At 38.9% G+C, this 72,089-nt stretch overlaps 4 protein-coding genes across 4 annotated transcripts; all 4 read left to right on the top strand.

The window, feature by feature from the left end:
* Positions 11,660-13,638, top strand: LOC109225694 (protein ASPARTIC PROTEASE IN GUARD CELL 1). The gene has a single exon (XM_019390446.1). It carries the CDS (start codon positions 11,761-11,763, stop codon positions 13,225-13,227), a length of 1,467 nt encoding a protein of 488 aa, XP_019245991.1. The 5' UTR covers positions 11,660-11,760; the 3' UTR covers positions 13,228-13,638.
* LOC109225692 (CTL-like protein DDB_G0274487) lies at positions 32,617-40,275 on the top strand. The gene is made up of 7 exons (XM_019390445.1): positions 32,617-32,985; positions 34,781-35,250; positions 36,237-36,420; positions 36,539-36,763; positions 36,895-37,011; positions 38,441-38,674; positions 39,768-40,275. Exons 1-7 carry the CDS (start codon positions 32,905-32,907, stop codon positions 39,978-39,980), a joined length of 1,524 nt encoding a protein of 507 aa, XP_019245990.1. The 5' UTR covers positions 32,617-32,904; the 3' UTR covers positions 39,981-40,275.
* LOC109226152 lies at positions 45,996-46,798 on the top strand. Its single transcript, XM_019390951.1, has 2 exons — positions 45,996-46,208; positions 46,304-46,798. Exons 1-2 carry the CDS (start codon positions 45,996-45,998, stop codon positions 46,796-46,798), a joined length of 708 nt encoding a protein of 235 aa, XP_019246496.1.
* Positions 46,810-56,283, top strand: LOC109226151 (the record flags this gene model as incomplete). Its single annotated transcript, XM_019390950.1, has 2 exons — positions 46,810-47,409; positions 55,852-56,283. Coding segments are annotated over exons 1-2 (1,032 nt in total), but the record flags the coding sequence as incomplete, so codon positions are not given.

The raw sequence follows: 72,089 nt of genomic DNA, 5'->3' as shown, positions 1-72,089 counted from the left end.
ACAAACTAAAGAACTTCAGACTAATTTGTCTGAAGTTTGCACTACAAACTAAAGAACTTCAGACTAATTTGTCTGTCTGAATTTTGCACTACGAACTGAAGTTTTTTTGATTACTTTTGCAAGTCAGGCCAAATTTCAAATGAAAATATCTGAAGTTTTACTTTGATAAGGTCACACTTCAGGCAAAAAAATTCTAAAGTTCAAACTTCAGACATAAATTCTTGCTATTTCAGGACCAGTATGTCTGAAGTTACCCAAAAAGTGGGTACGCTTGCAATTTTTTTAGCAAAGCAGGTATAAGTTGAAATGACCTCAAAATTGGGTGTAGATGCAAATCCCGCTAAATGTTTAGATCAGCCTGAAGTGTTATATATCATGATTGCAAATCCATTTGGTCCTTTATTTAGTTACAGAAATTAAATAAGCCTCAGAGGTTGGCTATAAAAGCTTTCATAAATCAACAGCACAAATAGATTGACTTTAGCGTGTAAAAGAGGCAATTTGGTAATAGATTAAATGCCCTATAAGTAGGGACGGAACTAGAGTATTAGCTACAGTTTGGACGAATTCATTAGCGTTTGCTTAAAAATATATATTTGTATTATTATAAAATCAGTAACTAAAACAAGCTACGATTTGGTGACAAGTTGAGAAACCATAAATTTTTATTTCTGGTTCTGCCTTTGCCTATAAGAGAGGGCATTTGCTTCTTTCTCTCTCTTTTTTTCCATGGTAAAGATGTTGCATTAGCCATTGAGCAGTGACCAACTCAATGTATAAAGGAGGATAAGCAAATAGAGGAAAAGAGAGGAGAGTGTGTATGGTCCAATAGAAAATAAGAGGCTAAAGGATAAACAAGAAAAGAAGTGAGGATGAGATAGACTTTGGCTATATCTTCAATAATGGCGTTAGTAAACACTAAACCTCGACGGCCCAAAGGGACCAAAGTATTTCGCAGTCCGCCAAAACATTGATAAACTTCATTTGAAGAAAACGAAAAAAAATGAATTTAAGCTACATGGATTATACTACATTCTAATAGTTAACTTTCATTTCAAAATATTAACATTTAAAATTGCAATTTAAACTAGAGTCAAACAATGTCTGTTGAAAACGAAAAAAAAGAAAAAAAAGCAAAGGGACCAATTTGTTTTCCGCTTGGTGTTCGGTGCTTATTCTGATGTCCCGATTAATTTGAATTTTCACCGCCTAATGTCGATTAAAGGGGCTGGAGAAGCGCTCCCAAAAGAGGGTTTTTTGCATTCTTAAAGCTTGAAATTGAGACCTCTGATTAAAAATAGTAGAATTCTATCCCTACCACCACAAATTTTAGTGGTGATTAGGGGTGACAAACGGGCAGGTCGGGTCGGATATGGGACATGTCTAAAACGAGTAATGCAAAAAAAAAAAAAAAACGGATAAGTTATCCGATCCGACTCATATTTAATACAGATAGAAAATGAGCTAACCGACGTATAATGAATATCCATATTATCCATGGCTTTTTGAATAATACGTATCACTTTTGGGAGAATTCCTAGTCTCCCAAATTTGATGAACTCCCAATTTGAGACTTTTTACATATGTAAAAGTTAAACCCATTGGCTATCCATTGGTTATCCACTTTCGAAGTGAATAATATGGTTCTTATTCATATTTGATCCGTTTTTAAAAAGTTCATTATTCAGCTATTTTTTTAGTGAATACTTAATATAGATGGATAATTTATTTTTTAATCGATGGAGCAAAGTGTTACTTATAGAAACAGAACCCCAAAGATTCTTGGGAACATTGACAGAAGGGATTGCCTTTACTTTTCAAAGTTTATTATTCAGATATACTAAAGCACGTTGAATGAGGAGTTTTGGTAATAGCTTTATCTTTTCTTTTCTTCTTTGGATTTTTAAAAAAAAGAAAGAAATATAGGAAAACTTGGAAAAAGAGGGAAGAACATCCAGTTTCACTGATCAACTTCAAGAGGCCAAGAGATAGTGTTTTTTCCACAAGAATAAGATATTGTAAGAAAACATATTCAAGTGCACCCTTTAAATTATGCGGTCCATGGATAAAGGTTTGCCACAAAAAAGGTAAAAATGACTTTGTGAGTTAAGTTATAAAAAAAATAGCAATAGGATAGATAATCCTAGAGTTTAAGTTGCAATAATTGATGATAGGCTATAATTGCATATTTTAGTCGCTTATTACACTCGAATTTACTGCACTTTAATTGAGTTTGCGCTTTAATCGCTAGTGTTTTGCACTAATTGTGTATTTTATGCCTTGTAGGTGTGATTCCGAGCTATATAGATGTTATGGAATGAATTTAAGTGATTTGAAACTTTGAAGTCTGAGTAAAAGCTCAAGGAATTAAGCCGGGATCGTGTTCGGGGGTCAAATTTGATAATTAAGTACGAACGAAGACTTGAGGAGGCATATTGTGCACTGTCTAGTAAAATAGACATAACTTTTTGCTCAGAACTCCATTTGGGCTCTACAATATATGGTTGGAAAGCTAACTCAAAGGGCTACAACTTTCATGTTTTACGTTTTTCCAAATTTCAAACAGAACAGGGTGAAAAACCGCGATTTTTCCGCGACCGCGGTAGAAGATGGTCGCGGACAACTGAAGAATCAGAGGGCATGTTTGGCCGCAGTTCCACCGCGACCGCGGCAAAACCGCGGCAGGAAGCGAAAATTTCAGGGACTAAAGTGCAAAACATGGGATTTTAAGTCCTAAACCCTATATTAAACAAAGGAGGCCGGCCAAGAACAAGAAGGGGACATATTTTGGACACAAATTAGACCTAAGGAGGCGGAGAGACACTACTTTAGGGTTAGACAACACCCTTGGAGGCAAGAACACATTGGGAGCAAGGCGGGGAATTCTTCTGCGAGTTTTTTCCTTCCTCTTCCTATTTTTTTCATTGTTGGTTATGACTTTTAGTATTGTAGTTTTACATACTATTATGAATAGCTAATTTGTTATCTAGAGTTTTGATAGAACCCTTTGTAGGATAAATTCTTGTTATGTTTTTATATAATTGAGCCATAACTTTTCTCTATTTGTTCAACTACGTTTATATTCTGGTTGATTGAAGAGCTCTCAATTAGCTGTGCCTATTTAGTATGCATAACTCGGGAGAGAGTGCATATTTAGGTAGTTGTTGAACAACACCACTCCCAGAGTATATGAGGGATCAACAACCGAGGGTTTAAAGGCGGGATTAGGGATAACGAAGCCTTGGGTGCGATCTGAAGTGAGCTGTATTAAAAGCCAGCTAGCGTAGCTCGGGAGAGCGTGTCTAGTAAATTGTCGTAATTACTCGGGAGAGATTTACGGTAATAAGAGTGCTCATGATCGGTAGAGAATACTTAGGCGAAATTATAGAAGACATAGCGGGAAGGATTCCGACAATAGGGAAAATCATAACTCTAGATCTCCTTAATCTTTTCTCGAACCCTCAGTATCGTTAGTTGTTAATTTACTATTTTAATTTGTTAGTTAAGTAGTTAAACACAAGAATCTTAATATCTATAAGTTAGGAATTGTTCAAGCTTGTCTTCTCGGTGATAGTGAACAACTGTAGCTAAACCTTAGTTCTCTGTGGGATTCGACTCCGGACTTGTAAACCGGATTATATTTGCAGCGACCGCTTAGTCCTTTTTATAAGGCATAGTTGGGCGTGATCAAATTTTGGCGCCGTTGCCGGGGAACTAATGGTGTAGTTGTAGGTGTACATATTGCTAGGTTTCAAGTTTGAACTTTTATTTTATTATTTGTTTTTTTTTATTTTTTTTATTTTAGTTTTATTTGTTTATTTGAGAAACATGACATCATGGAATTATGAGAATTTTGTTGTTGGTAATTCTACTTTTGATCCTCCTTATGCATATTGTGAAGGAAACCACCCAGGGCAAAATTATCAAAATATTCCTGAGAGCGAGTTTTGTGCACCAACTCAATTTTATGTGTGGAATGTGTGTGATATGTGTGGTGGTCAAGATGGTCACTTTCACAGTTGTGCTTATATTTCTTACCTTCCCCATGGTTCTTCTTTTTCTGATGAAGTTAATAGGAACAAAGAACCTAGGGAAGCTGACCTAAAGAAGCTCGAAGATATGTTAAAGTGCATTTTGGAACAACAGAGTAAATTACTACTGCGGATAGAAAGGCAGGAGGAAACTATTCACAACTTGAAAGTTCACATGAGTCAACTGGTTGAAGTTTTTAATGCTCAACAAGCCAATATTGTGAATAGTATCCAAGAAGAGCGTGAATTAGATACAGAAATTGATGAGCTAGAGGAGGAGGCTAGAGTAGAACACCAACAATCAATCACACTAGATTTTGAGGATGTCGATGTTGTAGAAGAGATACTAGAGTCAACCAAGGATATTGAGGATACATATTTAGTTGACTCTATTGTCATTAGTGTTGAGAATGTAGATAGTCCCAATGTTCATGTAGTTGAGCGCATTGGTCCTCACTCCAAGCATTTTTCCACATTGTGTTTAGATGATGATATGGAAATAGAGTCGTCCGAGCCATTTGAGGAGTCAATGAATGAGGAACAAAGTGCTTACATTCTGGAATTCTTCTTGCCAGAAAATCGGGATTACACACCTCATCTAAAGGCCAAGAAGTGCAGAATACTACATTATTTTATTGGGCCAGCCAGATTCGTTCCACCACCCCAGGAGCATGATCATAGAGCAGAATCAAAACTTGGGGTCCGATTCATAAGTTCAAAGTGGAGGCAGAAAGTGATTCACGTCGTGCCGCGACGTTAAATCAAGCGCTTGTTGGGAGGCAACCCAACTTTATTGCTTTCTTTTATTTATTTTTTTTATTTTTTTAATTGTATTATTTTTGTAGTGTCAATTTTTTTATTTTCTAGGAGCATGGAAAGCAAAGGTATTGGAAGGATGCAACAGCAAACCAAATGATTGGAACTACGTGTGAGGTACCCACACGAAGGACCAAGCTTGGGAGAAGTCTGAGTACCCCATGAACTGCTAGTGCTTCGGCCTTTGGCCTACCAGGGAGTTTCTTTTACCTTCTTGTATGTATGGATGTGCATTGGGGACAATGCACAATTTTAAGTGTGGGGTGAGGAGATTGTCTGGGTGGTTTTTCATGCTACTTTAGCTGTGTTTGTTTTTTTTAAAAGATTGGACTTTTCCCGACGACGGATCTTCTAGACAGTTTTCTTGAGGGAAGTAAGTCTAAAGAAAATACCAAAAAGATTTTTTGTTTTGTTAGGTAGTGTAGCAATTTCCCCTTGGTTTTTCTTTGTGTCGCGGTTCTTTTCCAAGGGTTTTGTTTGAACCGGGTGTAGTTAATTTTTTTTTTAGGAATAGGAGTCATTGTGTTGAGTTTTGAATTGAAGCAATATCTCTTGACTTTGTTATGCCTTGAGAATAGTGAGTACTTTGGCTGTGACGCTTAGGCTCAGTTTTTGACTCTTGTATAAGTACCTTAAATTGTATGATCTTAAATTTGCTTAACTGCTCTGACTAGGGTGTCTTGATGAATCCAATCCTGAGTGAGTTATGTGCCATGTGTGTGTAAGGTTTTGTGATATTATGTGCATTGCATTTGATGCCTAGAACTTGCCCCGTGTGTTTGCAAAGCGAAATAGTAGTTTTATTCAGTCTAGGAAGTGATATAGGCATTTCTTTGTTGAGCCAGATATGTATATTTTACCCGCCTAATTATTATGTATCGTAGTTAACCCCTTTGAGCCTGTAATCCTGTTTCTTTGGCAACCACATTACAAGCCTTACCCATTTGTTCGAATTAACTATCTATTTGAACCATTGTAACCTCTCATGAGCACGTGAATTATTATGAACTTTGTAAAAGTTAAAGTGTGGGGTGGTTGGTTTGGCTTTTGAGTGGAACTAATGAAATAAGGAGAAAGGTGCACTGTTTTGAAAAAGTAAAAGCCACTTGAATTAAAAAAAAATAGCTGGATTATTGTTAAAAAAAAAATCCTTGATAAGTGGTGGCTCTTGATGTAAGTGTGCTTAAAGAAGTATGAGGTAATATACATTGATGTGAAGGTGGAGTTTGGTTTGACATAAGTATGGGGTTTGAATGTTAAAGTATATGTATTAAAGTGCTTAGGGAGGTGTAGTCACCCTTATATCTAAATGTATCCTACCCGTCCTGTAGCCTATATTACAACCAAATAAAGTCCTAATTGATCCAAGATTGAATGAGCTCGATTAGTGGAGTAGTACACTACGAGCAAGCTTATGGTGCATCTTTTGTGGCATATGAATGTTATTTCTGAGAGTGAGTGAATTCTTTCTATCTTGAGTTCCTAAGTGTTCTTAAATTTTATTGTGTGGAACTACTCTCTTTTGTTGTGTGAGGGCACTTGATTCATGAAGGAAAGGTAATGTCAGTCACCTCTATATTAGAGTAAGTGGGTGAGTTGTGAATAACGTGTGGTACTTGTGAGTCAAATCTTGAGGTGAAGATGTTACGCTTTTGTGCTTAGTCTATTTTAAATACTCTTGGTGTGATGAGTGAGGAGAATTGTTTAAAAAGGTCATGTCTATAAAAAAAAGTGTAGTTTGATTGCTCGAGGACGAGCAATGGTTTAAGTGTGGGGTGTTGATGATAGGCTATAATTGCACATTTTAGTCGCTTATTACACTCAAATTTACTGCACTTTAATTGAGTTTGCGCTTTAATCGCTAGTGTTTTGCACTAATTGTGTGTTTTATGCCTTGTAGGTGTGATTCCGAGCTATATAGACGTTATGGAATGAATTTAAGTGATTTGAAGCTTTGAAGTCTGAGTAAAAGCTCAAGGAATTAAGCCGGATCGTGTTCGGGGGTCAAATTTGATAATTAAGTGCGAACGAAGACTTGAGGAGGCATATTGCGCACTGTCTAGTAAAGTAGACATAACTTTTTGCTCAGAACTCCATTTGGGCTCCACAATATATGGTTGGAAAGCTAACTCAAAGGACTACAATTTTACTGTTTTACGTTTTTCCAAATTCCAAACGGAATAGGGTGAAAAATTGCGGTTTTGCCGCGACCACGGCAGAACCGCGGTAGAAGATGGTCGCGGACAACTGAAGAATCAGAGGGCATGTTTGGCCGCGATTCCACCGCGACCGCGGCAAAACCGCGGCAGGAAGCGAAAATTTCAGGGACTAAAGTGCAAAACATGGGATTTTAAGTCCTAAACCCTATATTAAACAAAGGAGGCCGGCCAAGAACAAAGAGGGGGACATATTTTGGACACAAAATTAGACCTAAGGAGGCGAGGAGACACTACTTTAGGGTTAGACAACACCCTTGGAGGCAAGAACACATTGGGAGGAAGGCGGAGAATTCTTCTACGAGTTTTTTCCTTCATCTTCCTATTTTTCATTGTTGGTTATGACTTTTAGTATTGTAGTTTTACATACTATTATGAATAGCTAATTTGTTATCTAGAGTTTTGATAGAACCTTTTGTAGGATAAATTCTTGTTATGTTTTTATATAATTGAGACATAGCTTTTCTCTATTTGTTCAACTACGTTTATATTATGGTTGATTGAAGAGCTCTCAATTAGCTGTGCCTATTTAGTATGCATAACTCGGGAGAGAGTGCATATTTAGGTAGTTGTTGAACAACACCACTCCCAGAGTATATGAGGGATCAACAACCGAGGGTTTAAAGGCGGGATTAGGGATAACGAAGCCTTGGGTGCGATCTGAAGTGAGCTGTATTAAAAGCCAGCTAGCGTAGCTCGGGAGAGCGCGTCTAGTAAATTGTCGTAATTACTCGGGAGAGATTTACGGTAATAAGAGTGCTCATGATCGGTAGAGAATACTTAGGCAAAATTATAGAAGACATAGCGGGAAGGATACCGACAATAGGGGAAATCATAACTCTAGATCTCCTTAATCTTTTCTCGAACCCTCAGTATCGTTAGTTGTTAATTTACTATTTTAATTTGTTAGTTAAGTAGTTAAACACAAGAATCTTAATATCTATAAGTTAGGAATTGTTCAAGCTTGTCTTCTCGGTGATAGTGAACAACTGTAGCTAAACCTTAGTTCTCTGTGGGATTCGACTCCGGACTTGTAAACCGGATTATATTTGCAGCGACCGCTTAGTCCTTTTTATAAGACATAGTTGGGCGTGACCAATGATAAAATTAACTAGTGATATTATTGTAAGTTTAATATGAAATTAGTGAAATGGATTGTTAAAAAAATTGAAATTTGTGTGCCTTACCAGCATGTTTATTTAAGTTGTTACTTTTGTTGGAAAATATTTATACAACACTTATAATTCCTGATAGGTACTTATAAAAAAGAGTTGGTATAACATGTGCTTTAAGCTAGAGTCAAATTTCCAATATAACCAACAAGGGTTGTGGTGGAGTGGTAAGTACTCCTTCATCCTTAACCATAGGTTTCGGGTTCGAGCCCCTGGATAGGGAGTCGCCTTTGTTAGGGAGCGCTTTACCCCCCAATGTGGGACTTCCCGGCGCGAATCCGGATTTAGTCGGGCCCAATGTAGGTAATGGACACCGGATGAGAACCAAAAAAAAAATTCCAATATATACTAATATTAGTTTCTTATGTTTACATATAAAATCACGCGTTCAATGGTTGAACTATATAAATTGATAGGAGAAGAATGTCAAAGTTTAAAGTTAGACTAAAAATTTGATAGTTTTGGTTAGAGTATAATTTCACTTTTTCTTCACGTAGCGCTTTTTTTTTCTTTTCTTTTTAATGTCAAAGTTGGTATTATTGTCAAAAGTTTCTCCTCCAATCACGTTTATTTTTCTATAATGAAAAGAAGAGACCAATTAAGATAGTTTAATGTGTGCTCATCATTTGTAATAAGTTCTATATTATATCATTGTGTATGTAAATGCAAATACAATCTTATGGAGGAAGACATGAGAAACCTCACGTCAAAAAAGTTGATCACTTAAACTCTTTGACTAATCATCACACAACATAAAATTCGTTAGACAATGAAAATCACTATCACATTGACAAAATAATCACCGCAAAGTCTAAAAAGCTAAATCACATCATTTTTACTCTTTTTCTTTTTTTAATCAGTTGGTATCTGATTAAATTCGAATTCATGCCAATTAGGTTCACTAAGAATAAAATGCTTCTTATCAATGAATATTTATATATTTAAAACTCGAACTCAAAATCTTAAAATTTCAAATAATCACCGCATCCTTTAATGGCATCTTAGAGCAAAATAAAGCAGCCATTAATGTTACATCATACTCTTTGAAATGCGATCATTACTTGAACGTCATATATATACAGTATGCTTCGTGCACCGAGCTGCCCTTCAATCTAGTATCATTTCTCCTCTTTAGGTCTACAAAAATTATGCTTAGGTTACCAACAAAAGGCCATGACCTTTGCTTCAGCTTCACCACTTTGATAATTTCCATCATTCCAATGTGCTATCTTTTGACCTCCAAAATCTCCTACATTTTGGCCCCATTTCATTCATCAATCCGCCTTAATATGCTCAGCTAAATCAAACCAACCCCACTTGCCCAAAATCCTCTTAATAAAGAAATATACTTGAAATTCCATCCTTTTGTGGTGGAGTAAAAGGTGGCTAAATTGTTTTACCTTAGTCCAACAACACTATTCCCTAATCAACTTTTTTACATACTTAACTAGAAGAATTGTTACATTTTGATTACTAAACTGAGGACATGGCTGGCGAAATGACATTGTTATCGAATAGTAAGACATGATTAATGAGTTGTTAAACGACAATCCAATTAATGGTCAATAAAGATTCATAAGCTATAACAACTACCAAAGTACAACGCATTAATTTCTTTGATTAAACCCCTTTACCTTCCTCTTTAATGCAAGACACGATAAAACATGCAATGAAAAGCTTAATCTGTTCATTATGCTTAAGAACAACATTAAAATAGTACTGAATTATTTGGTTCAAAATCAGGATATCCCAATTATAACTTGGATAATCAATCTCACCTTTTATATGGAATGAGTTATATAAAAGATTTGGTATAAAAATAATCCTGAATTTAGTCAATACTCCAATCAAATACAAGATACATTTAATCTCAAAATTTATATCGGGATACCAACTAACCCCTTGAACCAAATGGACCCTAAAGTTCTGGGATATCCCATGAGAAAATAATTTTAGAATATTCCATGGATTATCTATCTCACCTCTTACCTGGGATAGTTAATACCATCATTTAGTAAAATTAATATCAGTATTAGTTAATACCCACAACCAAAGATGAGATAACTATAATTTCAAAGTTTGTATCAGGACTAATATTCTTATCCCAGTAATCAAATGACTCCTAAGGGATTTAAGTTATTTCATAAACATTATATCGATACTACAAATTTTTTTTACATTATCTATGATGGTTAGGCCGGTCATGTTGTATGGTGTAGAATCTTGGCCAGTCAAAAATTCACATACCCAAAAGATGAAAGTTGCAGATATGAGGATGCTGAGATGGATGTGCGGGCACACTAGGATGGATAAGATTAGGAATGAAGATATTCGGGTGAAGGTGAGCGTGGCTCCCATGGAAAACAAGTTGCGGGGAAGCTAGGCTTAGATGGTTCGGGCACGTGAGGAGGAGAAGCCTGGATGCACCGGTAAGGAGGTGTGAACGGCTGGCCTTGACGGGTATGAGAAGAAGTAGAGGGCGGCCTAAGAAATATTGAGGAGAGGTGATTACGCAGGACATGGTGCGGATACAGATTTCCAAGGACATGGCCCTTGATAGGAAGTTGTGGAGGTCGAGCATTAGGATTGTAGGTTAGGAGATAGGAGGCTAGTATGATAGTGTTTTGTTTTAGGCTGTTGGTGACTGCAATTGTGTTCTTAATACTTCATTAGAGTCGTAGGTTAGGATGTAGTATGTTTAGTGGCCCTCCGTGTACATATTATTCCTTTTCGTCTGTAGTACTGTACCTTTGTTACTGCTTAGTGTTATTACTTTGCTCTTTATTTTTTGGTTATTGCGTTGCTGGTGTTATCTTTATGGATTCCTTTGCTGTTACTGATACACTGCCTCTTTTCTTCTTGTGCCGAGGGTCTACCAGAAACAGGCTCTCTACTCCTCCAGAGTAAGGGTAAGGTCTGCGTACACAGTACCCTCCCCAGATCCTACCTGTGAGATTTCACTGGGCTGTTGTTGTTGTTGTCAATATGTTACTCCCTCCATTCACTTTTATTTGTCCACTATTGACTTTGCATAACTCTTAAGAATAATAAATAAAGTGGGTAATTTACCATGATACTCGTATTAATTGGTGTATAGTCTTATTGGATTTAGAAAATGATTTGGAATGAGTAATTAATGCTAAAGCCAAAACAGAAAAAATAAACTATTTTTCTCTTAACATGCGAAAGTGAAAATCTAATTTTAGAATAATGGACAAGTAAAATGAATGGAGGGAGCAATTATTATAATTTTTATAAATTGTCAATTAAAGTTTATTAGGAAATTTCTTTATAATCACCTTGATAAACTCCTTCAAAGCTAACCTCATTCAAAGCTTGTTTCTCCATATTGCCCTTCTTTGTCTCCTCCAACAAGTCCAACGCGACTTTCTTTAAAAGCTTATAACATAATTTCAAATTATCTACTCTCAATTTTCTCTTTCCTCGTAATATATAAAATCCAAGCTCAGTCCCACAGTCACAGTCACACTCTGTTTTCCACTTTCCTTCTCTCATCCTTCAACAATGGCAGCTTCCAATTCCACTTCCTCCATTTTCTTCCTTGTTCTCTTATTCGTCACAGCTCTTTCACGTACAACTCCAGATGCCTCAAGAACAACATTCCTTAACGTTCCTTCCTCCATTCAAAAAACCCTGAACCCTTTCTCAGTGGATTCGTCTCAGGCTGTAAAAGCACTAAAGCAAGATGAGAATGTCATTTCTACGTCATCGTCATCTTCACTGAGTCTTCAACTGCATTCTCGAGTATCAGTACGTGGTACTTCACATAGAGATTACAACTCACTTACACTAGCTCGACTTGAACGTGACTCAGCCCGAGTCAAATCGCTTCAAACTCGTGTAGATCTGGTTGTGCAACGGATTACTAAATCGGATCTTAAACCGATTGAAGTCGAGTTTCAAGCCGAGGAATTGGAAGGGCCAATTATTTCAGGGACGAGTCAAGGAAGCGGCGAGTATTTTTCACGAATTGGCATCGGTCATCCGCCGAGTCAAGTTTACATGGTGCTGGACACTGGAAGTGACGTGAACTGGATCCAATGTGCGCCTTGCGCCGATTGTTACCAGCAAGCCGATCCGATTTTTGAGCCGGCTTCGTCTTCTACATTCTCGCCGCTCACTTGTGAAACGCAACAGTGTAAATCGCTTGATGTTTCTGAATGTAGGAACGACACGTGCCTTTATGAGGTCTCCTACGGCGATGGCTCGTATACTGTCGGCGATTTTGTGACGGAGAGAGTTACCTTTGGAGGCTCTTCTGCGGTTGAGAATGTAGCTATCGGATGTGGACATAATAACGAAGGTTTATTCGTCGGCGCCGCTGGATTGTTAGGTCTCGGCGGCGGCGCGTTATCATTTCCTTCACAAATTAATGCTTCTTCCTTCTCTTATTGTCTCGTGGATCGTGACTCGGACTCGACATCAACTCTCGAGTTTGGCGGAGTGATATTGCCTGACGCCGTTACTGCTCCGTTAATCCGGAATTCGAAGCTCGACACATTCTATTACCTGGATTTAACGGGACTAAGCGTCGCCGGAAATTTGCTTTCAGTTCCTCCTTCAGCTTTCAAAGTGAGCGATAACGGCGACGGCGGCGTGATTATCGATTCAGGAACGGCGGTGACAAGGCTTCAGACGGACGTGTACAACACGCTCCGTGACGAGTTCGTGAAAGGAACGAGGCACTTGCCGTCAACTAACGGCGTGGCGTTATTCGATACATGCTATGGTTTGAAATCGATGAAAAGCGTGGAAGTTCCAACGGTGTCGTTTCATTTCTCTAACGGGAAAGAGTTACCGTTACCGGCTAAAAATTACCTAATACCGGTTGATTCGTCGGGAACTTTCTGTTTCGCCTTTGCTCCAACGTCGTCATCGCTGTCAATTATCGGTAATGTTCAACAGCAAGGGACACGTGTCAGTTTCGACCTGAAAAACTCTATCATTGGATTCTCATCCAATAAATGCTAGTAATAGGTACTCGTAATTTATTTATTTCCTGTTTTACCCCTTGTTAGAAAGTTATTTTCGATTTTAGACTGGTCGGCCCCATTTGAAAGAAGTGTAACGTGAAGAAGTGGGACCTGTTCAGTAGGGTGGGGTGTGTGTTATTATTGCAATTTCCGTATTGTGTTTTCTGTATAGTAATTTATTGATAGTGTGAGGGGCATTAATGGCAATCAGCGAAAAAGATAGTGAATTTGATAATTTGAAGCTGCTGATAACAGTACGTGAATAGTGTTGATTTGATTTGGTGAAGTAGGGATCATGGTTAAAGTTTATAACCTGGTCGGTGCATGTGGGACACGTGGCTCAATATTGACTTTTAAGTAATTTTAATGCGTGATATATGGAAAATGAATCCATGCTGTTGGTTATCTATTTTGCTTGGATTATCGTATTATCATGCTTAATATTGTTTGTTGTTACTGTTTTTTCCACGGTCATATGTTGTGACTAGGGGTAAACGACGGTCGGGTCGAGTCGGATATGGATTGAATCGAAAATGGGTAATCCAAAAATGAATAAATTATATGATCCAAACAATTTAACCAGTAGATAATATGGATATCTGTATTATCCATGACTTCTTCAATATGATTATTTTGGGAGAATTCCTAATTTTTCAAACTTGTGGAACCTTCAATTTTTTGAGGCTTTACAAATGTAAAAGTTAAACACATTAGTAATCTATTGATTATCCATATTTGAATCCGTTTTTAAAAAGTTTATTATCCAACCCATTTTTAATGGATAATATGAATGGATAACTACCTCCCAAGTAAGGATAAAATATAGTGAGTTACTTTATTTCTGAGATTTTTTCACTTTAATTTGGTTGGTGCTATGTTTTTTAACCTTGAAAGAAGTTAATGCAAACTTTGTTGCACTTGTCTTCTTTGTTTTGCTTATTTTGATGCTTTTCTTAAGGCTGGTTGATTACCTTTACCATATTTGACGTCACGACTTTTTCTTTAAAAAAGAATTCCTACTATATAGAGATAGGGAAAACCGGAAAAGGAAAAAATGGACAATTAGAAATGAGTGTGACAATCTCTCCTGGTATTAGTAAGCCATAAACTTCTGTGACATTTTGACCTTACAACTTGATCTTAGTATTATAATTATTGAAAATTAGAATATTGGTCAAATATTTCCTTATACTTTCTGTGTCCCAAAATTAATGTAGGGGTTCGAAATATGAGTCAGCACAATTTGTAAGTCACTTAAAACCTTTCCAATAAAAGTAGTAAACTGTGCTGCATCAAACGAGACAGAGAGTAATCTCTCTCTCTCTCTCTTTTTTTTTTTTCTTTTTTTTTTTTTTTTACAAAAATAGAAGAAATTAAAAGGAGAGCTGGCAAGCTATAACAAAGTGACTGAATTGGAATTTTGGGTTTCCCTGAGCATGAATTGGATTTTTGGGCTCACTGGATCGCCTTGCGAAATATTATGGTATAGCCAGTTTTCACACTGGTCAATGAAAAATAGCCAGCGTTTATCAAGTCAATGAAAAATAGCCACTATTTTGCTGCAACAGGGACCGGTCCAGTATAATATACGGGAGTTCTGGTGCATTTGTGTACGAACTCCAGCATATTATGCTGGACCGGTATACTTTGCTAACTCCTGTAAAATTTGCGGGAGACTGGAGCACCAGTGCTCCAAACTCCAGTATATTATACTGGACAATTATACTTGCTGGAACTCCGGTAAAATTTGCGGGAGTTCCAGCATAATTATGCTTGAACTCCCGTAAAATTTGCGGGAGTTCCAGCATAGTTATCCTAGAACTCCCGTAAAATTTGCGGGAGTTCAAGCATACTTATGCTGGAACTCCCGTAAAATTTGCGGGCGTATTTTTCCGGATTTTGAACTGTGCTTTCGCTCAGATTTAAAGTGGCTAAATTTCGATGACTTTTGAAACTTGGCTATTTTTCAACGACCAGTGGTAAATCTGGCTATTTTTTAATTTCTCCCTATAATACTTGTGAAAACAACATTAAAAGTCTCTTTAAAAAATAATAGCCGGTAAAACAAATAATTTTTGTAGATTAATGTCTAATATACATATTTTACACATAATCAGTATATATTAATAGGCAAGTAGTATGGGCAAGTTACACATTTGAGATTTTTACTGCTATATAAACCTCCACTCACTTTAATACTATATTGTTTTCAAAGAGGAAATCCAATTCTTCATTACTAAAATTTACCAGTTAATAGCGTGTAAGAAAGACACTACTAGTTGAAAAAAGGAAAATGCAATAAAGACAACTAGGAAATGTCAAACATTTTGTGAGTGTAAAATGGTGTGAGAAAAAGCCTTTTTAATAGGATAAGCTTGATCAAAAATAATTTTAATTTTTTTTCTAGTACAAATGAAACTGCTATAATCAATATGTGTTTGCTGTTGTTAAAAAAAAATCAAAAGCTAGAAAGATTATGATCAATTGATAATGAATAAAATGAAAGACGAGGAAAACACATGAAATTATTCTGGTGGAAAACAACAGATATTCGGTAAAACAATCAAAGTATGCGCAATTAATTTGGACATTTTTATTTTAAAAAGCATGAAAAGTGAAAACCTCAATAAAACCTCAATCAATAATAATATTATTATTTCTATCCCTTTTACAATTTCAAGAGTTTAAATTTTGATATAACGAGAAAAAATGTAAATCAGTGTTTATTTTTTTGGTACATTTTATATTATTTTGAATTTCATAACTAGTCAAGTAGACGGAAAGTGCACTAGGAAAAGGATTTTGTAAACAAAGGAATGTGATCGTGGCAGAGACAAAAAAAATTATTTTGTGTCTCAACAAAGTGGTCCCAATTCTAACACATTTGGATCCGCAAAATCTTAAGTCAATTTTATTTTATTGTGAAACAAAACAAAGCCTCACGCTACTAATATTAGTTTTGTGAGGCACATAGTAAAAATTTGCACGAAAACTTGTGACCAGAGACGGATTTAGGGAGTGAACACCCTTCGCCAAAAAATTACACTGTATATATAAGGCAAAATCTGTTTTTTACCTCTATATATTAAGTTTTGAATACCTTTAACACATTCCAAAAGTGTAATTTAATGGTCAAGGGTGTTCAAAATCTACATAAGGTCATGGGTTCAATTCCCACTAGCTACAAAAAAAAAGTTTTTGAACCCCATTCGTGAAGATCCTGCCTCCCCCACTGCTTGTGACTTGACGTGTGAAATGTTATGAACAAATTCATAGCCATACAAAGTTTATCGATTTTATATTTGTCATCATCAAATTCGTAACTTATTTTAGCTGTTATATTCACATTAAATACTTATAAATATTTAATAAATTTAAAATATAAATATAAAGTTTATATAAAAATTACTGAACTTATTCTAATCTGTACATAATACTCTACCTCCGACCTAGTGTCTCACATATACTATTGTTTTTTCCTCCCTCGGCGGCGGAAATTCCTAGCCAGCAGCCAACCACATGTCTCTGACCCCATGCACAATTAATACTACTTTGTAACCTAATAGCTATACAGACAGAATAAATAAATAAATAAAAACTGTTCTTAATGCTTAATTTGTTATTTGCATGTTCCGGTCAATACACGTCTAGTATGATATTATTAAATTACTAAAATTATATTGCTATGTGCTTAGTTGTTTGTTAAGTGTCCGTGTTCTGATTGTTATCTTTTTCTTTTATTTATCAATGACAATGATGCAGGCAAAATTATATTACTATCTGCTTAGTTTTTTCTTTATCTAGGATAAATTGTAGAGAGAATTGCAACACGAAGATAGCTGGATTTTTAAGGATCTGAATTACTATACTGATTTTTGGTTTTGTTTTATATGTGCATATATTTTTTGGTATATAAAACTGTTGGTGAAATTACAAGTAATTATAATTAAAAAATAAGCTGAAGAAAAATAAATAAATATTCTTCGGGCTAAGGCTCGGATATCTCGCTCTCTTTAAGGTAATTCAAGCCCACTGCGGTAGTATCTTCACCGGCCAGCAGTAATATTCTTGACTTGTCCCCTCCAGGATACAACAGCCCGACAACGTCGTATGACTCGAACAAACTTTGGACAAGTTGTTGAGTCCAAAGCTCCACAAAAAATGAACACCTTCCTTCAACAAAAATAATATTCTCTTTTTTAGAGAATAAGTTAGAGACTTAGATGTTATCCTTCTCTTAGCTTTCTTTTTCACAATAGGAACCACACCTTTTTCATGTATACCATAACATTTTTCTCATTCTCACTGCCATATTTTTTCCTCTACAATACAAGGAAGAAACACCACTATTTATAGGAGTAGAATCTCTTCCATGAAATAAATAATAAGATAGTTGGATAATAAAACAATAAAACATGGGTTGGTGGTTACAAGATATAAGTTTTAGTGGGTAATAAGTAGATCATGGCATTAGTAGTTTCATGAGTTACACCAAAATAATGACCACTTTCTTGCCAATTACCACTATCTCACAAAAAATAATGCACTTTATTATTATAATTTTAATATTAAAATGCACTAACACTAACAAAAACTTTTAATAACCAAAAAAATATCGACTTATTACAACTCACCTATCGACTTTTTTGGTATATATATTCCATTGAACCCCTTCAACTGTTCTTAATTCGTTAACTCAAAAAGCATTAATGTAAAATCGTGTCGGTCTATTATATATACAAAATTATTATATTATTATTCACTCTTAAAATTGGGTAATAATTAAACTTATAATGTGATTTTAAGGATACGTAATTTCGCCTATTACCAATTGATAATGCAAAGAGTAATAATAGAAATTAAAAATAATATAAGGCAAACCAGTGTTTGGACAGAATTCAGCCCTCGAGCTTGAATACCCTCGAGCTAGTTGTGCAAGAACAGTTAAAATGTAACAAGCTGATGAACAAGAGAGTATGAATTAAAGAGAGAATATTGTATTGCTTTGATCTGCGTGAATGTAAGGTGTTTACAAAATGAATAGAACCCTCTTTATATAGTAGAGGAATCCTATCTATGGTATAATTCTAATTATGAAAGTAAATCCCATGATTAGCCTAAACAACCGCCCTTGATTTGATCTTTTCCGGGATTTGCGCTGTGATCTTCGACCGGTCACGGATATCTCGCTTTTCCGTTATTGCGCCTTGCTCGAAGTCTGCCATATTTGGTCTCGATCGCTGCTGGCCTCGATCTCGACAGGCACCTCGATTCTCGAACTCGGTATCTTGTCTTCGTGCTTTGGTATGATCCATTACGAGGCTGACCCTCGATGCAATTCTCTGGTCTCGATCAAATAGTAAAATCGGGCAGGCTCGATTTTAACCGTATACAGATAGTCCCCTCGTTTCTTGAAAATTAAATGAGAAGAAACGAATTGAGCCTTCAAGTCTGTACATTGATCTGTCATGACGTCATCCTCGTGATGTAAGCGACGGAAGTGACCGAAACGTCCCGTCGGTATAGTTCCCAAAATCATTAATGAGTGTCAGTTGGCGGTCGGCCACCAGTGCCTGTAAACCGTCACCGTGAATCCCTTAAATAGGTCTTCTTCTCACTTCCTCAAACTTTACTTTGAATTTTTCTTGTACTTATCTTCAAAATCCTTTTGAGTTCTTCAAGTTTATCTTCAAATCTTCAAGTTTTTCATCTGTAAATCTTCCAAGTTTGATCATTAACTCTTTCTTTTTTCAAACAACAAACATCTCCGTTTCTCTTTGTTCATAAAGATATAAATAGCCAAAACATCTAAAATCGTTCCGCAAAAGGAAAAAACTTCCTCATCTAAGTGGCCGACGATAAAACACCGGTGGAGCCACGCCCTGAGGAGTGCGTTCTCGAGAAGGGGTGTGTCCTTGATTTCGACTTCAAAGTCGAGAAGACTCCGTCGGTCCCTGGTCAGTGCGAGCCTATGTCGAGATATATATGCTCGATAATTGAGAGTGACCTCGAGCAGGTAAAGAAAGGCTGTCATTGGAATGATAAAGAGGTGGTGATTCCGGCCCCCGAAGAAGACATCACCACCCATGTGAAAGGGTTTCTGAGTGTTTACACTTGCCTTTTCACGCTTGGCCCTGTCGATCCCGTCATCATCGATTTTTTCCGCCAATACCAGATAACCTTAGGTCAGACTCATCCCTCATTTTGGCGGATTGTTATTCTGCTCCGATTCTTTGCGAGCAAGGTCGAATGGATGTCTTTCACCCTCGACCATCTTATCAGGCTGTACAGCCCCCGTCTCTATCGAGGCGGGTTAATAAGGCTTCAACGTTGGGCTATCAAGGTGTTGTTCTCTAGCATAGACGAGGACAAGGACCGAGGATGGATGGGCCGGTTTGTTCAAGTGAAGACTTTTGGCTCCCGACCGAGAAGATGCCATTTCCCGAGGATTGGAATATGAAACGTAAGTATAATCCCACCAATAGCTTTCATTTATTGTCTTGTTTCATTTGCTTCTTCTCATTGACATCCCTTTCTATGATGTAGCGGTCTATTGGATGCCTGGTGCAATTCCTAACCTCGAGAGCTGGGTTCGGAAATTGGCTTCGACCTCTTCGTATGTTGAGCGCTCATGGCGTGATTTGGCAAGGGGCCGATGGGAGGCCAAAAATCATGGTAAGCCTCTTTTCACGTATTAGATGATCTTTTCTAAAACGTTTCTTTTCATACTCACTTGATTTCCTTTCATACAGGCCTTGGAGAAAATGCAGTCATGAGGCCCCCGTTTGGGGAGGAAGAGGTTTCGCCCCCGGCCCCGAAGTCGCTGAAGGAAAAGAAAAGAAAAAGGTCTCGTCCTCCGATACTCCGAAGCCCAAGAAGGCAAGGCTGCAGGTCGAAGAAAGACACAGCCGTCCTGCCTGCTGATGTAGCTCAGCGACTAAGGGAGGAAAAAGAGGAAAATGAAGATGCTGACTTTGAGCTACTAGCTCAAACGAAGAGGAGGGTCGAGGTCCCAAAGGCCGCTGAGCCGGTGATGATCGAAGAGGTTTAGCCTTGGATCGAGGAGATCTCAGAAGATGGCCCGAGCAAAGTCCCCAAGTCGTTGGACGCTGAAGGTGCCTCCCACCGTGATGAGCAATCGACGGATGTGCCTGAAGGGGCCGGTTCTGAGGCTCTTCGAAACGAAGAGAACGCCCAATTGACTTGCTTGGGGCAATAGATATTGGTGATTCGCCGCTCCTCCCCACATTTTCCGAGGGGCAAATTCAGGAAGCCTAGGCCATGGGGACCCCCGATGCAGGAGCGGCCCACGAAGGGGAGGATCTTTTCCGTGGTTGCTTCACGGGAGTCGAAGATGCTACCGACCTGGGTGATGCATCGAGTCTCTTCGATGAGGCTCAACGACTTCTGAACCGGGTAAGCCTTAGCTCCCTTCATCAATATTACGCTCGCATTCATTTCTATTTGCGTGATTTCCTTTATTTTTTCATAGGCCTTGAAACTTCATCGGGAAGCGTTTTCAAAATCCCGAGCAGAGCCGAGCAGGTGCGAGGCCGATCTTAAAAGGCTCATGGAGGAGAGAAATGCCCTCAAACTTCTTAGTGGGAAAAGAGAAGAGGAGATCAGGGACCTCCGAGCCGAATTGGCCACAGCTCATAAAGAGCAAACCGACCTGATTGAGTAGGTAATGAAAAAATTTTTAGAAGCTCGATGTACCAATTTGGGAACGACAACTAATACTTTGATCATGCAGGTTCAGCAGAAGGCCAAAAAGATCGAGCAGCTTCGTGAGGAGGCCAACATGATGAAGGCGGAGACTTTGGGGTGGAATTAGAACATGGACCGCCTTGCCTCGGAGAAAGATACTGCTCGAGCCCAACTGTCATTGGCCGAACGCCAACTCCAAATCATGAAGGAGGAAAGCTCGGCCCAGGCCAAGAAAATTGAGGAGCTCGAGGCTCGGTTGGCCGCCGAACTTGCAAAGGCCACATCTGAGGAATAAAAGGTAAAGGCTGACGTGAAGGCGATCGTGGCCGTTTACCGAGCTAATGCCGAAGCTGCTCAAATTCGAGCAAAGGAATTTGTTGATAGGGCTCAGGCTCGATCATACTGGGTTGCCGAGCATGCCAAGTACCAGTCTCGAAGAGAGACTCTTGAGGAGGTTCATGATCGTGGCTTCGACCTTGCTGTCGATATTGAGAACGTGAAGGTACTCGAGGCCTAAGCCAAAGCGTTGCTCTCTTCCGATGATGATGATTCCGGGAGCGCGAATGGATCCGAGAGTGGAGGGGATTCTGATGACGAAGACGCAGTTCCCGAAGAGGAATAGGCACTTTTTTGTATTTTTGTGTAGGATCCTGATCGATCCATGTAAATATTTTCATATGTATATATAAAACATTTCCTTTCTTATCTCGACTTTTTCCTTGTGAAAATTCGATTTGCCTTTCGCCTTACGACAATTTTGATACACTTTATGCCTTGTGAGAATTTTGATTTACTTCGTGCCACGTGGAAATTTTGTTCGTGAATCCGAAACTTAGGCAACTTGACCGATGTTAGAGTAATATAGTCGAGTGAGTACTTTCTCGAACTCAAAGTAGAAAAATCCCTAGGTTTTAGTTGAGTGAGATGACTTCTCGAACTCAAAAAATGGAACGGCCCTTAAGCTCTTGAATTAGGCCGATATGGCCTCAAAAGAATGGCTCTTTTCCATTTTCAGCTTAAAAAAGTTATCATATAAAACTTTGTTATGCCTTATCATGAAATAAGGTTGTTCGAGAGTTCGAACAATTGGGTACGCTTTTAGGGTTTTCAAGGGTAGCCTTTTTAACCGGTTTTGTGAATATATTAGAAGGCCTATTTTTATTACGGATTTCGGACGTCTCCGAACCGTGTTGCCGTAGCCTTTAACTTAAGATTTGCCTCTTGGGCTTGTTTCTCAATTATACTTCAAACTTGTTCGAAGTGTCAGTCCCTTTTAGTTTGGCCGTAGCCTTTAACTTGAGATTTGCCTCTTGGGCTTGTTTCTCAATTATACTTCGAACTTGTTCGAAGTGTCAGTCCCCGAGTGGGGTGGACGTGGCCTATAAAAACGAGGGTTGCCTTTTTAAGGTCTTATAATCTCGGGATTTTAGTAGTTCGATTACATCGATTTTTCGGACGACAGTCCCTGAGTACGGGGTAAGTTGTTCGAACTTCAGTTGTGATTGCCTTTAAGCCTATTTCCACAATAGACCAAAATCAAGAAATTGCAAAGTAATGTTATCTCTAAGGCATGAAATATTTGTCAAGGAAAAAAATACTTTTCTCAATAGATCATACGTGCGTACATGTTTGCTTTTAGGGCTCAATCTACATGGGCACGGTTCGTTTGACCGTTTGACCCTTACAAAATGTTGCCTATGACACAGAGCATATTTTCCTTGAAAACATAACATTCGAGGGTGATTACCCCCAGTATTCCAGGTTGATTGTAAAGAAGCATCGAATACTATTGAATTTTTTTAAGTTAGCACGAACAACGGTTGCCTCGTTAAAAACCTTGTCGAAAAAACTCATTTGGGATAAAAACCGGTCGAAGGGAAAAAGAGTGCAACGCATGCTTTCAGACTTAAGGACTTCCTGTTTGGAGAGAACTTCGATGCCTTCGATCGAACACCTGCAACAAGTTAGCATAAAACACAAATGAAAAAGGAGAAGGTCATACCTTAGCAATTATATCGTTTGAGGAGTGATATGTTCCAATTGTTTGGCAATTGTTCGCCGTTCATCGTGCCGAGTTTGTAAGATCCCTTTCCGATGATAACGAGGACTTGATACGGTCCTTCCCAATTTGGGACGAGTTTTCCTTCGTTTGGGTCTCGAGTATTGAGGGTGACTTTTCTCAGAACTAAGTCCCCGATTCGAAAGTGGCGAAGATTGGCTCTTCGGTTGTAGTACCTTTCGATGCGCTGCTTTTGTGCGGTCATTCGGATGAAGGCGGCTTCCAGTTTTTCATCTAGAAATTTGAGGCTTGTATGCATAGCCTCGTGATTTGACTCTTCCGTTGTGTATCAAAATCTGATGCTAGGTTCCCCGACCTCGACCGGCATCAGAGCTTCGGCGCCATATACTAAGGAGAACGGTGTTGCCCCCGTATTGGATTTTGACGTTGTTCGATATGCCCAAAGGATTTCGGGCAAAATTTCTCTCCATTTTCCCTTAGCGTCGTTCAATCTTTTCTTTAGATTCTGAATGATGGTCTTGTTTGTCGATTCGGCCTATCCATTCCCACTAGGAAGATACGACGTCGACAAGATCCTTTTTATTTTTTGATCTTCGAGGAACTTCGTTATTTTGCTGCCTATGAATTGTTTTCCATTGTCACATACTATCTCGGCGGGTATCCCGAATCAGCATATGATGTGATCCCAGATGAAGTCTATAACTTCTTTTTCTTTGACTTTCTCGAAAGCCTGCGCTTCAACTCACTTGGAGAAATAGTCAGTCATAAATAAAATGAATTTAGCTTTACCTGGGCCGATGGCAGAGGGACGACGATATCCATTCCCCATTTCATGAACGACCATAGGGATAAGACTGAATGAAGTTGCTCTCCGGACTGGTGGATCATCGGTGTATATCTTTGGCACTTGTTGCATTTTCGAACAAATTCCTTAGTATCTTTTTCCAATAATATCCCGCTCTAATGACTTTGTGAACCAATGATTCGGCATCGGAATGGTTCCCGCAAGTACCTTCGTGGATTTCTCGTAGGACGTAGTCGGTGTCTCCCGGACCCAAACATATTACCAACGGTCCATCGAACATCCTTCTGTATAGTGTTCTATCTTCGGCCAATATGAATCGTGCAGCCTTTGTTCGTAGAGTCCTCGATTCCTTAGGGTCCGATGGAAGCTTCCCCTTTTTTAGATACTCGATATAGTTATTCCTCCAATCCTATGTTAAGCTTGTGGAGTTTGTTTCGGCGTGGCCTTCTTCGATTAGTGACCTCAAAAGTTGTACGACAGTCCCCGAGCTAAGCTCATCATCTTCGATCGATGACCCCAAATTTGCAAGGGCATCAGCCTCGCTATTTTATTCTCGAGGTAGTAGTATCCATTCCTTAAATCGACGAGACACCTGTAATTTGTCTAAGTACCTCTACATTCGATCTTCCCGAACCTCGAAAGTTCTGTTGACTTGATTTACCACAAGTTGGGAGTCACACTTGGCTCGATGACCTCCGCTCCCAAGCTCTTAGCTAGCTCGAGACCTGCAATCATGGCTTCATACTTGGCCTCATTTTTAGTCAATTTCGAAGTTTTTATAGACTATCTAATTGTATTCCTGTGGGTGGCTTCAAAATGATGCCTAGCCCGGACCCTCCCCTTCACGTTCGAAGCTCCGCCCGTGAAGAGGGTCCACACCCCGATGATGTACCCGATTTTAATAATAGTTCCTTTTGGACCTCGGGTACGAGGGCTAGCGTGAAGTCGGCCACGAAGTCTGCTAAGATTTGAGACTTGATGGTCGTTCGGGGTTGATACTCGATATCGTACCCGCTGATCTCGATGGCCCATTTGGTCAATCGGCCCGAGAGTTTGGGCTTGTGAAAAATGTTGCGAAGTAGTTAGGTGGTTACAAAATAAATTGGGTGACATTGAAAATATGGTTAATTTCTAGAGTCGCTTATTAAAGCAAGCTCTAATTTTTCTGAGTGTGGGTACCGGGTCTCGGCTTCACCTAAAGTTCGACTAACATAGTAAATAGGAAATTGCGTACCTTGCTCTTCTTAAACTAGGACACACTTACCGCAACTTTCGAGACTGCTAAATATAAGAGAGTTGCTCGTCCGCTTTCAGAGTATGAAGCAATGGTGGGCTCAAAAGGTACCGCTTTAACTCTTCCAACGCTTGTTGGCATTCCGGGGTCCAAGCGAAATTATTCTTCTTTGCGAAGAACCTGTGACTTCGATCTGAAGACCTCGAGATAAACCGGCCTAAGGCGGCTATCCACCCTGTTAATCTTTGTACGGCCTTAACGTTGTCCACGACTGTGATGTCTTCGATTGCCTTGATTTTATCGGGGTTGATCTCGATCCCCCGATTTGACACCATAAAGCCGAGGAACCTCCCGAACCGACCCCGAATGCACATTTCTCAGGATTGAGCTTCATATTGTATTTTCTCAATATGTTGAAAGTTTCCTGCAAATGTGTTAAATGGTCCTCTGCGTGAGGGACTTAACTAGCATATCGTCAATATATATCTCCACTGATTTACCTATTTGTTCTTCAAATATTCGATTCACTAGGCGTTGGTAAGCAGCACCAGCATTTTTTAGCCCAAACGGCATTACATTATAACAATAGGCGCCATACTTAGTGATGAATGAAGTCTTTTCTTGATCCTATGGGTTCATTTGAATGTGATTTTACCCGGAGTAAGCGTCCAGAAAACTAAGGATCTCGTGGCCGGCCATAGCACCGATCATGCGATCGATATTCAACAGAGGAAATGAGTCTTTGGGACATGCTTTGTTTAAATCTTTATAATCTACGCACATTCTAAGTTTGTTCCCCTTTTTTGGGACTACAACTACGTTTGCTAACCATTCGGGATATTTAACTTCCCTAATGGATCATATTTTGAGAAGTTTGGTTACCTCGTCCTTGATGAACGCGTGTTTTACCTCGGACTGGGGCCTTCTCTTTTGTTTTACCGGTCTGAACTTAGAGTCCAGGCTCAATCGATGTGTTGTGATCTCCGGTGGGATTCCTGTCATATCTAGGTGGAACAAAGCAAAACAATCCATGTTATCTAAAAGGAATTGAACGAGTATTTTCCTGAGCTCGGGGTTTAACCCCGTGCCCAGGTATACCTTTCGATCGGGCAGATGCTCGGTCAGTATGATTTGTTCCAGCTCTTCGACCGTTGACTTCATTGCATCAGAGTCATCGGGGATTGTGAAGGTTCGAGGTATCATGTAATCTTCATCCTCGGAAGTTTCCTGCTCCTCCGATCGGGTCGAGGCCGGCGACTGTGGTTGCTATTTGACTTCTTGCTTTCCCTTTGACTACGATCCCTTTGTTGATGAAAGCGCCGATACCGGTACTACTTCGTCGGTTGCAAATATTTCTTTGACGGCGGGTTGCTCACCGTACACCATTTTGAATCCTTTTGATGTTGGGAACTTCAGGACTCGATGAAGCGTTGAGGGTTCTGCCCTCATATTATGAATCCAAGGTCTTCCGAGCAGTGCGTTGTATCTCATGTCACCTTCGATTACATGTAAACTTTGTTTCTTGGATAGTTCCGGCCACTTTTACTGGCAAAATGATTTCCTCTTTGGTGCTTTCACTTGCCATGTTGAAGCCGTTGAGTACTCGAGCTGCAGGCACGATTTGATCCTGGAGGCCGAGTTGCTCTACGACCCTCGATTAAATAATGTTCGCCGAGCTACCTAGATTAACACACGTTTAACTTGAATTTTATTCATAAGGATAGATATTACCAGCGTGTCATTGTGAGGCTGTTCGATCCCTTCTGCATCCTCATCGTTGAAAGATAAGGTATCTTCTGGTAAGAAGTCCCGGGTACGTTTTTCCCTTGTGATTGGTACCTTGGTGCGTTTTAATATCGGGCATTGAGGAATATTGACCCCACCAATGATCATATGAATCATGTGTTGTGGTTCCTCCTGTTCATTTCTCCTGTTTGCATCCCTGTCTCTAAAGTGATTTTTAGCTCGGTCACTCAGGAACTCTCGACGGTGACCCTCGTTGAATAAACGAGCTACCTCCTCCCTTAAATGTCTGTAGTCTTCGGTTCTGTGACCATGGGCTCCATGGTATTTTCATATTTGATTAGGGTTCCTTTGAGCTGGATCGATCTGTAGGGGTCTGGCCACCTAGTATCCTTGACTCGTCCAATGGCCGATATAATACCTGATGCATCAACGCTGAAGTTGTATTCTGATAACCACGGTGCTTATTTAGGCTCGGCATGTTTATCGAAGCCACTCTTATTCATGAGCCCTCCGGAGTTTTGTCCTCGATTTTTCCTTCGATCATTTCGAATGGGATTATGTTCCGGTCTGTTATTTCTACGATCTGCGTTGTATGGTTGATACCGATCTCTGTTTGACCGGGGCTCTCTGTCGATGTCCCCTTGAACCCTATCGTCGGATCTATTTGGGCAGAAGGAACCGGAAGGGGCTCCTAACTGATCATCCTCGACCCTAATTTTTGACTGGTATCGATTATGCACATCGACCCAGGTCACAGCTGGATATTCAATCAAATTCTGTTTTAGTTGCCGTGATGCTATCGAACTTCACTCGTTCAAACCTTGAGTGAAGGCTTGGACAGCCCAATCATCGGTGACCGGGGGTAGGTCCATGCGTTCCATCTGGAATCGAGATACGAATTCCCTTAGCATTTCATTGTCTTTTTGTCTTACTTTGAAGAGGTCCGACTTCCTAGTCGCGACACCTTTATTGCTTCGGCGTGTGCCTTTACGAACGAATCAGCAAACATGGCGAAGGAATCAATGGAATTGGGTGGCAAATTGTGGTACCATATCATTGCCCCCTTCGATAAAGTTTCTCCAAACTTCTTCAATAAAACGGATTCAATCTCATCGTCTTCTAAGTCATTCCCCTTTATTGCGCATGTATAAGAAGTAACATGCTCATTAGAATACGTGGTCCCATTGTATTTGGGAATTTCTGGCATACGGAATTTCTTCGAGATGGGCTTCGGAGCCGCACTTGGTGGGAAAGGCTTCTGCACAAACTTCTTCGAATCTAAACCTTTTAGAATCGGGGGTGCCCCCAGTATTTGATCAACCCGTGAGTTGTACGTTTCTACCTTTTTATCATTGGCCTTGATTTTATTTTCACCTGATTCGATCCGTTTAGTGAGCTCCTCGAGCATCTTCATAATGGCGGGGTCAGTCTCAGACTCATTGGCGTTTGGTCTCTCTGATACAGGTTCGACCCTATGAATAACTTCCTGTGATGTATCGAGCTCAATTCTACTTGGTGCTCGATTCTTATTTTGGAGTTGCGCTATCGCAGCTTGCTGAGTCTGCAACATTTCAAATATCATTAGAAGGCTAATCCCGCCTTCTACATTGCTCTATGCGTTCTGATCAGCTGCTCGGGCATCTCTGCGGATGCTATTTTAAGGGTCGATGCCCAAATTTCCATTAATAGCAATACGGGAACTGACATCGACTGGGTCTACGGCCGGTGGTCCATCGGGGTTGACTGGAGGTACTCTGTTTCCCGGGGCGACTATATGCTCATTTTCGCCATGAAGACCCAGGCCGGTGTCTGTGTGAGTGGGTTCTACTTGAGAGTTTGACATGTTGATTCCTGAAACCAAAGACACTTATAAGAACAAGCGTAAAGCAGTGTGTGTTATGAGGATTAATACCAGGAATCACTATTATCCTTAGCTCCACGGTGGACGCCATACTGTTTACCCTTAAAATTGGGTAACAATTTAACTTATAATGTGGTTTTAAGGATACGTGATTTCGCCTGATACCAATTGATAAATGCAAAGAGTAATAATAGAAATTAACAATAATATAAGGCAAACCAGTGTTATGAATAGAATTTAGCCCTCGAGCTTGAATATCCTCGAGCTAGTTGTGCAAGAACAGTTAAAATGTAACAAGCTGATGAAAAAGATGTTGGCCCAAGTTCAGGTGAAGTTTTGAAGAATGACAAATGAACTCAGTCATGGACCAGGTCCATCATGTGAGGCACGGTATTTATCAACCTATACATGTGAGATGCACGTGAAGGAGATAAGTCTCAGTGATCAAGCAGCAATATCTCCTGAACTAATCGAAAAGGTTGCATATTGGATAAGGAGTGAAAGTCTCCTTATGAGAAGAGAACACAATCCGGATAAAGGATAGGGTTGGAGTTTGTGTTGTTCAAGGACTCAACTTCTATGGAAGATCAGCAATTGAGTCTTAATCAAACTCAAATTACTAACTCATTAAATAACAGTGATTGTTCTTTTTTACAGGTATTGCACAAACGCAGAAGTTAAAATAAATTGAGAGCAAAAGAGCGAGGCAATTTTGCAAGCAATTTATGTGAGATTCAAGTGCGCATTCCTGAAGCTACTTGGACAAGATAGAAGAACCAATTCCATTGTGTCTTTCTTTTATTCTAGTTCAATTGTAGTAGGTGATTTAAACTTGTACCTTTCAGCTTTCATAGAAGCATTTGTATTAGGTACTTTGAGTATTCAAGTTAGAGTTAACTTGAAGTTGTCGCAACAGCTGAGGCTGTGTGCCACAAGGGATTAGAGTTTAATCCTTAGGTTTACAAGAGTTCTGTAAATGCTGTTTTGGCTCAGTGATTTTAGTGGAAGTTTGGGAAAATCCTACTGAGTAGTAGGTCGTGGTTTTTTCACCTTTTGAGCCAGGTGTTTTCCACGTAAAAATCTCTGTGTTCTTTATTTTATGTACTTTTAATTCCGCAAACAGTAGTAATAAGTACACCTAGAAGAACCGGGTTCTTCTAGATCAAAAATTGGGTACCACACAAATCACCCCCCCCCCTCTTGTGTGGTATTAACGTTTAGAACATCACAAGAGAGTATGAATTAAAGAGAGAGTATTGTATTGCTTTGATATGCATGAATGTAAGGTGTTTACAGAATGATTAGAACCCTCTTTATATAGTAGAGGAATTATGGAAGTAATCCCATGATTAGCCTAAACAATCGCCCTTGATTTGATCTATTCCGGGATTTCCGCCGTGATCTTCGACCGGTCACGGATATCTCGCTTTTCCGTTATTGCGCCTTGCTCAAAGTCTGCCATATTTGGTCTCAATCGCTGCTGGTCTCGATCTCAACAGGCACCTTGATTCTCGAACTCGATATCTTGTCTTCGTGCTCTGGTCTGATCCATTATGAGGCTGACCCTCGATGCAATTCTCAGGTCTCGTTCAAATAGTAAAATTGGGCAGGCCCGGTTTTAACCGTATACAATTATACTATATATAAATATACATATTATCTTCTTTTTAAAAGAAAAATTAATACATAGATATTTATTGAATATTTTTGACAAAGTAGTGCCTGGTTAGAGGGATAACAAATTAAGTTCCAATAATTTGATGATTATCTTTTTCCAACTAATCTTCAGTATTTTAAAACAAAAAACGTTTGAATCTGTGGGTTTTTTGCTTAATATATACGCTTCATGCAAAGAATAATAATAATGATGTTTTCAGCATGTTTGACTCAGAAATTATATTAATGAATCTCATGCAGATATTCCTTTCTTTTTTATTTCTGTCTCAAAATATTTGACCTTTTGTTTCTGGAATTCAAATTAAGTGCGATTTTTGTGAATATTTAGATTTAAGCAGAAATGCATAATAAGACTCTTGTGGTCTGGCCCTTTTTCGGACCCTGCGTATAGCGGAACTTAATGCACCGGGCTGCCTAAAAAAAGTTATTGATTTAGCTAAAAAAAAATTGAAAAAGTATCAAATATATTGAGAGACAGAATGAATAATACTTTTCCTTGGAAAAGCAATTAGCTCTATTTGAGAGAGAGAACTTTATTTCATTAAAAGTTGAGGCATAAAAGTCTTGTGAAAAGAAAAAAAATATAAATCATGCACATAGAAAAAGAGTAGTCGAAATATTGAAGTAAGATTTGAGAGTAGGATGGTATAATTAAAAAGTCTATAAAATATCCCTATAGGATATAGGTGTAACGGTTGCTATCAACCTCAATTCCCCCACACTACGAAGTAGGAGCTCTTAATTATTAATTGGATCATAAATAATAATTTTTAAAACAAAAACTTGAAAATTGTGAAGAACAAAGAATTAGAGGACAAAAAAAAGAGTAAATTTAACTTAATCCCTTGACCTTTAATAGCTGTAGGAGAGCCTTGGAGTAAATTTATCTCCGTATAACCTATAAGTTATGAGTTCGAACCGTGAAACCAGCCATTAATGCTTGCATTACGATAGACCGTATACAACACATTCCTAGGAATACGGCCTTTCCTAAATTGCGAAATGCTTTGTACACCTAGTTGTACTTGACTTTCATAGTTGAGAAGCCATGCTCTTTTCAACTTTGAATGAGAATGATCCTAGAGATGAGATATCTAGCTAGCATTTGGACATAGATATGATTGAAACTTGAAAAAAGAGCTTTTGAAGTTGTATTGAAAACTAATTTTTGAAAGTTGAAGTTGTATTTGGACATGTATTTTATTTGAAGAAAAGTTGAATTTTTGTGATTGGAAGAAAAAAAATTAGTCCAAAAACTGCCCCAAATCAGTTTTTGAGAACTTGAAAATTTTGAAATATTTTCCCCAAAACATGATCATATTTCATAAACAAACAACGTTTTTCATTTTTTTTCCTAAAAAAATGAAGCCAAAATCTATGGCCAAACGAGGGGTAAATTCTAAAAATAGCCAGATTTACAACTGGTCGTTCAAAAATAGCCCAATTTCAAAAGTAATCGAAATTTAGCCACTTTTTATATAAAGATAAATCTGAGTGAAAACACTGTTCAAAACCCGAAAAATACTCCAGTATATTATGCTGGAGTTTCAGCATAAGTATACTTGAACTCCAGCATATTATGCTGGAGTTCCAGAATAAGTATGCTGGAACTCCAGCATAATATGATGGAGTTCCAGCATAAGTACACTAGAACTCCAGCATAATATACTGGAGTTCCAGCAAGTATATTGGTCCAGTATAATATACTAGAGTTTGGAGCACCGGTGCTCCAGTCTCCAGTATATTATACTGGAGCCAGCAAAGTATACCGGTCCAGCATAATATGCTGGAGTTCATACACAAGTGCACCGAACTCCAGTATATTATGCTGGACGGTCTTTATTGCAGCAAAATAGTGGTTATTTTTATTGACTTGGTAAACGCTGGCTATTTTTGATTGACTAGTCCGAAAACTGGCTACACCGTGCTATTTTTACCCAAACGAGAGCCTAGTCTTAGATGTACCGATCGAGGGAAGAAGGATAAGTGTTAGGTATCTCACATTGGTTGCATTAATATGTTATTATCTTCTTATATGATTTTGAATAAACCTTATATATGAGCTAACGTTTGAAGTTAAGCTAAGTTAAGTTAATATTAATTTTCTTAACATAGATCATCGTGTCTTAACCAATGAAAATATCCACCCAACATTAGATTTAAAAAAATGCTTTAAAAATGATTACAATTCCATCAGCAGTTAAATGACCTAATAATGTAAAAATATTTTTATACTTAATCTATTAATTTTTTTATTTTTCTAAATATTGGTGCAGGAATAGGAAAATCCATGTCTTTATTTCCCATTTTGTTAACCGTTACATGTCAGTTTCTTTTCACTTGGAATATAAACCCAAAAACTCTCTCCTATAAAGCGAAAAACAGTAGGAAAGCAATAGAAAACGAAACGTTAGTAGTCAATTTCAAATCCCTAATAATTAAAACTTCCATTGACTCTTATCCTTTTCCTTTCAATCTTTTCAATATACACTTAATCAAATGAAGATTTTACAGATAGATTATTGTTATTATTTATAAACAAAATTAGTTTTTGTATGAATTTATACAACCAATGTTACTTGTTCTTGTAATTATAGCTGCCAGATCATCATCATCAAATTCTCGATGAGTGATTCTCAGTTCTCTTCTCTTTCTTCCTCCTCCTTTGACGGCTCCGCTTCTCCCTCCGCCGCCGCTCCACCGCCGGTAATCATTTCACTACTCGCTTTTTTATTAATTGTACATTTTTTTGGTAATTAGTAATTTTTTAATTTTTTTTAATTACTACTGATCGTTTATTGTATATGTTTTATTTTATGCCTATTTGTGTTGCGGTTTGTGCTTGTGTAAATTGTGTGAATTATGTGATAAAGTTTCAACTTTTTTTGTAGTATGTTTAATCAATTATCTGGAACCTTTTTTTTTTTTTTTACTGTATCTGTAGATTTTGAGTGTTTGAATAAATCTGAAAGTTAAATTTCTTCAATTTTGTGCGAATTTTATGCTTATAAGTGGATGCTATGGTTGTTAATGTGCTTGTGATGCAAATTGTGTGAATTAATTTGTTGAATTTGCAACCTTTTAAAGTATGTTTAGTCAATATTTTGGAGTTTTCCGGAATGAATGTAGATTTTAAGAGTTAGGCCAAATTTGAAAGTTAAATTGCTTCGAGATTTTGTGTCAAATTTATAATTATAAGTGAATGTTATGGTTGTTATTAAGTCAATATTTACTAGTGTGCTTGTGATGTACACTGTATGACTTATGTGTTGAATTTGCAATGTTTAGTCAATTTCTGGATAAGTCTGAAAGTTAAATTGCTTTGCTTTTGTTACAAATTTATGCTTATAACAGAGGAGGAACCATGATTTGAACTTTATGGGTTCTAAATTACAGAATAGTAACATCGGGTGTTAGTAATTGGGTTCTGACTTTAACTTTTGGACATATTTGGTAGATTTCTTAATACGAATACAGAGCTTGAACAAATCTAGCTCCGCCCTTGCTTATAAGTGGGTAGATGTAAGAGGCAAACAGGCAATGTGAGAATTTGTATGCTGAATTTGATCCTCATTTATTGTATTCTTGTGGATATGATGGTGTTGACTGGAACATAGGTTAAGATATTAATTCGATTTATTTAACACAGGTTAAGATATTAATTTGATTTATTACTATATTACTGATAGCGGAAGGAAATATCAAATTGGTGCTTTTTAAAAGAAGTGTAAAAGAGATTATTAGATCAAATCTTAATTTGGTAGTTAAAGTGAATTTAAATTCGTGAAAGTTGTGAATTTTTTATATAAAGGGAAAGACATCATGTACAGATTGGGACGGCGAGAGTATAATATTAATGTGTAAACTCATGCCTTTAATTGTTTGTCAATCGATATTTTGTGATTTCTGGTGTAAATTTTGTAAATCATCTGATGCATTTGCTACTTTGTTTGTAGTATCTTTAATTTTTTGACTTCTCTGATGTTACTATTTCCATTTTGAGGCGTTTCAAAGGGTTTGACACCATCCCAATCTATACGATTTTCGCAACTATCAAAATTTCAAATTCATTTAACTGTTTGAATTTTCGCAACTATCAAGATTTCAGATATCAAAAGCAATTAGTATTTTGTATCATACCAGCTGATGTTATCCTGTCAAAAAATTCTGTGGCAATTAACCTTCCAAAACTCTAACCAAGTATCTCGCAAGTAGGTATGTTCACTATGCACCAAACGTACAAAAGAAAGGAAAGAGAACGTCTGACTCTTACTCCAGTTTGATGTGTTGTTTCTCTATCAAACTCAAGATTCCAGTTTCAATCATGCTTGCATTCTTCAACTAGCACTAAATATGATTAAAATGAATTTTGCATCTTAAACGCCATAAAAAATCACCATAATAAATGGAATCAGGGAGTACCAATTGAGTCCTACTTGTGCTCTGCAGACATAGAGAAGTTTCGTATTTAATTAATTTTTATTTATTTATTTGACTGCAGAATGTGGGGGGGAATGGTTCGGGTGGAGATGCTAATAGATCTCGACAACTGATCACCTCACAAGTTTCACGGCATTGGCGAGATGTGTTCTGGATGGGGGTATTCATGTTGCATCTAGTATTGGTAGGTGTAGCACTTGCTGTATTGGGTTTTAACAGGTTTAGGGAAAAGGATAGGCTCAAAATCGATAGGTTCACGAACATGTTCCTTGAGAATCAACCTGGTTTGACTGAGGACTTTTGGCCTTTGTATGCTGTCGCTGGCGCAGTTGGAACAGTTCTGGCATGGGCTTGGTTGTTGTTGCTTGGTTCAAGTGCAAATAGCATGATGAAGTTCTCGGTTCACATCTTAACAACATATCTTGCTGTGATCAGCGTGTTGTGTTTCTGGCAGAAGCAATTTTTCTGGGGTGTTGCGTTTGCTGTTGGTGCGGTATTGCAGTTTTTGTACGTAATCTCAGTTATAGACAGGTATAGCAGAAAAGAATCATGATTTTTTAAAATAAGCAAACAGAAAAGAGTCTTGCTTTTATGTTTTTATTGGTTTCTATCTGAGTGCATTCTCTTTGACAAAATATTTTTTTGTCTGTCTGTTGACCGTGTATTGTTTTAATTTTATTTAATGTAGTGAATATGCAACTCGCTATCCCTACTTTCATTCTAAAACGTCAGCTTGGAGAAAATTCTGTTGTTGTGAGATTGTATAAAGTGAGGAGTTCACTATTTTTTGCTTTTACATGTAAAGAGATAACCACAATTTCTACAAAGGGCCATTATGTCGGTTGCTGACAGCAAGTCATGTGTTTTTCTGGGTCATGCTATTACTTTCACCGTCGTTTATATTGTAGGGAAGAGATGATTAGCTTTCAGAAGTATTTTAAACGGACCATTATTTCTATCTTTTCTCTAAATGCATACACTTGTCTTCAATTCTGAATGTCATCTACCGTTTTTTATGTCCTTGTCTGTCTTCTGCTGGGAGCATCTGCAGATTAGTTTTCTTGAAAGAAATCTTATCTGGAGTCGCAGAAATAAAATACCACATCATGCTAACCTCCTTTTTGGTTTGTTACAACCATGAACTTCTAGGATAGTTTAGATTGGCGTTAAAAGATTTGACCAGTTTAATCCTTGTCGCAGACAAAAGCATGGTATTTAAGTGAAGGGTAGAGGGGCGGGCCATTTATCCTCCAAGTCTCCTTTCGTCAGTAGCCCTTGAGGATTTCTCGGTTGTCAAAAAAAATAATTATGGTCTCATAAGCTTTTTAATATTTTAAACAAAGTTAATGGCAGGAGAGGTTTATGTAAATTTTCCTAAACTCAGAAAGCATAGTGTATAAAGAGGAGGTTAAAGCTCAGAAAGCATATAAATACAGAGGTCAAGATTATTTTGAATAAGGAAATTGTTGAATAAGTTTCGGTTTTTGTGAAAAAAATTCTTTTCCCCAATTCCGCAGGCTTCCATTTACCATGTTGGTGTTACAAAGAGGTGTGAAGATGGTGTGGAGCCTTCCTGAAGTTATGGGAGTCTCATGTGCATTCATGCTTGTCATGCTTTCATGGCTAGTACTTTGGTCTTTTGGAGTAGCTGGTGTTGTAGCGCTTAGTATCGGCGATGGTGGACGCTGGTGGCTTCTTGTGGTGAGCTGGCAAGTTTTTGCTCTTCATTTGATCTGGTTTTAGGGCTCAGTCACTATCAAATTTATACTGGTTATGCTACCAAGTACCATGAGCTGTTGATTGCTTGTGTTATGTACAGGTCTTCTGTGTGAGTCTGTTTTGGACTGGTGCAGTACTGTGCAACATTATTCATGTAATAGTGTCGGGCATGGTATTTCTAGTTCTCATTAATGGTGGTCGGCAAGCAGACTCAATGCCTCCCAAACCAGTGATGAGATCCTTACGCTATGCTGTTACAACCTCGTTTGGCAGCATCTGCTATGGGTCACTTTTTACAGCTGCGATCCGGACATTACGCTGGAAGGTTGGTCAATCTGTTCTTATCTAATTGTATGTTATATTAACTTCTCGTATGAAGGGTAACAATTTCACGTACATATTGTTTAACTGCACATATGAACAGTTTTGACTGACTAGCGGTTTCGTGTAATGCAGATTAGAGGAGTCAGATCAAAGATTGGCAAGAATGAGTGTTTGCTTTGCTGCGTCGATTTCCTCTTTCATTTGGTTGAGACCTTAGTTCGTTTCTTCAATAAATATGCTTATGTTCAGGTATTTCGTTAATATTTATAGTGGCATAGCTTTGTCCGTTCTTCAAGTTATTGTTGATTTTTCAATATATTTGTAAATTATGTCCCTACAAATAGATACTTTTATGAAGGGTCTTACTCCATCTTCCAACTGCTGACCACAGTGCTAAACTCCAGATCCACAACTTCCTTTTCCTCCTTGATAGCCCATCCATGGATCCATTCTGGGAGGTACCTTGGCACCTAGGGGTGCTTATCGGGCGGACCGGACGGATAATTACGCTTAACGGTTCGGCTTAACGGTTATCGGACCATAAATGTAGTATTCTGTTAGCCATCCAATAAGACAACGGGCGGATTGGTATCGGATTAACAATTATTGGACGGTTATCGGGCGGTTTATCGGCTAAACCAAATAGAAATTTTTTGAACAATCATTCAATCAATACCATACAGTTTCAAATCAATACCAAATTTTTAATACCATCTAAGATCTAACCAAACAGTATTTTTGAATGGAAGAGTCTTCAAGATTACTCATATTGTCATACACGTATTAACCAATTTTTTAATACCATCATGACTACTCATACAGACATACAAGTATTAATCATTCAGATTTCGATTTTTCGACTTCTCAATTCTCAGTTCAAGAGAGAGACGAGACTGCCGACATCTCTGCCTCTGGTGGCTGCAGACAATGAGAATTAGAAAATAGAAATTAGGGATTTAGCCATTTAGGGTTTCAATAGTACTTTACATACATAGGGGTATAAGTATAAATATAAAAATTCTTAACGGGTTAACAGTTTACCGATGAGAAATTTGAGTAATCTGTCCCCAAATCGTTAAGCCGTTAATTATAAAATCTCAATCCGTTTCTAGACAACTTCTTTCCATATGATTTTAGGTCTACCTATTCTCTTTTTAACACATTCACATATCATGGTTTCACACCTATTAACCGGTGCATACACAACAGAACAAAGAGGGGCCACTAATGCTGCATGAAAAGGATGCTGAAAAGCATAGTCTCTATTTGACAGTCTTTGACTTCTTTATTTCTTTATTTATATGTATATATCTAAGGTTGTTAGCAGTGGCCTTGAATTTTGATTGCCATTAAAGCTATTGCCAAACAGTTTATCTTTCTGGGTAGATGGATTGATTGTCAACAAACAAGGCATATATCATACTTTGATTTCAAGGGTGAGCAAGATCTGAGATGGGAAGGGTCCTTTGGAGCAAACCATTCATATAATAAAACCTTTTGTATTTCCTGTATTTTAGGTACCCTTTGTATCTTATCTGATGATGGCAGTGTTCTTATAGTATAAGTAGCACTTTGGAAGAAATTTTGCATTGTAGTGAATTTTTTTAAAATTTTACCAGAACCAGATCTCAATTAGTTAGTGAATTTGATGTCATATTTCAAACATAATCCTTTGCAGATTGCAGTTTATGGTAAAAACTTTAATCGCTCGGCAAGAGATGCCTGGGAGTTGTTCCAATCAACGGGGGTTGAAGCACTTATTGCCTATGACTGCTCAGGTGCTGTTATATTGATGGGAACTCTTGTGGGTGGGCTGGTAGCCGGAACTTGTGCAGGAGTTTGGACAAGGATGAAGCATCCTGACAGAGTGATGATGGTGGGTTCTACTTCCTTGTTGATGGGAATGATCTTGGTAAGTTATAGTTATCAAATCCTAGCTCCCATCTTACTTTTATTGTCTAAAAGTGTGTGCCCCTTTTGTCTTCCCTCATTTCCGTTTTTATCCTTACCTGATATTAGGGCCCAAATTCATTCAATCTTCTCTTTTCAATTGCTTTCTGTTCATGAGGTTTGTCTTTAAATGGTCCTCAAGTTCTTTAATGATCTAATTGAACAACTATTCAGTTTGATTATGTGATGTTAAGTTAAGTAAAGATAAATGGAAGATGAAAGAAATAAATATGAAGAATAGCGACTATACTTATTTCTTTAAGACGATAACCTTCACCAGCCTTCTCCATTTTTTCCTGCCAATCCACCATGTACTCACTCACGGCCTTATTGCCGACATGTGCGTCCCTCTCAAGTATTGCCAAAGTCAGAGTTCAATCTGAATAAGCTTGAGGAACTTCTAAATATAAATACTGTTAACTGAGGATTCAACACACGAGAATAGGTCATACTGAGATGCAACACCTGGTGTCACACTTTTAAGAACCAACTTTTAATCTGGCGGAATAAATATCAACTTTTATCGGGATTCACAGTTATGGACTTTGGTTGAACCTTGTGATATGTGATCAATTGGTGATCCATTTCATATAGCCTAATCTATTCTTTCTTGATTTTCAAAGTGCATAGGCATTCAACATCATCACAAAACCATATGAGTCTTATGTCCGGGGTATGTGATTATTAGTGGCAGAAGTGGCTGAAAATAATGGGAGACCAAGCTTCGGATCCCAGTAGAGACAAATGCTAAGTGATTTCTTTTCATCTGGCTAAGTATTGGTAGATAGAGCTAACCAATACCTGTGCCGTGGGAGGTACATGTACTCGATAGAATAGTCGAGCTGCGATACCATAGCACCACCTTTATAAAATAACTGTGATTATTAGTCGCTAAGATAGTTGCCTTTGGGATCACCACTAGACACTATTTGAAACTTGAGCTTGTTTACGGTCAAGGTCGATACCAATAATGTTGGATATCTTAATGACTTACCCTCTTCTTCGATGGCTCTCAATCTTCCCTATTATATATGACATTGGATATTGACTTTCAGGTCGGACTGGCTACGGTTGTGGTGGAAAGCGCGGTGACATCCATATATATCTGTTATGCCGAAGATCCTGTGTTAATACAAAGATGGGATGCGGAGTTTTTCAACAAGATGTCAGAGATGCTACACCAGCGATTACAACATAGAAGTGCGCGGGCAACTCAAGTATTGACCAGCAGATTTGACAGCCAAATGCAAGAAACTGCTGCCGTTTGAATTCCCCCACATTTTTTACATTCATCTCTTAGCTCCTTGTCTTCCTCTACTAGTATTTGATTTTGTCAATAGGTTTGTAGATAGATAAAATCCATTCCGGTCTATTTCCCATCTCAAAGGGAAGGGAAAGCCCTCAGTTTAAGATGATTCCAAATAGCTTGTATTTGTTTTTTTAATTATTATATAAGTATCTTAGGTTTTAGAATGAATGGGAAGAGAACTTTTGAAGTTTTTAATCTTAATAGTATGTATTATTAAGACAGTTTATTATCTTAGCATATGGATTTTTGTAGTTTGTCTTTATTTTAAAATTAATAAATGTAAAATTTCAAATAAACTACTAAGTAAATATTATATCCACAAAATATTAAAAAGAATCATAATTAATATGTAGTAAAAATTATTTGTTTGATGAAGCATAATGTTAAAGCTAACCGTGGCAGTAGCAATGATAGCTAATGGTGGTGGCTAGGGGTGTTCATACAAACCCGAAAAATCGAACCAAACCGAAAACCAAACCGACCAAAAAAAGCGATACTTTTTGGTTTGGTTTGGTTTTGGTTTTGAATTTTAAAAACCGTTCAAATTTGGTTTGGTTTTGGTTTTAATCAGAAAAAAATCGAACCAAACCGACTATAGGAGTAGCTATTTCAAATTCATTATTACACCTATATATATGTATATTTTTATATAAAGTTTCAAAAATTTAATGGTAAATGTTAATAGTTTGCACTTTTAGTATAGTCCTTTACCTTTACATTCTAGTTTGATTGGTAGTTTTCTTTTGTAAAGTGTAAGAATCCATTTCGTGTTAAAATAATATATTTTTAATTGAGTCCTTAGATTATTCATCACTATTTTATTCAATTATCATCAATATATCTTGGTAAATAATAGATTTCTCAAAGGGCAATTGATTTGATAGTGTTACGTTGAAAATGTGGTCTCCGGAATATGTGTTTGGTAGTGTATGTCTTATATTTAAGAAAAAACCGACAGATAATCGAAAAACCGACATAAACCGAATCGAGAAAAAATCGACTTAATTGGTTTGGTTTGGTTCTAATATTTGAAAAACCGACTTACTTGGTTTGATTTCTTTTTAGGGAAAAACCGATCCAAACCGAACCATGAACACCCGTAGTGATGGCCGGTGGTAGAAGTGGTAGGTGATGGTAGTGAAAGCTGATGATTGTGCTATGGGTAAATATTTATCCGTACCGAATGTGTACATCAAACCAAATAATTTAAGATGAAAGTTACAATTGAAGTGTAGATGCATACAACCTAACTATGGTTAAGTCAAAAATACGTACGATAACTCTCATGTAAGCATATGCTTGATGTAAATATCGGATGCGACTTACGAGTAAATTTTTCATAATGAATAGAGTAGCGGTAAAAAGTCACATTTGCAAGAATCTTAATGAATTAGGCCTATTCAAACAAAATAAGTGGTTGATAATAGGTGAATTTGACTATAATCACGCACCGAATAACCACCTTCTTGTGAACTTTAATGTGGAAAAATGACAACAAAATGCTCTTATTGGTACTTTTCATGATTTGCAGGTGATATAGGTGTAAGGAAAGCTAAGGAGCAGTTTGGAGTCAACTATTGATGAAAAAAAAGCTAATTGTTGCATTTCCCAAGTGACCCATTCAAAACAGGCCAAATTGCCCGGATACAGGGTCTACCGCGGTTCCACCGCGACCGCGGTGAAACCGCGGTGGAAGGTAGTCTCTGAACAATTGAAGATCCGCGAGGGTATTTTACCGCGGTTCTACCGCGATCGCGGTAGAACCGCGGTGGACACAGAAACTTCGGGGACCAAAGTGTAAAACACGGGATTTTTAGACCTAAACCCTATTTTAAACACTAGACTTCGCCCAAGAGAGGCAGAGATTGATTTTTTAGGTTTCTTAGCAAGGAGAACAATTGTGAAAAAGTACTCTAAACATCTTTCTTCTTTTCTTTTGATTTTATGATGAATTCAAGTTTAGTTTATTCTCCCATAACTATGAGTAGCTAAATTTCTTGTCTAAGGCTTTGATGGAACCTATTGGGTGATGAACTTCTTGTTTATGTGAATACAAATTGCTAGTTTAATCTTTATTTGTTCAACTTCGTGTTCGTTGTAGTTAATTGACAGGATCCTCAATTAGCTGTGCCTATTTAGTGTGCATAACTTGGAAAAGAGTGCATATTTAGGGTTTTGTTGAACAACACCACTCCTAGATTATTAGAGGAATCTATAATTGCGGGTTTAAAGGCGGGATTAGGAAATAACGAAGCCTTGGGTGCAATCTAAAGTGAATTGTGCTAAATAAAGCAAGCTAGTGTATCTCGGAAGAGTGCAATAGTAGATTACTGTGATTACTCAGGAGAGATTTGCGGTAAGATTAGGGTTCATGATTGATAGAGGTGTGTGGGTGAATTTGTATGAGCATAAACAGAAGGGATTCCATCAATAGGGGAAATCATTGCCTTAGCTTTTTCTCATAATTGTTTACAATCCTTTTTATTAGTTATAGCATTGTAGTTACTTGAAAGTTAGTTAGTAAAGAACACTCAATTGAGAATTTAAATATTTGGGAAGCTGATTTTGAAGACTTGGTGGGTCTGAAGGTTGCAACTGATAGGTTAACTCTCTGTGGGATATCGACTCCGGACTTGTAAACCGGATTATATTTGCAGCGACCGCATTGTCCTTTTTATAAGGCATAGTTGGGCGTGATCAGTGGTCATAAAAGAAAGAAGAAAAATAAATACACTTAATAGACTAAGATTTGATTGATGCAAATCATATCTCCATGAGTACGAAACAATCGCGGCCTAAATCTATAAATTTGATTTTTGATCAATTTCAGAGAATATCTGGGATCCTCAGTTTGATTATATGGTGGGATATTTACAGAAATAGTCGATCAAATTTACTGCTTACTTTTTTTTTTTGCAAGAATATATAGATTAAACACATATTGTACATTCGCTAGTATTTTTATTAAGAAGTTGGATAGGCATAACAACAATTAATAGTAGAACGGAAATAATTTTTAATTTGATTTCGCGTAAAACAAACCATTTTAGCTTAATTCTTCTTGTTAGTTATATAATGGCTCAATCACATCTAGAACCTGCTCCTGAACTGGAGCGACTGATGGATCTGCAGGAACGGCTTCTATTTTACGCCTTAAATTAAATATGAGAACTTACCAATAAGGACAAAAAGAAAAAGGTTGTGTTCAATTTACTTCATCGTCTACTAGTAAAGAAATATACAGACTCGTAAAATGGTTGGTTGTCTAAAATGATACTATTAATTTAATGTGGGGACTGAATATCCTTGTTCAACCTCGTGGGTATTCATTTTACTTTATGAGAATTTCTTTGACCGAATGCCGAGTTTAAATAGAATTGAGAACTTTCGAGATTTGTAAAAGTTTTTCATTAAAAATAAAATGAAAAATTTAAAATTAAATTGTGTTTAAATTTAAAATTTCTCTCGAAATATGCTTTCAACTAAACCTGCTTATCTGACTCTGTGGACTGGCTTGGATCTTCTCATCAGATATGGACAACAGTGAAATTCAACCTAGGAAGCATGAAAGATATTACTAGTATTAAGTATATTGGATAAGGACAACGGATAATGGCGACACGTTCATTAATAATATAGCATTAGTTTATTTTAGTACAATGTATTTTACAAGTGAGGTCCGAAGAGGGTAATATTTACGCAGACCTTACCCTATTTTGTGAAAGCAGAGAAACTATTTGTGATAGACCCTCGGTTCAAGGAACCTATAATCACAACAGCGATAACAAAGAACTACGGAAAGAGAAGTACTCACAGCAACTAGAAAAATAATAAAACCGAAACAAGCGAAACAATATTTAATAAAAAAGATTTAAGATTTGAAAATACGAGAATAACACTAATACCATACATAAAAAAAAAAAAAGAAGGAAGATATAGGTTTAAAAGAGAAAACACTCAGCTATTCACTAACCTACTACCATCGAGTATTCTAATAAACTCACTTAGTTTGACTAATCGAATTCTCACATCATGTGACTTATCAAAGAAGAAGCGCTACTAAAAATGAAGAATCCCATTTATCTTACCACAAACTTATAATTAGTTAAATTTTAGAATACAACTTCATCAAATAGTTAAGGCCAGCACCATTATTTCTCATTTAGAAACTCGTGTTTTAGCCGTAGTATTACATTTTAATTACTGCATTTTACGTGTGTTTGAGCTTAAATGATAGTAAATTACACTTAGTACGTGTTGTATGTCTTGCAGGAAGTGATTCCGAGCTAAAAAGTTAATTTGGAGCTGAATCGATCAATTTGGAGCTATGAAGTCTGAGTAAAAGCCCAATAAGTTAAACCGGGATCGTGTTCGGAGGTCGTATACCAAGTTTGGATCTCAAAAAAGGATGAAACAATTTTACTCCGAGAAAATAACACTGCCGCGCCGCATGGGGCGCCGCAGGGCGCGATGCGGCAGTGTAAACGTGCCTGACAGGAAAAAATACACGCCCGCGGATAATCTCCACAAGAGCGTCGCGGGGTGCGACGCCGGGCGCAGGGTGCGTGTACAAAAGTTGCAGAGTCATTTCCTACTTCGGCTTGGAAAGGGTAGCTTCGTCCGGGATTGTTTCTACACGGTATAAATACACCGGAAACACATGATTTTGAGGAGGACATGACTTTGAGAGGTTTAAAACAAAAGTACGGAATACTCGGGAGCACAGATCTAATCAATTCTTCCATTCTCATTCTAGTATTCATTGATTTTATGTTTGAAAATATTATTTTTGATGATTGTATGAACATGAGTGGCTAAGAACCCTAATATTCTGGGGTCATGGGTGCTACATGAATGTAATATTTGAAGTTTAATTTGACGAGTTTGAGTTTATCATATTGGGTTGTTTATTTAATTCTTCTGAGTAGCTAACAGTGAAATACTATCTACGAATCTAGAGTTTAACTCGAAAGTGGGAATTCTAGATTGCATATAGAATTAAATATAGTAAGTTCTTGAACCTAGGCATCGGGGAATATATTCGCAATTAGGATAGACATATACCTAATTGTCTTGCTTGGTTGAAATACAGGAATTGTAAATGCATTCTTGTTAATCTTAATTCTATAGACATATAGGCATTAAGTTAGCTTGAATAGGCGAGTACGAACTCGAAAGATTCTTATAAGTAATATTAACACAGTCAATCAACAATCCAGATAAATCAATCGGTCATTTTAAGCCAAGAATGTAACATGATTGTTAGCTATCCTATGACCCTGAATATCCTCTCCTACTGATTGTTATTCGAAATTGCTTAAGTGCTGTGGTTGATTTATAGTAATGTCATTGCTTGATAGTTTTTTAGGTAGTAAATTAGTCAATTACATAATTGTGAAAAATCTCTTAAACCGATATGTTGTTTGAGTTTGAATCAGTCAAAAGTTAATGATAAGTCTTCGTGGGAACGATACTCTACTTACTACTCTATTACTTGACAACCACGTATACTTGCGTGAGTGTGTTTGGTCGCAATAAGTTTTTGGCCTCGTTGCCGGGGACTTAGAAATTAGCTACTTAAATGAGTTAAGCTTTTATTAGTTATTTATTCAAGTTTTAATTTTCAATTTGCTTTGTCCGTGTTAACGCAGGCTCTTCTCTTGAATACGGAGGAGTAGAAATGTAAACAACCTCCTTCCTCTTGATCCTGAAATTGAACGAACACTTCACAGAGTGAGAAGGGAAGTCGAAGATAGAGCTAGAATAGAAAGAGAGTAGAAATGATTGGAAGAATCACCCTAACTTCTCCTGGGGTAGAAATTAGCCGACTCAGAATCATTATAGGCCCCAAGGAAATTTTAATCAATCTCAGAAGCCACCCCAGCAAATAGAAGAGAGTAGGAATGATTTGTTGAAGAAGTTGCTGCTTGACAATCAATAACTCAGGACCAATTTTAGAAATCTTGAGAGACAAATGGGGCAACTAGCGTCAAATCAGAATATTAGGCATGCAGGTACTCTTCCCAGTGATACAGAGAAGAATCCTCAAGTTAATGTAGTTACACTCAGAAACGGGAGGGAAATAGAAGAAGTGCCAAAGAAGAGAAAGGATAAACCTACACGTGAGGGGGAGTTGATTCCTAAGGCAACACATGAGTCAAAGAAAGATGATGCAAGTTCAGAACCAGTGAATGCTGAAAGGCCACCACCACCATTCCCCCAAAGATGGCAGAAGAGAATGATGATCGCATGTTCAACAAATTTCTCTCTATGTTGAGCCAGGTTCAATTGAATATTCCATTAGTAGATGTGCTTCGCGAAATTCCAAAATATGCTAAGTACATAAAAGATATAGTGGCTCACAAGAGGAGATTGACTGAATTCGAGATAGTCGCACTTACTAAGGAGTGCACTTCAAGGGTCCAAAACAAGCTTCCTCAAAAGCTTAAGGATCCTGGCAGCTTCACCATCCCCGTGCGAATTGGTAATATCGATGTGGGTCGTGCTCTTTGTGATTTGGGGGCGAGCATAAATCTGATGCCCTTGTCCTTGTTCAAGCAATTGGGTCTGGGAGCTCCAAGACCGACCATTGTGATGTTGCAACTAGCTGATAGATCCATAGCCTACCCTGAAAGAGTGATTGAAGATGTGTTGCTGCAAATTGGGAAATTCATCTTCCCAGCGGACTTCATTATCTTAGATTATGAGGTTGATGAACAGGTTCTAATATATTGGGACGACCTCTCTTGGCTACAGGTGATGCGATTATTAAAGTGAGAGAGGGAAAAATGATTATGAGGGTGGACAACAAGGAAGCAGTTTTTAATGTCTACAAGGCGATCCAACTTCCCCGCCATTATGAGGAGCTCTCTATGATATCTATTGTGGAGGTGGATGAGCAACTTTTTGACACGGGTGTATATCTAGACGATTCTCTAGAGAATGTAATCATGTTGTTCGATAGCTTGGAGATTGATGATGCGGTTGAGGAGATGATGCATATCCTAAATGCATCATGTGCTTACATGCGGGGATTAAACCTCTTTGAGCCCCTAAATAGGCCAAGTGGTCCTCCTCCAAAGCCGTCAGTTGAAGAAGCTCCAAAATTGGAACTTAAACCCTTGCCCCCCTCCCCCCCCCCGCACCTTCAATATGCCTATTTAGGTGGTCCTGACACTTTACCAGTTATTATTTCTTCTGACTTGTCTAAATTGCAGGAAGAAAAGCTGTTGAGAGTGCTACGCGAGCATAAGCGAGCAATTGGGTGGACGATGTCTGACATTAGAGGCATTAGTCCAGCTTTCTGCATGCATAAGATCCTTATGGAGGACAGACACAAGCCAAGTGTAGAGCAACAACGCCGCCTAAATCCAATCATGAAAGAGGTGGTAAGAAAAAAAGTGATTAAGTGGCTTGATGCATGTATTATATTTCCAATCTCTGATAGCAAATGGGTAAGCCCCGTCCAATGTGTGCCTAAGAAAGGGGGGATGACTGTAGTGGTTAACAAAAATAATAAATAACACTGCCGCGCCGCATGGGGCACCATAGGGCGCGATGCCGCAGTGTAAAACGTGCTTGACAGGAAAAAATACACACCAGCAGATAATCTCCACAAGCGCGCCTCAGGGTATGACGCCGGGCGCGGCGCGGGTGTACAAAAATTGCAGAGTAATTTCCTACTTCATCTTGGAAAGGGTAGCTTCATCCGGGATTGTTTCTACACGGTATAAATATACCAAAAACACATGATTTTGAGGAGGATGTGACTTTGAGAGGAAAACAAAAGTACGAAACACTTGGGAGCACAAATCTGATCAATTCTTCCATGCTTATTCTAGTATTCATTGATTTTATGTTAGAAAACATTATTTTTGATGATTGTATGAACATGAATGGCTAAGAACCCTAATATTCTGGGGTCATGGGTGCTACACGAGTGTAATGTTTGAAGTTTAATTTGACGAGTTTGAGTTTATCATATTGGGTTGTTTATTTAATTCTACTGAGTAGCTAACAGTGAAATACTATCGACGAATCTAGAGTTTAACTTGAAAGTGGGAATTCTAGATTGCATGTAGAATTAAATACATTAAGTTCTTGAACCTAGGCATCGGGGAACGGATTCGCAATTAGGATAGACATATACCTAATTGTCTTGCTTGGTTGAAATACAGGAATTGTAAATGCATTCTTGTTAATCTTAATTCCATAGACATATAGGCATTAAGTTAGCTTGAATAGGCGAGTAAGAACTCGAAAGATTCTTATAAGTAATATTAACCTTGTCAATCAACAATACAGATAAATCAATTAGTCATTTTAAGCCAAGAACGCATCATGATTATTAGCTAGCCTGTGACCATGAAATATCCTCTCTTACTAATGCTTATCCGAAATTGCATACCTGATGCTTATCCGAAATTGCATAAGTACTGTGGTTCATTTCTAGTTATTTCATTGCTTGATAGTTTTTTAGGTAGTAAATTAGTCAATTACATATTTTGAGAAAAATCTCTTGAATCGATAAGTTGTTTGAGTTTGAATTAATCAAAAGTTAATCATAAGTATTCGAAGGAACGATACTCTACTCACTATTCTATTACTTGACGACCACGTATACTTACGTGAGTGTGTTTGGTCGCAACAGTACTATACGTAAAAAAAGAAGAGGAAAATATAGGTTTTGTTATAAATAGAATTTTATTTATGGTGAATGTCTATATTTAGAGAGATTCTAGGGTTTATTGCTTGGTGGCTAAGTCACCCTCTCCCTATAAATAGAGGGTTCTATTCCATTGTAAATCATCCAATATCAATAAGAATTCTCTCTCTCTACTTTTCTCTGCAATATTGTTCTTCTTCTTTTATTGATTCATAACACGTTATCAGCACGAGACTAACCAATTGAGTAGATGTTTTGGGATGGAGCATAATGATTGTCAATTGTTCCATGAACTTCCTTCATGATTAAATTCTGGATTTAAGGTAAGTATTTTACTTTATTTTTCTCCTTTAAATTCTTGACATTCTATAATTTGATTTTAAATACAAGCAAAGACAATAAATCTTGATTTTAACTCTAATGGAGTTTGAAAGAAATTATAACCACCCAAAGTGGTAAAATTTCTGTGTCTTGCCATGATCAAATTCAGGTATGATTGTGGACAAAGAATTGAAAACCCGTCCCATTGAATTTTCTCCATTCTCATTCCCTTAAGAGAATGTGATAGCAATATGTAATAAGTCTGAAAGAAGACAAAATTACCATAAAGGTATCAATGGATGTGGACGTGGTAATAGACAAAATTATAATCGTCATTATCGTGGTAATGAGAATAATAAGAATTCTCAAAATAAGTCTTCATCATGATGTGAATGTGACAACATCTGATTTATGAATACATATTCATTCTTGAAAGAATATGAACGTACTAGTGGTAGTGAATATACCACACACTCACCTCTAGAGGAGGTTTGAGATGATATAAGAAAATAATGTCATTATTATGCCATGAGGTCATTGGTCACGTACCTATTGCACGCCAAAATATTTTGGTAATGTGCATATTATAGAATAACATTAATGCAAGAAACATATCTTGCATATAATTTTGACCATAACCATAATGGTATAACTTTCTCTTTAAAGAGATATTCGCCATATGGATGTTGATGAATTTGTGGTAGTACATAATTAATTGAGAGCTCTAAAAGAGCCAATTATTACTATTTTGGAGGAATACAATTGATTATCATGTCAATTTATTGTGTCGTAGTCAGTCTCAAAGAAACTTATTGAGTTTCTAAAGTATTCCCGAAAGCGATTGGTTATATATTGAGACTATAAATAATGGAAATATTTAATATCTTCTAATGCTACAACTTGTAGCGGGGTAACATATATGTGAAAAGCTACCCGCTTTATTCTCCAGTTTGTACTACACAAATAAATAAAGTGGATGTTTATTGATATAAAAACTCATATCATAATAAACTTGGATTTTATTGATAATTGCACACGTCATGGTGTAAATCTAAAGTTTATCAATATTGATATTTATTCAGTTGGCATAATTGGTTTACTCATATCAATTTAAGTATAATGTGCAAAAATAAAAGAGAATTCACATGGGTAAATATTAAAGAACTAGAAAGTTCTTTACGAATTCTCTTATGTTGCATATTCTCATTAATTAATACACCAACTAAAATTGGGATTGAATCCCATGAATGCTGGAAATATCAAAGGTGAATATGGGCCCATTCACCTGCCATGTATACCACATAAGATGCATCTATGAGATGGTTACAAGTGCGATTATTAATAACCCGCAACCTGGCCGATGTTTGCGGTGACTTGCTCAATAATTTAATTGCGAACATAATTTCCACATTTTCTATTCAAGAAGTTCATCTTGATAAGTTGATTTACATCACAGTTGGTTTAGCAAAATGATTTATTAAGTGCCTCTACTTAATAGCTAAACAATTGCTTATGAGAATAAAGTTATCTATATCAGTTTGATATACGTTATTATGACGACCCGGCCGGTCGTCTCATGAGTTACCTCTCCGTTTTCCCCAATTCTGCTTCTATTTGCTTAAATTATCGGTTTTATATGTGATCGGGTTGGTTCGGGTTCGAAAGGTTGTGAGAAGGTTTGAGGCACTTAGTCTTTTTTAAGAAGGCTTAAGTTGGAAAAGTCAACAGGATATTAACTTATGTGTTAGAGGGCTCGGATGTGAGTTCCGATGGTTCAGATAGCTCCTGGAGATGATTTGGGACTTAGGAGTGTGATCAGAATGTATTTTGGAGGTCCGAAGTAGAATTAGGCTTGAATTGGCGAAATTGAGTTTCCGACGTCTTTCGATTGATAGGTGAGATTTTTATATAGGGGTCGTAATGGGATTCCGAAAGTTGCAGTAGCTTCGTTATGTCATTTGGGATGTGTGTGCAAAATTTCAGGTCATTCGGACGTGGTTTGGTAAACTTTTTGATCAAAAGCGGAATGCGGAAGAATTTAGAACTTTAGGCTTGAATTCGATGAGTTTTGGTGATTTTGATGTTGTTCGAGGTGTTTTGAAGATTGGTACAAGTTTGAATAAGGTTATGGGATATGTCTGTGCTTTTGGTTGAGGTCCCAGGGGCGTCGGGGTGATTTCGGATGGTTGACGGGGAGTTTGAGGAATTGTTGCAGCTGCAGATGGTGCTACTTCTGGTATTTCTACACCTGCGGATTTGGGGACCGCAGGTGTGGCGCCCCATATGCGAGAGAGGAGCCGCAGAAGCGGAAGGGAGCTAGGAAGACAAAAAATCGCAGATGCGATTGGAGGAACCGCACCTGCGATGGCGCATGTGCGGATATGGAACCGCAGATGCAGGAAATGCGGATTTAAGTGGGGACCGCAGATGCGACAGTCTTGACTGCAGAAGCGGTACCGCAGATGCGTTGAAATGGCCGCAGATGCGGAAATGTCTGGACAGAAAATATAAGTTAGTTCCTTTGCGATTTTCAGAAGGTTTTCTCACTTTTAAACACGAATTTTGGAGCATTCGGGTGATTTTGAAGAGAGAAATCAAGGAGACATCATTGAGATAAGGTTTTGGATTATGAAAACTCGTTTTTACGGTGTTAATGCATGGATTAGAGCTGTAATTAAAGGTAAAGTTTGAGAAACTAGGGCATAGAAACCTCGGCCATTGATTGAGAATTTGGAAGACCATTTGTGGTCAGATTTTAGAACTTTTTATATGTATGAACTCGTGGGGAGATAAGGAATCCAATGATGTTAATTTTATCGAATTCCGAGACGTGAGCCCGGGGGTCGGGTTTTGGTAATTTCGGATTTTGTGATGTTTTTCGATCATTTTCGAGTGGGCTTCGTCCCTTTAGCATAAATTAATGGTTACATTCTGATTTTGGTAGATTTGGAGCATCCGGAGATCGATTCGAAGGGCAAAGGCATTGCGAGCTAGATTTCGGGCCGGATTGAGGTGAGTAATGATTTTAAATGCTGTCCTGAGGGTATGAAACCCCGGATTACACACTGTTCGTCTGTGTTGAGGTGATGCACACGCAAGATGACGAGCGTGGGGTCGTGCACCGTTGAGGGTTGTGACTTAGTCCATCCCGAATGAGTGTTTTACTGCGTATTTGATAGTTAATTGTTTGATATTGTTATATTGTGGGCTAAATGCCATATTTGGGCTTCGTGCCAACTGTTTGAACTCTTAGGGGATTTTTACTGATATTTTCCTCACTATTTGATTTCATACTTGTGCTCAGTCATGCCATATTGTACTGTTTTCAAAAACTCAACTAAGTTATTCTGTTTTAAACACCTTAGATGATATTTTAAAAAGATGTTTTGAGCTGAGCTTCATATTTTACTGTTGCCCGAGGGGCCTATGAGATTCTGACTGAGTAAGGCCGAGGGCCTGTATTGTGAGGATACTTTTTGGTCGGGCTGCATGCCGCAACAGTGATATACTGATTATGATAATGAGGCCGAGGGCCTGAGATTGTACGCCACGAGGTGGCTTGTGATTGATATGAGGCCGAGAGCATGTTTATGATGCCACGAGATGGCTTGATATTTCGCTTGGGCCGTAAGGGGGCCCTCCCCGAGTTTGTACACCCCCAGTGAGCGCGGGTACCCATTGTGATATGAGATACAGCACGAGGGGCTGGTATTGTTCTGTGACATTGCCCAAGGGGCTGATTCTATTGTTACTGTGCCCGAGGGGCAGCTCTTATGTGTTTACCTTATTAGTTGTTTTTCCTGTATATTGTTTGACTGTTTAAAAGGTGTTTATGAGATTTCACTGCTTAATTATATTTACTGATTTTTGTTATGCCTCTTATAGCTAAATGTTGTGTTTAATGTGATTTTATATCGCTCAGTCTTCATTTATCTTTATTACTCACTGAGTTGGAGTACTCACTTTACTCCCTGCACCCCTGTGTGCAGATTCGGGCGCTACAGGTCCTGCTACTGAGGGTTGATAGTTCCAGCGGATCTTCAGAGAGTTACTAGGTAGCTGCTTGGCGATTCGCAGCCCGGTGCATTCTCCCTCTATCTTATTTCCTTTGATTCAGTTATGTAGTAGTGGAGTAGACTTTCAGACTTGTAGTATTGTTCTAGATGCTCATAACTGGTGACACCCCGATGTCGGGTTGTGTTGGTTTTTATTTCCGCAAATTATACCGTTGAATGCTTATTTTGGGATTTTATTTCTGATTAAATACTTAGTAGTTATTATTTTAATTACTTTAAAGTGAATTAGAAGTGTGTCGGCTGGCCTTGTCTTCACGAGAGGCGCCATCATGACCGAGTTGGGTTTAGGGTCATGACAAGTTCGTACCAGAGTCTAGGTTACATAGGTCTCACGAGTCATGAGCAGGTTTAGTAGAGTCTCGCGGATCAGTACGGAGACGTTTGTATTTATCCTTGAGAGGCTGCAGAACCTTTAGGAAAATTCCATATTCTTGAAATTCTTGTTGTGCGAATTTGTTGATCCGATAACTAAACTTCTCTTATTCTACTCTCTCACAGATGGTGAGGACACGCGCTGCCGGTCAGGATGGACAACCACCAGTACCACCAACTGGAGCCACTAGAGGCCGAAGACATGGTTGAGGCCGTGGTAGGGGCAGAGGTGCAGCCCCCACAGCAGCTGGGGCAGCACCTGCTGATTCACCAGCCGTCCCAGTTCAGGAGCAGGTCCCAATTGTGGACACTCCAGAAGCACCGGCTCAGGCACCAGCTGTGCCCATTGTGATTCCGGGTCTTCAGGAGACTTTGGCCCAAACTTTGACAGTATGTACGAGTCTTGCTCAGGCGGTCGTGGTCTCTACTGCCGCAGCCACTTCTCAGGCAGGGGAGGCTCTCAGACTCCCGCCGCCCGCATACCCGATTCGGTGGTTCAGGGAGTGCAGACACCGGAGGCACCACTAGCCCAGCCGGCGGCAACTGCTCATGGTTACGTAGCTCCAGTTATGCCAGAGGATGAGCAGCGCAGATTGGAGAGGTTTGGCAGACTCCAGCCTCCTACTTTCAATGGTGCTGAGGGCGAGGATGCCCAGGGCTTCTTAGACAGATGTTAGAGGATTCTTCGCACCGCGGGTATTCTGGAGACCAGCGGGGTTACATTCACGACCTTTCAGTTTACCGGAGCTGCCTTCACTTGGTGGGAGGCATATGAGAGGCGTAGGCTTGTTGGTTCGGCACCTCTGACTTGGCAGCAGTTCTCCGCTCTATTTTTGGAAAAGTATGTTCCACAGTCCCGTAGGGAGGAGCTGCGTAGGCAGTTCGAGTAGTTGAGAACGGGAGATATGACGGTCACTTAGTACGAGATGAGGTTCTCAGAGTTAGCTCGACATGCTATTTGGCTGGTCGCTACAGAGAGAGAGAGGATCAGGAGGTTTGTTGATGGCCTCACCTACCAGCTTCGAGTTCTCATGACTAGGGAGAGAGTGTTAGGTGCTACGTTTGAGGAGGTTGTGGATAATGCTCGTGAGATTGAGTCAGTTCGTCGCCAGGAGCGTGAGGAGAGGGAGGCCAAGAGGCCTCGTGGTCATGGTAGTTATGGGGGTGCTCCTTCGAGGGGCCAGTTTCAACACGGCATAGGCTGTCAGTTCAGGCATGCTCAGTCAGCTCGCCCAGGCTATCGTAGGGCATCATCAGGCCATGGTTCTCACGGTTCTCAGCAGGGTCATTCTTCACTCAGTGCACTTCCCGCCCAGGGTTCGTCCCGTGCTCCATCAGTCCAGGATTCTTCTACGCCAGGTACGTCTGCTAGTCATTCCGGTGCTAGGGGTTCCCATCAGTCCTCGTCTCCAGCACCCGGGAGTTGCTATGAGTGTGGAGAGATGGGTCACATGTGGAGGCAGTATCCTCATCGTCTTGGGGGTTCATCTCAGCAGAGGGGTCAATCATCAGCCTCAGCCCCAGCCACTTCACCACCCACCCAGCCAGCTAGGGGTGGAGGATAGTCATCTAGGGGTCGCCCCAGAGGGGAAGGCCGATTCGGTGGTGGTCATGCCCACTTCTATGCACTTCCAGCTAGGCCTGATGCGATTGCTTCAGATGCGGTGATTACAGGTATTATCTCAGTCTGCCGCAGGGATGCTTCTGTGTTATTTGACCCTGGTTCTACTTTCTCTTATGTGTCGTCTTATTTTGCCCATTATCTGGATATGCCCTGCGAGTCCCTTGTTTCTTCTGTTCATGTCTCTACGCCGGTGGGCGATACTGTTATGGTGGACCGTGTGTACCGGTCGTGTGTTGTGTCTATTGAGGGTCTAGAGACCCGAGTGGATCTGTTATTGTTATGTATGGTGGACTTCAATGTTATTTTGGGCATGGACTGGTTATCTCCGTGTCGGGCTATTCTGGACTGTCATGCCAAGACAGTGACTTTGGCTATGCCTGGTGTGCCACGGATTGAGTGGCGAGGTTCGACCGATTATGTCCCCAGCAGGGTGATATCTTTCTTAAAGGCCCAGCGTATGGTTGGGAAAGGTTGTCTGTCATATCTACCCTTTTTGAGGGATGTCGGTGCAGAGACTCCCAGTATCGATTCTGTTCCAATTGTGAGGGATTTTCCCGATGTGTTTCCTGCAGACCTGCCGGGCATGCCACCGGACAGGGATATAGATTTTGGTATTGACCTGGTGCCGGGCACTCAGCCCATTTCTGTTCCACCATATCATATGGCACCAGCGGAGTTGAAGAAGTTAAAGGAGCAGCTTCAGGAACTCCTGGATAAGGGGTTCATTCGTCCTAGTATGTCACCGTGGGGTGCGCCGGTTCTCTTTGTGAAGAAGAAGCACAGCATGATGAGAATGTGCATTGATTACAGGCAATTGAACAAGGTAACAATTAAAAACAAGTATCCCTTGCCTCGTATCGATTTGTTTGACCAGCTTCAGGGAGCGAGAGTGTTCTCCAAGATTGATCTCTGCTCAGGTTATCACCAGTTGAAAATTAGGGACTCAGATATTCTTAAGACAGCTTTCAGGACCCGATATGGTCATTACGAGTTCTTGGTGATGTCTTTCAGGCTGACCAATGCCCCAGCAGCGTTCATGCATTTGATGAACAGTGTGTTCCGGCCATATCTCGACTCATTTGCCATAGTCTTCATTGATGATATTCTGGTGTACTCGCGTAGTCAGGAGGAGCACACGGAGCATTTGAGAGTAGTGTTGCAGAGATTGAGGGAGGAGAAGCTTTATGCAAAGTTCTCCAAATGTGAGTTTTGGCTCAGTTCAGTGGCTTTCTTGAGGCACGTGTTGTCCAGCGAGGGTATTCAGGTGGACCCGAAGAAGATAGAGGCGGTTCAGAGTTGGCCCAGACCGTCCTCAGCTATAGAGATTCGTAGCTTTCTTAGTTTGGCGGGTTATTATAGCCGGTTTGTCCAGGGATTTTCGTCTATTGCATCGCCCTTGACCAAGTTGACTCAGAAGGGTGTTTCATTTCAGTGGTCTGATGAGTGTGAGGAGAGCTTTCAGAAGCTCAAGACTGCCTTGACCACAGCTCCAGTGTTAGTATTGCCATCAGCTTCAGGTTCTTATACCGTGTATTGTGATGCTTCGAGAGTTGGTATTGGGTGTGTTCTGATGCAGGAGGGTAGAGTTATTGCTTATGCTTCTCGTCAGTTGAAGCCTCATGAGAAGAACTGCCCTGCTCATAATTTGGAGTTGGCTGCCATTGTTCACGCGTTGAAGATTTGGAGGCATTATTTGTATGGTGTGTCTTGTGAGGTGTATATTGATCATCGTAGCCTCCAGCACTTGTTCAAGTAGAAGGATCTCAATCTGAGGCAGTGGAGGTGGTTGGAGTTGCTTAAGGATTATGACATTACTATCTTATATCACCCGGGGAAGGCCAATGTGGTGGCCGATGCTTTGAGCCAAAAGGCGGTGAGTATGGGGAGTTTGGCATATATTCCAGTTGGGGAGAGACCTCTTGCAGTTGATGTTCAGGCTTTGGCCAATCGGTTCATGAGGTTGGATATTTTGGAGCCCAGCAGGGTATTGGCTTGTGTGATTTCTTGGTCTTCCTTATATGAGCGCATCAGAGAGCGCCAGTATGATGATCCCCATTTGCTTGTCCTTAAGGACAGAGTTCAGCACGATGATGCCAGAGATGTGACTATCGGTGATGATGGGGTGTTGAGGATGCAGGGCCGGATTTGTGTGCCCAATGTGGATGGGCTTCGGGAGTTAATTCTGGAGGAGGCCCATAGCTCGCGGTATTCCATTCATCCGGGTGTCGTGAAGATGTATCAGGATTTGAGACAACATTACTGGTGGAGGAGAATAAAGAAAGACATTGTGGGATTTGTAGCTTGGTGTCTCAATTGTCAACAGGTGAAATATGAGCATTAGAGACCGGGTGGCTTGCTCCAGCGGATGGATATTCCAGAGTGGAAGTGGGGGAGGATCACCATGGATTTTGTAGTTGGGATCCCACGGACTTTGAAGAAGTTCGATGCTATTTGGGTAATTGTAGATCGGCTAACCAAGTCCGCGCACTTCATCCCTATCTGTACTACTTACTCTTCAGAGCGGTTAGCAGAGATATATATCCGGGAGATTGTTCGGTTGCATGGTGTCCCAGTTTCCATCATTTCAGATAGGGGCACTCAGTTGACTTCACAGTTTTGGAGGTCTGTACAGCGAGAGTTGGGTACTCAGGTTGAGTTGAGCACAGCTTTCCACCCTCAGACGGACGGGCAGTCCGAGCGCACTATTCAGATATTGGAGGATATGTTACGTGCTTGTGTTATTGATTTTGGAGGGTCATGGGATCAGTTTCTACCGCTCGCAGAGTTTGCTTATAATAACAGCTACCAGTCGAGTATTCAGATGGCTCCATATGAGGCTTTGTATGGGAGGCGGTGTAGATCTCCAGTTGGTTAGTTTGAGCCGGGCGAGGTCAGGCTATTGGGTACAGATTTGGTACAGGATGCTTTAGACAAGGTGAAGGTGATTCAGGAGAGGCTTCGTACAGCGCAGTCGAGGCAAAAGAGCTATGCAGACAGGAAGGTTCGTGATGTGTCCTATATGGTTGGTGAGAAGGTTCTACTGAAGGTTTCACCCATGAAGGGTGTTATGAGATTCGGAAAGAAGGGTGAATTTAGTCCGCGGTTCATTGGGCCTTTTGAGGTGCTTCGTAGGATTGGGGAGGTGGCTTATGAACTTGCTTTGCCACCCAGCTTGTCGAGTGTGCACCCGGTGTTTCATGTTTCCATGCTCCGGAAGTATATTGGGGATCCGTCTCATGTTCTAGATTTCAGTACGGTTCATTTGGAAGGTGATCTGACTTATGATGTGGAGCCAGCAACTATTTTGGAGTGTCAGGTTCGGAAGTTGAGATCAAAAGATATAGCTTCAGTGAAAGTGCAGTGGAGAGGTCGGCCCGTGGAGGAGGCTACCTGGGAGACCGAGCGAGAGATGAGGAGCAGATATCCTCACCTATTTGAGGCTTCAGGTATGTTTCTTAACTCGTTCGAGGACGAACATTTGTTTAAGAGGGGGAGGATCTGACGACCCGGCCGGTCGTCTCATGAGTTACCACTTCGTTTTCCCCAATTCTTCTTCTATTTGCTTTAATTATCGGTTTCATATGTGATCGGGTTGGTTGTTTCGGGTTCGGAAAGGTTGTGAGAAGGTTTGAGGCACTTAGTCTCTTTTAAGAAGGCTTAAGTTGGAAAAGCCAACCGGATATTAACTTATGTGTTAGAGGGCTCGGATGTGAGTTCCGATGGTTCAGATAGCTTCGGGAGATGATTTGGCACTTAGGAGTGTGATCAGAATGTATTTTGGAGGTCCGGAGTAGAATTAGGCTTGAATTGGCGAAATTGAGTTTCCGACGTCTTTCGATTGATAGGTGAGATTTTGATATAGGGGTCGGAATGGGATTCCGAAAGTTGCATTAGCTTCGTTATGTCATTTGGGATGTGTGTGCAAAATTTCAGGTCATTCGGACGTGGTTTGGTATACTTTTTGATCAAAAGCGGAATGCAAGAAGAATTTAGAACTTTAGGCTTGAATTCGATGAGTTTTGGTGATTTTGATGTTGTTCGAGGTGTTTTGAAGATTGGTACAAGTTTGAATAAGGTTATGGGATATGTCTGTGCTTTTGGTTGAGGTCCCGGGGGCCTCGGGGTGATTTCGGATGGTTGACGGGGAGTTTGAGGAATTGTTGCAACTGCAGATGGTGCTGCTTCTGGTATTTCTGCACCTGCGGATTTGGGGACCGCAGGTGTGGCGCCCCATATGCAAGAGAGGAGCCGCAGAAGCGGAAGGGAGCTAGGAAGACAAAAAACCGCAGATGCGATTGGAGGAACCGCACCTGCGATGGCGCATGTGCGGATATGGAACCGCAGATGCAGGAAATGCGGATTAAAGTGGGGACCGCAGATGCGACGGTCTTGACTGCAGAAGCGGTACTGCAGATGCGTTGAAATGGCCGCAAATGCGGAAATGTCTGGACAGAAAATATAAGTTAGCTCCTTCGCAATTTTCAGAAGGTTTTCTCACTTTTAAACACGAATTTTGGAGCTTTCGGGTGATTTTGAAGAGAGAAATCAAGGAGACATCATTGAGATAAGGTTTTGGATTATGAAAACTCGTTTTTATGGTGTTAATGCATGGATTAGAGCTGTAATTAAAGGTAAAGTTTGAGAAACTAGGGCATAGAAACCTAGGACGTTGATTGAGGATTTGGAAGACCATTTGTGGTCGGATTTTAGAACTTTTTATATGTATGAACTCGTGGGGAGATAAGGAATCTAATAATGTTAATTTTATCGAATTCTGAGACATGGGCCCGGGGGTTGGGTTTTGGTAATTTCGAATTTTGTGATGTTTTTCGATCATTTTCGAGTGGGCTAAATGCCATATTTGGGCTTCGTGCCAACTGTTTGAACCCTTAGGGGATTTTTACTGATATTTTCCTCACTATTTGATTTCATACTTGTGCTCAATCATGCCATATTGTACTGTTTTCAAAAACTCAGCTACGTTATTCTGTTTTAAACACCTTAAATGATATTTCAAAAAGATGTTTTGATCTGAGCTTCATATTTTACTGTTGCCCGAGGGGCCTATGAGATTCTGACTGAGTAAGGCCGAGGGCCTGTATTGTGAGGATACTTTTGGGTCGGGCTTCACGCCGCAGCAGTGATATACTAATTATGATAATGAGGCCAAGGGCCTGAGATTGTACGCCACGAGGTGGCTTGTGATTGATATGAGGCCGAGAGCCTGTTTATGATGCCATGAGATGGCTTGATATTGCGCTTGGGCCGTAAGGGGCCCCTCCCCGAGTCTGTACACCCCCAGTGAGCGCGGGTACCCATTGTGATATGAGATATAGCACGAGGGGCTGGTATTGTTCTGTGACATTGCCTGGGGGGTTGATTCTATTGTTACTGTGCCCGAGGGGCAGCTCTTATGTGTTTACCTTTTAGTTGTTTTTCCTGTTTATTGTTTGACTGTTTAAAAGGTGTTTATGAGATTTCACTACTTAAGTATATTTACTGATTTTTGTTATGCCTCTTATAGCTAAATATTGTGTTTAACGTAATTTTATATCGCTCAGTCTTCATTTATCTTTATTACTCACTGAGTTGGAGTACTCACTTTACTCCCTGCACCTCTCTGTGCAGATTCGGGCACTACAGGTCCTGCTACTGAGGGTTGATAGTTCCAGCGGATCTTCGGAGATTTACTAGGTAGCTGCTTGGCGATGCGCAGCCCAGTGCATTCTCCCTCTATCTTATTTTCTTTGATTCAGTTATGTAGTAGTGGAGTAGACTTTCAGACTTGTAGTATTGTTCTAGATGCTCATGACTGGTGACACCCCGATGTCGGGATGTGTTGGTTTTTATTTCCGCAAATTATACCGTTAAATGCTTATTTTGGGATTTTATTTCTGATTAAAGACTTAGTAGTTATTATTTTAATTGCTTTAAAGTGAATTGGAAGTGTGTCGGCTGGCCTTGTCTTCACGAGAGGCGCCATCACGATCGGGTTGGGTTTAGGGTCGTGACAGTTATATACCAAAGTATATTATTTTCTCCCCTCACAAGTGGTTCAGGGTCAGGAACCAAATAATTTCATCTTATTATTATTGATGTGCGGTGTATATTTTGATTAACACCATAACGTACAAAGGTAGATTCTCAAAGTTGAGGAAACAAGTTAGTTTTTCTAACATGAGGGGGAGACATGATAAATAGTTGAGAAAAAGTTACGTGGAATGAATTATCATTTGTACATCTAGATCCTCGAATAAGATAATATGTACTCGAAGTTCATAGAAGGATAATTCATTTGCAATATATTGCAAAGCATGCCAGACGCATTTGCTGGCCCAAAGAAACTAACTATATTCTCATTGCAAATGCTCCTATTAAGTCCTAGAAGGACAAAGTCTATGGTACGCTTAAAGCGTATAGACAAATCGGTTTCAAATAAACTTCTTGATAAAGAAGATGAGAAAATGATCTAAATGATCATAACAAAGGAGGCAAGTGATCTAGAAGATCACATGACATAACACTTCATAAAATCTCAGGAGAGATTCAGGTACCTGAAAATATAAATGAGGAGATCTCTATGTTATGTCTTTATGAAAAAAAAAAGGAGGTTGGAACCAATATAAAATATTCGTCGACGACATCTATGAAAGCGCTAAGTATAGATGAGAATTTTAAGTCTGTCGAATACAAACACAAAAATATTGGCCAAATAGAAGAGATACAATTCAAATAGAATTGGTTTCATATGAAAGACATGTAGTTTTGAACATGCAGTTCAAACACTTGAAACTATAAAGTCAATGGTATGTGCAATTAGTTTTTGATATCTTATATCTCTAGCATGACATGAAAACTTGATATGCATCTAAAGTCTATTATATGGCTTATAAGACTTAACAATCCCTGAAGGATTTAAATTGCTTAAAACATATAGAATTCATGGTCATGAAGTACTACATCCTCAGTGCAATTTGTGCACAAATGTATCCTGCTATAACTATATGCATGATAATATGATAGCAAGAGTTTTCACCTCTATGTGAAGATATTGAACTGACGATTCCAACAAGATCATATGAGGACAATTCATCTCTATCAAGAATGATGATTTCAAGGTGCAATATATTCATTCAAGTTAATATGGCTGATTTGTTCATCAAATCTCTACCAAAGATCTTTTGATGATGGTGCACAAGATTGGAATGCAAATGCTTAAGGAAGTGAATTGATGCTCTCATCAGGGGGAGTTAATATGCGTTGTACTTTTTTTCCCTTACAACGTTTTGTCCCACTGGGTTTTCCTTGCTAGGTTTTTAATGAAGCAACCAAAAGGCGTATTATTAGATATGTGTACTCTTTTTCCTTTTCTAGAATTTTTTTCCCATTGGGTTTTATTTTAGTTAAGGTTTTAACGAGGCACATTATCTGTTGAATAGACATTCAGGGGGAGTGTTATAAATAGAATTTTATTTATGGTGAATGTCTATATTTAGAGAGATTCTAGGGTTTATTGCTTGGTGGCTAAGTCACCTTCTCCCTATAAATAGAAGGTTCTATTCTAATGTAAATGATCCAATATTAATAATAATTCTCTCTCTACTTTTCTCTACAATATTATTTTTTTTTTTTTTTTATTGATTCATAACAGGTTTAAAAGAGAAAAACAACACTCACCTATTCACTAACCTACTACCATCGAGTATTGTAATTAACTCACTGGTTTGACTAAACGAATTCTCACATCATGTGACTTATTAAAGAAGAAGCGCTACTAAAAATGGAGGAATCCCATCTATTTTACCACAATTTTATAATTAGTTATATTTTGGAATACAGTCTTCATCAAATAGTTAAGGCCAACACCATTATTTCTCATTTAGTAATAAAACATTCATTATATGGACTAATTAAAATCATCCGATATTTGCAAAGGAATGTACAGTGAATTCGGCGGAACCAAATATCATAGAGTATGTGATTTTTGATGTAATCGAGAACACAGAGCACTAGGATAAAGACATCGAACTTGTTTTTGTTGAATTTATTCAAGCAATAGAAAAGCCAAAATCGCCAAATGAGATTCATTCTGGTGTACCCACGAGTCCAATGTTATATTTACACATAATGTTGTATGTTCTGGATTAGGAGTAACTTTTATCTCAGAATAATTGCACCATCCAATTCTCACAAAGTTGTTTTTCATCACAGGATCGAGTCGTGAAATCAGTCACTGATGTTTTGTGTCAGTGTAGACTGTCTATATCACATCCCTTAAGGTGCGACTCTTCCTTGAGTCCTGCATAAACCCGGAATATTTCGTGGACCGAACTGCTTATCCAATTCTCACAAAGTTGTTTCAGTCACATGTTCGAATCGTGAAATCAGTCGCTGATACTTCCGTCAGGGTAGACTGCCTATATCACATCACTTAAGGTGCGACTCTTCCTTGAATCTTACGTGAACACGGAATATTTCGTGAACCGAACTGCTTCTCTAATTCTCACAAAGTTGTTTTCGTCACATGTTCGAGTCGTGAAATCAGTCACCGATGCTTGCGTCAGGATAGATTGTCTATATCACATCCCTTAAGGTGGGACTCTACCTTGAATCATGCGCGAGTGCGGAATATTTCCTGGACCGAACTGCTTATCCAATTCTCACAAAGTTGTTTTCGTCACAAGTTTGAGTCGTGAAATCAGTCACTGATACTTGCGCCAGGGTAAGCTGCCTATATCATATCCCTTAGGGGTCGTTTGGTTGCCGGTTAGAGTTATGCAGGTATTAGTTATACATGTATTAGTTATGCAGGGATTAGTTATGCAGGGATAAGTAATGCAGGGATTAGTTATGCAGGTATTAGTTATGCAGAGATTATTTTTTTGAATGTTTGGTTTGTTGTATTAGAAATTGATATACATTATATAAATTTTAAAGTAAAATGCTTGTTTACAACTATACCCCTGACCTTCTTTTGCATTGTTTTTTCTCTCTTTCCATTTATGTAGGAAACAATTTAGTTAGGAACTTTGGGTGTTACTTTCACTTCTTCGTCATACTACTGAACTATGTGAAGTTTAGACATATTTGATTTTCACTTCTTAGTTTTGGTATTTCCATTTTCTAGTGGCTTCTCCAGTTTGCTTTTGCTAGTTTGTTCTTTAAAAATGAGAGAAGACAAGGTATATAATTGGCAAGTGAAAGCAAGTGAAACCTGTTGACGGGTTGGCAGAGAAATAAGGAAGCCTTATGTATAAAGTGATAGGGTAAATTTGTCATTTCAGTATTTTATCCATGTATTACTAATACATGTATTAGTTATTCCATCTTCTACCCCGCATAAAATAATACACAGATTGACTCATAACTTATACATGTATTATTTATGCATAATTGAAAAATGTCAACCAAACATGGTATTAGTTATGCAGAATTTTATAATACAAAATAACTATTGCCTACCAAACATGGTATAAGTTATGTTACCCCTTATACATGAATAACCTTTCTTCTAACCAGCTACCAAACGACCTCTTAAGGTACGACTCTTCCTTGAATCCGACGTGAATGCGAAATATTTCATCGACCGAACTGCTTATCTAATTATCACAAAAGAAAAAAAGAAAGAATAAAAAGTAGGAAAAAAATTGAAGAGGTCATGTGATGTTATGCAGGGGAATAGGTATAGGAGTAAAGACAAGATAAAGCCAAAGTAGAGAAAAGATTTACAAACTAGAAAAAGGGCCGTATCAAATGCGTCAGTTTATTTGCAGCAAATAAGGCGGGCCCGTACACTTACATTACATACACCTTTGTCACTTCTCTTTCCCTATCCAAATTGCTGCACAATGCAGATGGCTTGCTTCCAAGCAAAGCCTTTTATTTATTGCCTTCCTATCCTTTATTTAATTCTCCAACTCCCACACACACACTATTAAATGGCTCGCACACGTATTTTTGCCATGAGATGAATATTATTTTTTCATCCTTTCATTATAAGTTGTCTATTGGAAACAGTTTCTCCATGCAATAGGTAGGGGTAAGTCTACGTACAGCCTATTCTTTCCAGACCCCATCTGTTGAGATCAAATTGGATTTGTTGTTGTTGCTGTATCCTTCATTATAAATTTTGGACTTCAGTAGAGTTCTTTCCCGTTTAATGATCTTTACACCATACAAATTTAAATTAGTCGAGTCCTCAATATGAATATTGAATGCTAGGCAAAAAATTCTCACAGTTAACCAAATATTCCCCTTAATCTTAATTATATTTGAAAATTTAAAAAGTTTTGTTGGAAAGCACTTTCCCCTTAATCTTATGCGATGTGAATTCGTATTAGTCGAGACCTAATATGGATAACTAACAAACGAAAAAAATATTGAAGATTTTTTTATAGAATTAAACTAAAAGGAAATTCTCATTCTTCTACTCCAAAAGCTTTTCAATCACATCACCATCACATCATCTTTTGTGCCCTAAATATTCTGATAATATTGATCACGATTCCCTATATTATAAACTTTTTAACACACTGTTTAAGAACGCCTACACACCTTCCCAAGACCTACTTGTACTACTCAGCTACTACTCAGAGAATCATCTAACAAATTTCAATTCCATGAATGAGTATTTCTTAAGTAGACCAAAAAAAAATTGATAGAATTTTGTGTATAATAAAATACTAGTATTTCATTTGTAACATAAAATATTGAATTACTGATGTATATTGTCTAATAACTAAATATATGTATAAAATCTTTTTATGGAAGTGTGAGCTGACGAGGATACATATGGATTCAGAAGGACTGAATTCATATATATAAGCTAATAAGTTTCTATAATAAAATGATTGCACATGACACTTTCTAACAGTAGGGTATATTAACAGAGGAGGATCCAGGATCGACTGTCACGGGGTCATTACTAAGTTCATTTAAATTTATTACTACTCATAAATATTAATGCGGGCATTTATTAGAATTTAACTATTTTTAGAAGATATTTGCAAGTATATATAAAGATTTTACCTAAGTTTTCGTGTGTCAGTGACCCCTCTCCAATTATTTGCGCGCGCTCTGGTTATGTAACACCTGAGGCGACATTTACAATGTCACGACCCAAAATCCACTAAGGGTCGTGATGACGCCGAACATCATTGTCAGGCAAGCCAACACCAATTTACTCGTAATTTCTTGTTTTAATATTTTCGAAATCGTTTCTTTTAAAAATTAAACAATAAGTAATGAATTTTACTGAATAGATATTGATGTCTTTAACAAACTCAATATGAAATAATCTCATAATCATCCTAGAACCCGGTGTCACAAGTGCATGAGCAATTACAAAGAAAATCGAATATAGTACAATAACTGTCCGGAATACAAATTGGACAGAAAGTAAATACAATACGCTGAAAGAGACTATACTGGCTGCGGGTCGCCTCAGGAAATGCAGCTCACCTAGTCTCCGTATCATCCATGCTGCTACGCCCAGTAGGCCGCTAGAAATACATGCGCATGTGCAACAAAAATGCACAACAAGTGTAGCATGAGTACGAAAATAACGTGTACTCAGTAAGTATCCCGTCTAATCTCAAAGAAGTAGAGACGAGAGGTTGACTTCGACATTTACTAGTGGTCCAATAATGATACATCAATAATATAATAAATCGAGGATTTTTATAAACATGATTGTAATTCACTAGAACGAAGCAAGTAAACAATTCTTTCTTTTATAGGAAGTTCCCAAATTCCTTTTCATCATTTATACATTTATTCTCAAGTTGGGAAGAAACAATATCAACTTCAATAAATTTCAAGGCAAGCAATACAAGCATGCGCAAATCATGCCGAGGTCGTACGGCCCGATCCAACAATATTTAAACTGTACACTGCCAGAAGGTCGAATGGCGCGAACCATAGATGCATCTATTCAATCTACCGAGGCGTTCGGCCCGTTCCACAATAAATAAACACATTCAGACAGTCAAATCAAGAATTCATCAAGGAGCAGTTATTCAGGAAAAACAAGTTCCTCTTTTAAAAGTCAAGAAATGATGCCTAATTTTTTTAGGAATTCATTTAAACGTTCAATATGTTTTAAGCATTTCAAATTGACAACAAGAATTTGCAAATATTACAAATAAAGCATGCTTTTGGGTCCTAGACTATCCGGACTTAAGCATAATAGTAGCTACGCACGGACTCTCGTCACCTCGTGCATACTTAGCCCCCACAAATAGGAGCACGTAACCAATTAACTCATCTATGGGGACAATTCCCTCTTACAAGGTTAGAAAGGAGACTCACCTCGCTCCGAAGTTCCATCACCGGCATTTCACGCCCTTCCGAAAACTCAAATTAATGCACAACGTCCTAAAACTAGCCAATTATTATGTAAATTAATAGATGTTCAATTACTCACAATAATCCAATTCATAACAATTTCTAACCCCGATCGAAAGTTGACAAAAACGCTCTCGGGCCCACGTACCCGGATTACGAAATTTTTCGAAGATAAGGTTTACCCATAACCTCACGAACTCAAATATATAATTTATTCTCAATTTCAAGTCCAAAATCGTGGTCAAAATCCAAGAATACTAATTTTCAAGGTTTTCCCTCAAACCCCAAGTTTTCCACCAATTTGCATGCTCCAATCCATATACAATCATGTATTTGACTCAAAACTAACATAAACCACTTACCTCCTCCTGCTTGGTGGTGAAAATGGCACCACAAAGTTGCTCGAAAATTGGCTCCATTGGAAGAAATGGGCTTGAAATGAACCCAACCCCCGACTTAAAAAAACCTCACTGCCTCCAGCATTTTCGCACCTACGGTGCATAAACTGCTCCTGCGGCCCCCGTTTCTGCGGTCCCAGGCTCAGGGCTAAAAATCCGCTTCTGCGGTCTCCTCAGCGCAGATGCGCACCCACATCTACGGATAAAGTTCGCACCTACGGTCACTGCACTTCTTCGCCCAAACCGCATATGCGACCCCATGGCCGCTTCTGCGGCTCCGCACCTGTGACCAAAACGCGGTTACACCAGATATCAGCTGCCTCAATTCTTTTTCAAATTCCAAATTTGGTCCGTTAACCATCCGGAATTCACTCGAGGCCTCCGGAACCCCAACCAATCATACCAACCAGTCCCAAAACATAATGCGGACCTGCTCGAGGCCTCAAATCACATCAGACAACGATGAAATCACGAATCGCACTCCAATACGAGCTTAGTGAGTTTTAAAATTTCAAACTTCTACATTCGATGTCGAAACCTATCAAATCACGTCCGATTGATCTCAAATTTTGCACACAAGTCATATCGAGATTACGGACCTACTCCAACTTTTGAAATTGGAATCCGACCCCGATATCAAAAAGTCCACTTCTGATCAAACTTCTCAAATACCTTCAAATCTCTAACTTTCGCCAAATGACTCAAAATGACCTACAGACCTCCGAATTCACTTCCGATCGCGCTCCCAATACCAGAATCACCATACGGAGCTACTCCCAGACTCGAAACTCAAAAGGACATCGATAGCATTGAAATGCACTTCAACCCAAATTTATGAAATTCTTCCAAAAATGCTAACTTCCACAATAGGCGCCAAAACGCTCCCGGGTCACCCAAAACCCGATCCGGGCATACGCCCAAGTCCAAAATCATCATACGAACCTGCTGGAACCTTCAAATCCCGATTCCGAGGTTGTTTACTCGAAAATACAATCTTAGTCAATTCTTTCAACTTAAAGCTTCTGAAATGAGAATTCTCTTTCCAAATCAGCTTCGAACTTCCCGAAATTAAATTCGGACCATGCGTACAAGTCATAATACCTGAAGTGAAGCTGCTCATGGCCTCAAACTGCTGAACGACGTGCTAGCGCTCAAAACGATCGCTCGGATCGTTACATTCTCTCCCACTTAAACATACGTTCGTTCTCGAACGTGCTAAGAACTGCGCTGGAGTTATCCGAAATCACTGTTTAACACTTCGTGCACCTACCCGTGCTACTACAACCCAGTTGAGCGCATTAGCTCGATCAATTCTGAAGATATTCCCTTTTATTCAAGCAAATAAGCTTAGAGCCCAATTCCAACATTCGGAAATCTCTGCCAGGCCTGCTTCCAATATATGAACACCGTATCAATCACTACACGAGGTACCGGAACATGACCACATGCCTTTGCCGAATTCTCACCATGCACCACATCATTCTCAGGACCATAATAACATTCTCTGATCGTAATAACCGACATTTTCCGAATCTGATGCTCACAATGCACCTCATGATAAATATAAGTCTTATTCCAACTCTCACAATACTGCCATGACGGAAGAGATGTGTAGAAATTCATAACCAACTGCCAAACCAACAAATCATTGAGTTTGTACTTCTGACAAGAACATTACCTCATTCTGGACCGAATAATGATCTTTGCTCTTTAATATACTTCATATAATCCGACTGTACTGATCCTAGGTCCAATAATCTCGTCTCACCCAGTACGAACTGCTCAGGCAATAAGCCACCCCGGTCATGATCAAAAGTCCCATATGATGCCACAACATGCCAATAGGCCAAAAGCTCGAACGTGATACATAAGGAAAACGAACTCTGGAAGGGACTAGTCAACTCATGCAACTAATATGAACTTTCCTCAGAAAATGGGAAACAAAACACACAAAACAGATATAGGGAACTGTACTCAACATCACACTGTCGCGGCGTGCAACCCGATCCAAACAACATACCCATGGCGGCGTGCCACCCGATCCACACATAAAATTCACATAAGGAGATACACATCGAGCTAAATTTCTCATTACAATAAAATACCAAATATCGGTCACAAGCACGCTAAGTGCATAATACCATCCCTGAGGGGACATATAGCGCCATAAGCTGACAAACTCAAGCACAACTGAGGTGCAATATATGTTCTGAAACTAAAGAGCCATCCTGCTCATATAACACCATCGCTACACGGAACCTCAACACATAAGAAAATTATCGAGTCGTTCACAACTCACACAGCACAATATAGCATTACATGAAATAGCCGACGACGAAATAACATCCAACGTCTGAATACTCCTCCATAAGGAGCGCTATGCTGAAATGAACACATTCAGCCTGATATAAAGCCCATATTCATATTTAAATCCATCAAGAGACCTCAAGCCGATTCTGATCGTACCGAACTAACCCAATAATCTTTTCTGGGTCCATAATAACCCCCTTTTCCCATAACACACAAGAACAACCATCATAACCGAAGAAATCCTCCACAGTCCACAACCCAATAAACCGAGTACCCTCTAGGCATAAATTCTCAAATTAACGATATCACCACAATCTTCATACTTAGTGTCATTCTTCAATCAATCAAGTGACTACATGCCACACTTATACAATCTTCCTGCGGGGCACGCTCCCACGACCTTCCGTAATAGATAACAAGTCTGCACCTCCATAACACTGGCCGCACTAACGCTGAAAAGCGATCAAGAATCCATAACGAGGATGCAAAGCCTCTTTCACAAGACACTGATCTCAGGTGACGCTGAAGACAATGCCAACTTACTGTAATCATTCAAATCCATTTCATGCTCATCCGAGCTCGTGACATCCTTGTCAACACCAAACCGCAACCTTGATCCTCACTTTCAAGTTTCATACTGCTCACTGCACCTTGTCACACCTCCTTTTTCACTACACCCCCGGAAGGAGTATAATAAAGGGGATTTTTCCAATTAAAGGACAATCGAAACGGGATTATTATTAAAAGATTCAGAGTCGCCACTTGGGAGATTTATGGTTCCCCAAGTCACCAGTTTAAAATCCCGAATCGAGGAAAAGAATGACTCTGTTTAACAGTCCGCGAACCAAAAATTCGGGTAAGGAATTCTATTAACTCGGGAGAAGGTGTTAGGCATTCCCGAGTTCCGTGGTTCTAGCACGGTCGCTCAACTGTTATATTCGGCTTAATTATCTGATTTTAGAACATTTAGAACCTATGTGCAAATTTTAACTTATAACCGCTTTTATTCATTTTTAAGGAAGATTGAACGTCATCTAAAACATGTCTTTGGGTCACATGAAATGCACACCCGAGTTTAGGAAGGTAGTATTATTAAATATACGCGCCTAAAGCAACTATGCGTTTGTAATTTGCGAGGGCCATGGAATTTAACTAAATGGCACGCCTCGAATTCTAAGGACCAATACCAGATTAATTAAACTGAGGGCCATGTAGTTGTCCTTTTAGCTTGGCACGGCGCACCCCGAAAATGACGCCTCCTTTAACTTGTCCAATGCTTCTGGTGATTTAACAAAATTTAACATGCTGAAAGTCCCAATGATAGGCAACCGTGTAGTAAACAAAATCACCACAAGCAAGTACCATGTGCCTGCGATGCAACTAAGCGCAACTGAATCGCTTCAAGACTCTTTCCCCACTAAATGTAAAATGCCAAAAAAGTTGGAACTTGCCATCGGCCCATATTTACCCGATCACACGCCTTTTGACAAACCATACCAGCACATAACCAATACTCCCAACTCGCAGTAGAAAGAATATATCAATAACAAGGGTATCTTACCAACAAACTAGGCAATCACCAAGAATCAAAGTAGATGGAAATCTATATGCTAAAAAAGAAGGCAAACACCTTTCTGAATAAGATTTAGGCAGCAATCAGCATTGAAACACCCCAGAAATAAGTCCAAATACTTTAATTCAAAAACCAATCAATGCCCAACCTTGATCCAATTTTGTCAAATATAAAATTAACTCATTTAGCATACAGTGCATTAGCTATTTAAAAATAATCCGACAAACCAAAACTTTGGTCCTAGCTACACCCAAAACCTACTTTATCCGTCATGTTCTAAAAAAGGAATCAAAATTCACAACAAAGTATTCAAACACCTTCTTGTCAAATATGCGAGTAACAGACCCATCACAAACACATGGAAAGGGCAATGGAAAACGAAAA

This window comes from Nicotiana attenuata, chromosome 5 (assembly GCF_001879085.1).
Source record: "Nicotiana attenuata strain UT chromosome 5, NIATTr2, whole genome shotgun sequence".
Classification (NCBI taxonomy): Eukaryota; Viridiplantae; Streptophyta; class Magnoliopsida; order Solanales; family Solanaceae; genus Nicotiana; species Nicotiana attenuata.
The sequence above is the reverse complement of the archived record's forward strand: the minus strand, read 5'-3'. Positions and strand labels throughout refer to the sequence as shown.

What these genes read in the sequence shown, in the direction of transcription:
- LOC109225694 (XM_019390446.1), top strand. Translation starts at nt 11,761, where the DNA reads ATGGCAGCTTCCAATTCCACTTCCTCCATTTTCTTCCTTGTTCTCTTA.
- LOC109225692 (XM_019390445.1), top strand. Translation starts at nt 32,905, where the DNA reads ATGAGTGATTCTCAGTTCTCTTCTCTTTCTTCCTCCTCCTTTGACGGC. An exon ending in GACGCTGGTGGCTTCTTGTG is followed by an intron (nt 36,421 to 36,538) that starts GTGAGCTGGCAA and finishes TGTTATGTACAG; the next exon opens with GTCTTCTGTGTGAGTCTGTT. An exon ending in ATAAATATGCTTATGTTCAG is followed by an intron (nt 37,012 to 38,440) that starts GTATTTCGTTAA and finishes AATCCTTTGCAG; the next exon opens with ATTGCAGTTTATGGTAAAAA.
- LOC109226152 (XM_019390951.1), top strand. Translation starts at nt 45,996, where the DNA reads ATGGGGCAACTAGCGTCAAATCAGAATATTAGGCATGCAGGTACTCTT. An exon ending in ATGATGCAAGTTCAGAACCA is followed by an intron (nt 46,209 to 46,303) that starts GTGAATGCTGAA and finishes ATGTTGAGCCAG; the next exon opens with GTTCAATTGAATATTCCATT.